At 41.9% G+C, this 71,712-nt stretch overlaps 2 protein-coding genes and 3 long non-coding RNA genes across 6 annotated transcripts in view; 2 read left to right on the forward strand and 3 right to left on the reverse strand.

Annotated features, from left to right (window-relative positions):
* Positions 1 to 13,839: 13,839 nt before the first annotated feature.
* On the forward strand, positions 13,840 to 60,193 carry LOC115833276. The gene is made up of 5 exons (XR_004028716.1): positions 13,840 to 14,060; positions 33,249 to 33,536; positions 51,456 to 51,577; positions 56,152 to 56,327; positions 58,981 to 60,193. It is a non-coding gene; the product is annotated as an uncharacterized LOC115833276 (long non-coding RNA).
* Positions 21,217 to 28,021, reverse strand: RHOXF1 (Rhox homeobox family member 1). The gene is made up of 3 exons (XM_030807028.1): positions 27,461 to 28,021; positions 24,875 to 24,920; positions 21,217 to 21,470 (listed from the first exon to the last, which is right to left on the reverse strand). Exons 1-3 carry the CDS (start codon positions 27,841 to 27,843, stop codon positions 21,354 to 21,356), a joined length of 546 nt encoding a protein of 181 aa, XP_030662888.1. The 5' UTR covers positions 27,844 to 28,021; the 3' UTR covers positions 21,217 to 21,353.
* LOC105738141 lies at positions 29,035 to 31,675 on the reverse strand. Of its 2 annotated transcripts, XR_004028715.1 has the most exons (4): positions 30,404 to 31,675; positions 30,253 to 30,302; positions 29,961 to 30,100; positions 29,035 to 29,150 (listed from the first exon to the last, which is right to left on the reverse strand). It is a non-coding gene; the product is annotated as an uncharacterized LOC105738141 (long non-coding RNA). The 2 variants fall into 2 exon arrangements; XR_004028714.1 differs by lacking the exon at positions 29,035 to 29,150 and having other exon boundaries at positions 29,656 to 30,100.
* Positions 31,682 to 50,837, reverse strand: LOC115833275. The gene is made up of 5 exons (XR_004028713.1): positions 49,526 to 50,837; positions 48,583 to 48,658; positions 43,448 to 43,605; positions 35,714 to 35,832; positions 31,682 to 33,281 (listed from the first exon to the last, which is right to left on the reverse strand). It is a non-coding gene; the product is annotated as an uncharacterized LOC115833275 (long non-coding RNA).
* Positions 60,194 to 71,595: 11,402 nt separating the features above from the next.
* The window catches only part of RHOXF2 (Rhox homeobox family member 2), a 5,769-nt gene continuing 5,652 nt past the window's right edge, over positions 71,596 to 71,712 (forward strand). The window contains exon 1 of the mRNA XM_003262267.3: positions 71,596 to 71,712. This exon is cut by the window's right edge and continues 150 nt beyond it. The gene's annotated coding sequence lies outside the window, so the exon portion shown is untranslated.

The following is a 71,712-nucleotide window of genomic DNA, read 5'->3' on the forward strand; positions in this document are numbered from 1 at the left end:
AGATACGCAGGAGGCTGAGGCAGGAGAATCGCTTGAGCCTGGAAGGTGGAGGTTGCAGTAAGCCGAGATCATGCCACTGCACTCCATACTGGGAACGAGACCAAGACTCCATCGCACAAAGAAAAAAAAAAGAATATTAGAATGCCTAGTTGAAACCATGAATTGGAAAACACATCTTTTCTATCTAACTTCTTATTTCATGATGAAATAATTCAAAGGACCTAGAGATCACCACTGGGACCTAGATAACTAGTCTGTAGGTGATATCTAGAGATAACCAGGAATACTGGTTGAGGTCAGGAAACAGAAAAGGACATTTTTCACAAATTTAAATTGTTATTTCCTGTTGAAATAAAGAGTATCATAGATACATAGTGGCATCTGTATAATGAATTAAACATAGATAACTAGTGATAACTAGAATAACTAGTCAGTCAGGAAGCTGAAAATCCTGACAATCTCATGTATATATTCTTATTTCCTTGTTGGAATAATGAATTAATTGAAGAGCTATCCAGTGGGATCTAGGTAATTTGTAAACTAGAGGTAACCAGAGAAAACCAGAAAAACAAGTTGAACTCACCAAGTTAAAAAAACTTCCTCTCAATCCTAAATTAATATTTCGTCTTGGAATGAAATGTTAATACTGTCAATAATAGTAATATCTAAGTAATGGCTTTATTAGAGTTAACTAAAAGTGACTAAGAAATCTAGGGAGACTTAGACACATTTTTCTCACAATAACTTCTTACTGCTTATTGAAAAATGAGTTAATACTAGAGATTACTACTGATAACTTGGTAACTACTTAAATGGAGGCATAAAGCAATCATGGCTTGAAACCAGAGAATGCAAAACCAATCTTTTCTCACATATGAATTGTACCTTGTTGAATTAATAAGTTAGCTCAATAGGTAACTAGCTACACCTTTGTAATGAGATAAGCTGGTTAAATTTAGAATTTTGAAAAACCTATCCTTCTTACATTTAAATATTTATGTCTATTGAATCTATAAATTACCTTGGGCAGTATGGCCACTTTCACGATATTGATTCTTCCAACCCATGAGCATGGAATGTTCTTCCATTTGTTTGTATCCTCTTTTATTTCATTGAGCAGTGGTTTGTAGTTCTCCTTGAAGATGTCCTTCACATCCCTTGTAAGTTGGATTCCTAGGTATTTTATTCTCTTTGAAGCAATTGTGAATGGGAGTTCACTCATGATTTGGCTCTCTGTTTGTCTGTGATTGGTGTACAAGAATGCTTGTGATTTTTGTACATTGATTTTGTATCCTGAGACTTTGCTGAAGTTGCTAATCAGCTTAAGGAGATTTTGGGCTGAGACAGTGGGGTTTTCTAGATATACAATCATGTCATCTGCAAACGGGGACAATTTGACTTCCTCTTTTCCTAATTGAATACCCTTTATTTCCTTCTCCTGCCTGATTGCCGTGGCCAGAACTTCCAGCACTATGTTGAATAGGAGTGGTGAGAGAGGGCATCCCTGTCTTGTGCCAGTTTTCAAAGGGAATGCTTCCAGTTTTTGCCCATTCAGTATGATATTGGCTGTGGGTTTGTCATAGATAGCTTTTATTATTTTGAGATACATCCCATCAATACCTAATTTATTGAGAGTTTTTTAGCATGAAGGGTTGTTGAATTTTGTCAAAGGCCTTTTCTGCATCTATTGAGATAATCATGTGGTTTTTGTCTTTGGTTCTGTTTATATGGTGGATTACATTTATTGATTTGCGTATGTTGAACCAGCCTTGCATCCCAGGGATGAAGCCCACTTGATCATGGTGTATAAGCTTTTTGATGTGCTGCTGGATTCGGTTTGCCAGTATTTTATTGAGGATTTTTGCATCAATGTTCATCAAGGATATTGGTCTGAAATTCTCTTTTTTGGTTATGTCTCTGCCAGGCTTTGGTATCAGGACGATGCTGGCCTCATAAAATGTGTTAGGGAGGATTCCCTCTTTTTCTATAGATTGGAATAGTTTCAGAAGGAATGGTACCAGTTCCTCCTTGTACCTCTGGTAGAATTCGGCTGTGAATCCATCAGGTCCTGGACTCTTTTTGGTTGGTAAGCTATTGATTATTGCCACAATTTCAGAGCCTGTTATTGGTCTATTCAGAGATTCAACTTCTTCTTGGTTTAGTCTTGGGAGGGTGTATTTGTCGAGGAGTTTATCCATTTCTTCTAGGTTTTTCTAGTTTATTTGCATAGAGGTATTTGTAGTATTCTCTGATGGTAGATTGTATTTCTGTCACGCTACCAATGACTTTCTTCACAGAATTGGAAAAAAACTACTTTAAAGTTCATATGGAACCAAAAAAGAGCCCGCATCGCCAAGTCAATCCTAAGCCAAAAGAACAAAGCTGGAGGCAGCACACTACCTGACTTCAAACTATACTACAAGGCTACAGTAACCAAAACAGCATGGTACTGGTACCACAACAGAGACATAGATCAATGGAACAGAACAGAGCCCTCAGAAATAATGCTGCATATCTACAACCATCTGATCTTTGACAAACCTGACAAAAACAAGAAATGGGGAAAGGATTCTCTATTTAATGAATGCTGCTGGGAAAACTGGCTAGCCATATGTAGAAAGCTGAAACTGGATCCCTTCCTTACACCTTATACAAAAATTAATTCAAGATGGATTAAAGACTTACATGTTAGACCTAAAACCATTAAAATCCTACAAGAAAACCTAGGCAATACCATTCAGGACATAGGCGTGGGCAAGGACTTCATGTCTAAAACACCAAAAGCAATGGCAACAAAAGCCAAAATTGACAAATGGGATCTAATTAAACTAAAGAGCTTCTGCACAGCAAAAGAAACTACCATCAGAGTGAACAGACAACCTACAGAATGGGAGAAAATTTTTGCAACCTACTCATCTGACAAAGGGCTAATATCCAGAATCTACAATGAACTCAAACAAATTTACAAGAAAAAAACAAACAACCCCATCAAAAAGTGGGCAAAGGACATGAACAGACACTTCTCAAAAGAAGACATTTATGCAGCCAAAAAAGATATGAAAAAATGCTCATCATCACTGGCCATCAGAGAAATGCAAATCAAAACCACAATGAGATACCACCTCACACCAGTTAGAATGGCCATCATTAAAAAGTCAGGAAACAACAGGTGCTGGAGAGGATGTGGAGAAATAGGAACACTTTTACACTGTTGGTGGGACTGTAAACTAGTTCAACCACTGTGGAAGTCAGTGTGGCGATTCCTCAGGGATCTAGAACTAGAAATACCATTTGACCCAGCCATCCCATTACTGGGTATATACCCAAAGGACTATAAATCATGCTGCTATAAAGACACATGCACACATATGTTTATTGCGGCACTATTCACAATAGCAAAGACTTGGAACCAACCCAAATGTCCAACAACGATAGACTGGATTAAGAAAATGTGGCACATATACACCATGGAATACTATGCAGCCATAAAAAGGATGAGTTCATGTCCTTTGTAGGGACGTGGATGAAGCTGGAAACCATCATTCTCAGTAAACTATCGCAAGGACAAAAAACCAAACACTGCATGTTCTCACTCATAGGTGGGAACTGAACAATGAGAACTCATGGACAGAGGAAGGGGAACATCACACTCCGGGGACTGTTGTGGGGTGGGGGGAGGGGGAGGGACAGCATTAGGAGATATACCTAATGCTAAATGACGAGTTAATGGGTGCAGCAAAACAACATGGCACATGGATACATATGTAACAAACCTGCACATTGTGCACATATACCCTAAAACCTAAAGTATAATAATAAAAAAATAAAAAAAAATTTATGTCTACTGTAATATGGAAGTAGTGCTATAAACAGAGTTATCTACGTAAGACTTATGTAACCATAACTAGGTATTTTCAAAATGAGTATGTGAAGGCAGGATGCTGTCAAACACATTTTTCTCAAATTCAACTTCAAAATTCTCGTGTAAAAAAATCTTGTTTTACTATAGATAATATGTGGTACCTAGGTAAGTACTTATTCAGAAATATTGGAAATAGCTAGAAAAATACCTGAAGCTAAGATGTTGAAAACCACATTCTTTTTACATCCGAATTTAATTTCCTTTTGACATAAGGTATTAGAAATATAGATAACTAGTGATAGCTATATAAATATTTAATTAAAGATAACAAGGATTAGCTAGAAAGCTACTTAATGCCCCCAAACTGAAAAATACATGCTTTTCATCTCTAAAATATCACTTAAATTTCTTTTTGAAATGTGGAAGTAGTACTCTAAATAGCTAGAATACTAAGGTAAGCTTTATTTTTATTTTTATTTATTTATTTATTTGGAGACGGGCTCTCACTCTGTTGCCCAGGCTGGAGTGCAATGGCATGATCATGGCTACTATAACCTCAAACTCCCTGGCTCAAGCAATCCTCCTGCTTCAGCCTCCTAAATCGCTAGGACTACAGACATGTGCCAATAAGCTTGCCTTTTTTTTCTTAATTTTTAAAATTTTTGTACAGTAAGTTCTTACTATGTTGCTCAGGCTGATCTGGATCTCCTGGCCTCAAGCCATCCTCCCACCTTGGCCTCCCAAAGCAATGGGATGTGAGCCACCACACCCAGCCTCTAAGGTAAGCTTTATATAAAGATAACTAGATATAACGTAGCCTGGGCACCATAGTGAGGCTCTATCTCTACAAAAAATTTTAAAAATTAGCCAAGTGTGGTGGTGTGAGCCTGTAGTCCCAGCTACTCAGGAGACTGAGGTGGGACCATCAGTTGAACCTGGGATCTTGAGGCTGCAGTGAGCTATGATGGGGTCACCACACTCCAGCCTGGGTGACAGAGTGAAACCATCTCAAAAATAAATAAATAATAAAAAATAGATAGAACCTGGATGGCTAGTTGAAGGCAGAGGGCAAAAGAACACATTTTTTTTTCTCATTCTGACTTCTTATTTATCATTGAAGTAATGTGTTAGTAACATAGATGAGTAGTGTTACCTATATAACTGCTTATATAGAAATATCTGGGCCGGATGTGGTGGCTCATGCCTGTAATCCCAGAACTTTGTGAGGCTGAGGCGGACAGATCACTTGAGGTCAGGAGTTTGAGATCAGACTGGCCAACATGGTGAAACCCCGTATCTACCAAAAATAGAAAAATTAGCCGGGTGCTGATAGTGCACCTGTAATCTCAGCTACTCAGGAGACTGAGACAGGAGACTCGATTGAACCTAGGAGGCAGAGGTTGTAATTAGCCAAGATTGTGCCACTGTCCTCCAGCCTGGGTAAGAGAGAGAGATTCAGTCTCAATAAATAAATAAATAAATATATATATATATAAATGGAAATAACTAGAAAATTAATTGAAGTCAGGATGTTTAAAAACATTTTTCTCAAGTGCAACTTCTTATTTCTTCTTGAAGTAAGGTACTGGAAAGGTAGATAACTAGTGGTACATAGATATAGTAGAAATAACTGGAAAACTACTTGCTGTTTAAAAAAGAACAAAAAAGGTACTTTTATAAAGTTTTTTGAATGCTACTACTAAAAATAACTAGTGATCAATAGGCATTTAGTTTACTATGGATAACTAAACATGAGTAGAATAACTAAAGATGGAGAACTAAAAAACAAATATTGTATGTTCTTACTCATAAGTGGGAGCTAAGCTATGAGGATGTAAAGGCATAAGAATGATACATTGGAGTTTGGGGACTCAGAGGAAAGGGTGGGAGTGGGGTGGGGGACAAAAGACTACAAATTGGGTTCGGTGTATACTGCTTGATTGATGGGTGTCCTAAAATCCCACAGATCACCACTAAACAACTTACTCATGTAACCAAATACCACCTGTTCCCCAGATACCTATGGAAATAAAAAACCAACTTAATAAATAAATTTTAAAAATAATAACAAAACTCACAAATCTAAAGAAACTTAAATGAAAACCTGGTCAAAGGTTTCACCCATTTTTAGCTTCTGAGTTATGCTTTTGTTTTTTTTTAACTGATATTCTTGAAATATTTAATTTTATAAAACTAAACTTTGAAATGTGAATGTCTTTTCCCTTGACATCACTCGCAGTATCAAAAAGAAGTAAATGTATTACTGTGCATGTTTAGTTATATCTATGATTGTATGTTTCATGTGCAGTTGTACATATGAATTTAGAGTTGTCATTTTCAATTAATTTATAAAATTTTTACAGTTCTATGTTACTCCTAGAATTAGTATGTGACAAACCTCTCAGTGTTCCTTCTACAGATATCCAACTTTAGATACTGATAATAAGAATTAAATTAATAGCTTTGGTCACTTACTGAGTCCCTGCTCTTTACTTGCCAGGCGCAGTGTTAGACATGCATGCATTGCGTCTTTCACTTGTCACAGCAATGGTGTAAGGTAGATGTTATTCCTATCCTCACCTTTCTACCTATCTCCTACTAAGGCAGCACAATGTATCTCAGCTGATTTAAGGAGTGAAATTTAGGTAGCATCAAATCAAGTAGAAGTATAGAATTTAAAAATCATCAGGGCAATTATTTGATAAAGCATAATGTCAACTCTGGAAGAAGGATAACTTTTAAAGTTATGAAGCAATAAAAAAATCAGAAAGAAAAATATGGACCACAAAACTAAGAAAAAGAGGAAAACAACAGAATGGGGAAATGTTTGTAGTGAAAAACATAAGCATTAGTTATTTTAAATGTATTTTTAAAGTTGTTAAACTTTGGAAGAATACCACCAAATGTCCAAACGTTCAGTGAAGAATAAAACAAATCACAGAACAAAAAGCACATAGAAGAGCCTTAAAAAAGGTGTTAACTTCACTATGCAACAAGGAACTATAAATATATTTTTAAATTAAATTTATATTTTATTTAATTATATTTTTGAGATAGAATCTCACTCTGTCACCCAAGCTGGAGTGAAGTGGTGTGATCTCAGCTTACTGCAACCTCTGTCATCTGGGTTCAAGCAATTCTTGTGCCTCAGCCTCCAGAGGAGCTGGGACTACAGGCACCTACCACCGCACCCAGCTAATTTTTGTAATTTTAGTAGAGATGGGGTTTCACCATGTTGGCCAGGCTGGTCTCAAACTCTTGACCTCAGGTGAACTGCCTGCCTCAGCCTCCTAAAGTGCTGGGATTACAGGCATGAGCCATCAAGCCTGGCCTAGTTAGTATAAATATAACAGTGTCATTTCATACCTAATTAATAAATAAAAACAAGCTGAAAATGATAAAATACAACATTCCTGTGGCTGTGGGGAAAAACATGTATTGCAAATGGCAATGATAATAACAATAACCAATATTGTGCCCACTTTCCTCTTGTGTCCACATTTCTGTGCAGAGGAACTACTGTTTACCCCATTTTGTAGATCAGATGACTGTGACTCAGAAGGGAGGGGTAAGTGGTCCCCCATCACACAGTATGGTGTTTTAGTCCATTTTTGTGTTACTATAAAGGAACACCTGAGGCTGAGTAATTTATAAAGAAAAGAGGTTTATTTGGTTCATGGTTCTGTAGGCTGTACAAGAAGCATGACATCAGCATCTGCTTCTGGTGAGGGCTTCAGGAAGCTTCCACTCATGGAGGAAGGGGAGCAAGTGTATGTCATTCACATGGTGACAGGAAGGAACGAAAGATAGAGGAGGAGGTTTCAGGCTTTTTTAACAAGCAGATCTCAGGGGAAATAATAGAATGGGAACTCACTCATTATACCAGGTCAGCACCATGCCATTCAAGAGGGACTCAACCCCATGATCCAAACATTTCTTGCCAAGTCTCACCTCCAACACTGGGGATTAAATTTTGACATGAGATTTGCAGGGGACAAATATCCAAATTAGCCTAATAGAGTTTTGTTGAAGTTAAAAACGCTATGTTCCTTTTTTTATTTTACATAAAACCATTTGGAAGCAATTTTTTTTTAAAAAAATAGAGATGATGTCTCACTGTGTTGCCCAGGATGTTCTCAAATTCCTGGCCTGAAGTGATCCTCCTACCTCACCTCCCAAATCTCTGAGATTACAGGTGTAAGCCACTGTGCCTTGCTGATTATTTTTTAGAGGCAGGGTCTTGCTCTGTGGCCCAGGCTGGAGCACAGTGGCACAATATAGCTCACTAGAGCCTCAAACTCCTTGGCTCAAGGGATGCTCCTGGCTCAGCCTCCTGAGTAGCTAGGACTACAGGTGCGTGTCACCACACCTGGCCTAAAAACCATGTTTTTAACCAAAACTGGATACTGCTTCTCATGGCAATATGCAAGAGAAAAAGAAAAGGTTCAAACTCTTTTACTTATGTATTTCAGTTCTGGCATGTTAGCCCAAAAATGCTAATTTAGGCTGAGTGCGGTACCTCACGCCTGTAATCCCAGCAATTTGGGAAGCTGAGGCAGGAGGATTGCTTGAGTCCAGGAGTTCAAGACCAGCCTGGGCAATATGGCAAAACCCTGGCTCTACAAAAAATTTGAAAAATTAGCTGGGCATGGTGATACATGCCTATAGCCCAAGCTACACAGCAGGCTGAGGTGGGAGGATCACTTGAGCCCAGGAGGTAGAGGCTGCAGTGAGCCATGATTGAGCCACTGCACTCCAGCCTGGGTGACAGAGTGAAACACTGCCTCAAAAACAAAACAAGGCCAGGCATGGTAGCTCATACCTGTAATCTCAGCATTTTGGAAGGCCGAGGTGGGCAGATCACTTGAGGTCAGAAGTTCGAGACCAGCCTGGCCAACATGGTGAAACCCCATCTGTACTAAAAAATACAAAAAAATAGCCAGGCATGGTGGCACACGCCTGTAATCCCAGCTACTTCAGAGGCTGAGACAGGAGAATTGCTTGAACTGGGGAGGCAGTGGCTGCAGTGAGCCTAGATTGTGCCACTGCAGTCCAGCCTGGGTGACAGGGTGACTCTGTCTCAAACAAACAGAAAACAAAAAAGGAAGCAAAAGAAAGTTTAAAAGTAGCCATGTGTGCAAAGATGTGCATTCATTCAATTGATATCTGTTGATCACTCATTATGTGCCAGGAAACAACCTTAAGCAAATTACAAGATATGAATGCAGACATTAAAATGAAAACCATGAAGAAAATGAAAAAATGTTGAAAAGCATTTCTGAAATAGTGCTAAATGGAAAAACTGGACCACACTATTGGATACTGAAAGTAATCGTTCACTGAGTTAGGTCCAAGAGCTGAATTGAGGCAGAGAAGGTATGTGATTTGGGGAAATTTCTAGTAAGAAACTTCTCAATGGAAATCTTAATTGCCCGACTTTTATGGCACCAGAATGTATACTTTCGCATAAAAGCCAATTTTGCAATTATGGTTCATTTGCCAGACTCCTGATCGGTGGGACTTTAGGTCCTCAGAGAACAACCCCGCCTCTCCTATTCCCAACTCTCCCACCTCCAAGTGGCGCACGATGTTCTTGCCATTTCTGGAGAGCAGCCTGTGTTTCTTGAATGGGAAGTGAGGGGAGGCCAGAGCACGCCAGTGACAGGGGAGGGAGGCAGGGAAATGCTGGGAGGAGAAGGCGGGGTCCCTAGCAAGGGCTCCACCCCGGTCCTGTGCCCATGGACCAAAGTGAGGACAGGCATTTCTGTTTTCATGCCCAAATGTTGCATTTTCCAAGACCACCCTGGCCCACCACGCCCCCATCCTGTGCCTATAAAAACCCCGAGACCATATAGGGCAGAGACACAAGTGGCCATGGGCAGACAGAAGTGGCTGGCCCTCGAGAGGAACACACTGGCGGAACAGCACACCGGCAGACACCAGCAGATGCCAGCAGGCCGACCAGCTGAACAACACTGAGTTTGGCTGTGGTGGTCAGAGGAGAGCCTGGCTGCTCGGGGTTTTCCACCTTCCGACTCTATCCCCCTTCTGGCCTCTCCATCCACCTCGCTGAGAGCTACCATCACTCAATAAAAAACCTTGCACCCATCCTCCAAGCCCACATGTGATCTGATTTTTCTGGAACACCAAGGCAAGAACCTGCAATACAGAAAGCCCTCTGCCCTTGCGATAAGGCAGGAGGTGTAATTGAGTTGATAAACACAAGCTGCCTACGGATGGCTAAACTGAAAGAGCACACCGTAACACATGCCCACCCTAGACACTGCAGTGGGATTGGAGTCACATGTCACTATACTGATCTCTTCTTTGCAATAATTAAGTTGTTTTTATGTTACAGCTTGTTTTTTTTTTTCCTTTTTTTTTTTTTTTTTTTTGAGATGGAGTCTCACTCTGTCACCCAGGCTGGAGTGTAGTGGTGTGATCTTGGCTCACTGCAACCTCTACCTCTCGGGTTCTAGTGATTCTTGTGCCTCAGACTCCCCAGTAGCTGAGATTACAGGCATATATTTAGTGGAGACAGGGTTTCACCATGTTGGCCAGGCTAGTCTCCAACTCCTGATCTCAGGTGATCTGCACACCTCAGCCTCCCAAAGTGCTGGGATTACAGGTGTGAGCTACTGCACTTGGCTTATGTTACAGCTTCAGGGACATCCAGCTTCCATTCATTACCCGTCTTCCCAATCTGTGACCCTGCAGCATGGACTGGCACATGACTGCCACTTAGAGCACCCATGCAGGACTCCGGGGGAAGCCAATAGGGAGTAGGGGTTGTGCAAGAATGTATTATGGTCTGTGTTCATTCGACTCTACATGAAGGCCCTTCCTAATTATATCAATAACTTTTTAAGAGATTTCAATACTAAAAAAAGCTTTTAATCACTAACGTGTTTTTGGAAGGACCTGAATTACGTACTTTTAAAATTAATTTTTCTCCTGAATAAACAATTTAGTTATTATTTTTAGTTAATACAGATTTGTACGGATTTGATACCCAACTGAGGAACTGGCTTTGTGGGTCCCACTAACAACTGGCTTGACAAGCTTTATTCTGTGATGATGAATTGTTCCTGTTTTTATAGGAAGGAGTTTGATATTAGGCCACTGTATGTATGGAAAATTTCCCAAACTCCTGGATTAGTCAATTGGAATTTTAAATTGGAAAATGCTCTCATAAATAGACGATTGTTTCTTGTTTTATCTCACTGGGAAACTTGACAGTTGTGTCTTCTAACAGGTAGAAATGTGGTTGCAGCTTGTGGGGGTGGGGGTATTCTGATGACCAAAAAGCACAGGGTGAAATGGAGTGATGTGACCATTCCAGGGTGCTTTCTAGCTAAAGATCCTGTGTGTGTGCATGCATGCCTACATGCACGTGTGTCTGCAAAAGAGAGAAGGAACAGCCAAAAATACAAGCTCATGGTTTGGAAGGAGAATTCGAGTGCTCTGCTGACCACCAAGTTCCTAGGGAAACAGTCTGTGAGAGGGATTGAGAACAAGGAAGCCTCAGAATTTGGTCAACAACCCAGATCTCTCAGCACAGCCAATGGCTCATTGTGCCAGATTTTAAATGCAATTGAACTGTCAATTCACATCCATGCATGAAAGACAAGAAAAGGGAAGGAGCAGTGGATATAAAGATAAGTAAGACATAGTTCTCTGCCCTTGCATTGTTTAGGTCCAATTTACTGATATTCTTTATATGGAGCATTCAGGGTGCAACAGTGTTGTGCTGATATTAAAAGACAAATGTGCTACTCATTTGCTGTTTCTTTAAGGGCAAATTACACATTTTTTTTTTTTTTTTGAGACGGAGTCTCGCTCTGTCACCCAGGCTGGAGTGCAGTGGTGCAATCTCGGCTCACTGCAAGCTCCGCCTCCTGGGTTCACGCCATTCTCCTGCCTCAGCCTCTCTGAGTAGCTGGGACTACAGGCGCCCGCCACCACGCCTGGCTAATTTTTTTGTGTTTTTAGTAGAGACGGGTTTCACCGTGGTCTCGATCTCCTGACCTCGTGATCCGCCCGCCTCGGCCTCCCAAAGTGCTGGGATTACAAGCGTGAGCCACCGCGCCTGGCCAGTACACATTTTAAATATGGAAACTTGGCCTTTTCTTTTTTATTTTGCTTTACCTGTGAAATAAATGGACTTTCTTTCTCCTCCAGGTGTCCACAGCCTCCTTGTCCCCATAAATGAATTCTAAAGTGAAAGTGATGTCATGCCGCATTCTTAGGATGAGGGATATGGGATGAGTATTATATCATCATAGCAACCAACTCCACAGGGTGTCCACTTAAGGTATCAGAATCCCAGTCCATGCCCATGTCAAATGAGACAAAATTGAACTTACTAATCAGGAAATCCAGTGAAGGGCTTGTGAAGGCAAAATAAATTGCACGATCACCAAAATCACTAAGCCAAAGGGAAAAGACAAGCTGGGAACTGCGTCAGGCAAACCTGCCTCTCATTTTATTCCTAAATAACACAGCTACAAAGATTTAAAAAAAGGCTGCATGCCTCCCTCACAATTTGCCCACAAGGAAATTCCTTGTGGGCCTCACGATCTTTACCCTAAGACAATTCTGTTAATTTTCACCCTGGCAATATAAATTGATAGCTTATCTTCACAGGTGCTGGACAAAGGACAGAACTCAAAGTCATCCCTCTGCTCACCTTGTTACAGGTAGTTAGGCATGAGCAGGGCAGGAGAGGGCTTTCCCCCACCCACTAGAAATGTCAGGTGATGGTTCAACAATTACCTCATTGCCTCTCTAAAAATGATAATTCAGCAGCACCAGGGAGAGGTTGTTTCCTGATGGTCCACACCTGTTAACATCAAAATGTTAATTGAATGCAGGCCCTAGGGAGAAGCAACTTCCTGAGCATGCATGTTAAGAGACAAAAATGGTGAAGTATGATCTTCCACAAGCACACTTCACTGGAAAAGGAAAGAAAGCCTCAGATGAGCATGTGTAACTCCCTAAACACACTGAGCATGCTCAATTCCAAAGGGTAAGGAAAGCACTTTGCATGCAGAAAGCCCACCCTAAGGGAAGAATCATGGGAAAAAGGCAAGCCTATAAAGTCCAAGGATCAAGGTTAAAGGGGCTTTCTGCTGTCTTCTTTTGCTCTCTTTTCTCTCTTGTACCTTCAGGTGCCTGCTTGGGTCTCTTTCAAACAAATTTTCCTTTCCTTCCTGTTCTAAAGTGTTTTAAATAAACTTCCACTTCTGCTCTGACACTTATCTCAGTCTCTTTTTTTGCTTTCTGCCCCTCAGTCGAATTCTTTCTTCTGAAGAGGCAAGCACCGAAGTTGCTGTGGACTGATACAGATTCACCACCATTAACACGGGTAACTCGGATGTCTTCCACCGCTAACAGCTTGAGACAAATGGGTGCCTGATTGCTTCCTCTGCCCTATTGTTTATGTAAAAATGCAGATTCACTGAGCCAGATTAAGGAATAAGTGACTGTTCCTCTATCCCCCTCTCACATGTAATTTGTGTATTCAGTGGAAGGTCAATTAAAGACTCAAAAGAATCGAACCATTTGTCTCTTATCTGCCTATGACCTGGAGGCCCCCTCCCCATTTTGAGTTGTCCCTGCCTTTCTGCACAAAACCAATGTACATCTTACATATATTGATTAATGTCTCATGTCTCCCTAAAATGTATAAAACTAAGCTGTATCTGACCACCTTGAGCACATGTCATTAGGACCTCTTGAGACTGTGTCATGGGTGCATCCTTAACCTTGGTAAAATAAACTTTCTAAATTGATTGGAACCTGTCTCAGATACTTTTGGTTCACAAGTTGGTAACCAGGAATGGCTTCTGAGTGGAGGTTCCCCTAACCCTTGACAAATCTCCTATTGGTGCTTGGTACCAGTTTGAGCTATCTTTATTGTTCAAACCAATAGGACAATTTGTGAAGTCCGAGGAGCTCCCCCTTCAGAGAATCCATGATCTCCTCAAATTTGGCTGAGATCTAAGGTTTATTTTGTTGTACAACTCCTTTTCTGGAGTTTTACACAAGGAGGGTGAATTGTCCTGCTTCATGATGATGGAGAGCAGGCAACTCCTTTCTGGAGTGTGAGCTCACTTCCAACAGGGAAGGTGAGTTGAAGTTGTTTCCTGTTTCTAGGATGGTAGAGAGCCATCTTCAGACTGGGCTCCATTCCTAGGTAAGTAACTGAATTGGGATTTTGTCTTGGAAATTCTCCTTAATGACTAAAGTTAAAATTAACAACCAGCTGCTCTTAATTTCTTCTTACCTTTAGAGTGCTCAGTAATTGTATAAGTTGTGCAATTTTTTTGTTTGTTTTGCTTAACTATTTTTGTTTGTTTCTATTTTTGTTCTTCTTTTGGTCTTTTTTCCATTGGATTTGATAAACTCTATCAGACTTGGTCAAATTTGAAGGAAATTTCCAAATTATGGGGAACAATGCCACTGAATTAGCTACATTCCCACAGCTGGGGAAAAAAAAGGAAAAAGAAAAAATGACCAGCAAAGGGGAAAAAAAGGAAAGATTTTAACTACCTGTGGGGTTTTACTTACATAACAAGGCCACTTTTTGCTAGCCAAGCCAAACTGAAAGAGCAACAGCTGTTGTCCCATGGTGCAGTTCAGTAGCTATGGTTCTGCCCTTTTTTTTCCCACCACAACACCCTGGGTTTGGTTCCTAAATCAAGTCCTTTCAGGTTTCATATTTACGTTACTGTTGAAGAATGAGCAATTTGTCTCAGCTAAAATATGGCAATGAGATTTAAAAGGATTTTGTTTTTTGAGACGGAGTCTTGCTCTGTTGCCTAGGCTGGAGTACAGTGGCACATTCTCTGCTCACTGCAACCTGCCTGCTTTCTTGCAATTCTCCTGCCTTAGCCTCCTGAGTAGCTGGGATTACAGGCATGTGCCACCACACCAGGCTAATTTTTGTGTTTTTAGTAGAAACAGCGTTTCACCATGTTGGCCAGGCTGGTCTCAAACTCCTGACCTCAAGTGACCCACCCACCTTGGCCTCCCAGTGCTGGGATTACAGGTGTGAGGCACCACACCCGGCTTAAAAGGATTTTTTTTTTTTAGAAGAGCTCAATGGCTATGAATCTGCTTAATTAAAAAGCTAATATTTAAGATTGTGTGTGTGTGTGTGTGTATGTGTGTGTGTGTCCACTTAAAAGGCCTTTATGTTTTTTTTCCTAGAACTTCTTTTTTTTTGTAGAAAAAGTTTTGTTTTTCTCATTTGACTGAATTCTGTTTTCTCCATTTTTCTTCCTGTCTCTCCTTCCTTTTGCCCCTCTCTGCTGCATGAGGGACCTAAAATGATTTTTAACAGCCTGAGATTCCTTAAAGAAAACAGAGAAGGTGCCAGACTCCATTTTGGGGAGAAACCTCTGTTTTTCCTTATGGAACCCTAAGAGTATAAACAGACAAGTTCTTCTCAGATCTTAAATAGCTTGCTTTTGTATTGTTACCTGATTTTGTTTTGACTAAAGTAGTTATTACAACAGTGGCTATTCTTGGGTGTTTAAAATCAGAAAGAGTATAGTTTAGACACTTAGAGAAATGTCTTCACAAAGAAAGTGCATTATAAAAGCATAACATGTTCTAGGCTCATGAAAATTCTCTCTTTTGGAGATTCAGAATTCAGTGTGGGCTCTGCCTAGACCTCAGATCCAGTTAAATAGTAAGAGACTAAATTTAAAACTACCTATATTGATAAAATTGGTCCCCTTATACAATCCTATGATAGATTTTTATAATTTTATGTTTGACTTGGCATCTCTTTTTAATCTCCCTCTAGAATACCAGACTCTTTTTCTCTTTACTTTGGGCAGTATGGCCATTTTCACAATATTGATTCTTCCTATCCATGAGCATGGAATGTTTTTTTCCATTTGTTTGTGCCTTCTCTTATTTCCTTGAGCAGTGGTTTGTAGTTCTCCTTGAAGAGGTCCTTCACATCCCTTGTTAGCTGTATTCCTAGGTATTTTGTTGGGAAAACTGGCTAGCCATATGCAGAAAACTGAAACCGCTTCCTTACACTTTATACAAAAATTAACTCAAGATGGATTAAAGACTTAAACATAGGACTGAAAACCATAAAAACCCTAGAAGAAAACCTAGGAAATACCATTCAGGACATAGGCATGGGCAAAGACTTCATGTCTAAAACACCAAAAGTAATGGCAGCAAAAGCCAAAATTGACAAATGGGATCTAATTAAACTAAAGAGCTTCTGCACAGCAAAAGAAACTATCATCAGAGTGAACAGGCAACCTACAGAATGGGAGAAAATTTTTGCAATCTACCCATCTGACAAAGGGCTAATATTTAGAATCTACAAGGAACTTAAATAAATTTACAAGAAAAAAAAAACAACCCCATCAAAAAGTGGTTGAAGGATATGAGCAAACACTTCTCAAAAGAAGACATTTATGCAGCCAACAAACATATGACAAAAAGCTCATCATCACTTGCCATTAGAGAAATGCAAATCAAAGCCACAATGAGATACCTTCTCATGCCAGTTAGAATGGCGATCATTAAAAAGTCAGGAAACAACAGATGCTGGAGAGGATGTGGAGAAATAGGAACGCTTTTACACTGTTGGTGGGAGTGTAAATTAGTTCAACCATAGTGGAAGACAGTGTGGCAATTCCTCAAGGATCTAGAACCAGAAATACCATTTGACCCAGCAATCCCAATACTGGGTATATACCCAAAGGATTATAAATCATTCTACTATAAAGACACATGCACAGTGTTTATTTCAGCACTATTCACAATAGTAAAGACTTGGAACCAACCCAAATGCCCCTCAATTATAGACTGGATAAAGAAAATGTGGCACATATACAGTATGGAATACTATGCAGCCATAAAAAGAATGAGTTCATGTCCTTTGCAGGGACATGGATGAAGCTGGAAACCATCATTCTCAGCAAACTAACACAGGACCAGAAAACCAAACACTGCATGTTCTCACTTATAAATGGGAGTTGAACATTGAGAACACATGGACACAGGGAGGGAACATCACACACCAGGGCCTGTCGGGGGTGGAGAGCTAGGGGAGGGATAGCATTAGGAGAAATACCTAATGTAGATGATGGGTTGATGGGTGCAGCACACCACCATGGCATGTGTGTACCTATGTAACAAATCTGCACGTTCTGCACATGTATCCTAGAACTTAAAGTATAATAAAAAAGTGGGGCCGGGCGCGGTGGCTCACACTTGTAATCCCAGCACTTTGGGAGGCCGAGGCGGGCGGATCACGAGGTCAGGAGATCAAGACCACGGTGAAACCCTGTCTCTACTAAAAAATACAAAAAATTAGCCGGGCGTGGTGGCGGGCGCCTGTAGTCCCAGCTACTCGGAGAGGCTGAGTCAGGAGAATGGCGTGAACCCGGGAGGCGAAGCTTGCAGTGAGCCGAGATTGCGCCACTGCACTCCAGCCTGGGCGACAGAGCGAGACTCCGTCTCAAAAAAAAAAATAAAAAAAATAAAAAAAATAAAAAAGTGGGCAAATGAAATGAACAGACGCTTCTCAAAAGAAGACATTTATGTGGCCAAAAAACATATAAAAAAAGCTCAACATCACTATCATTAGAGAAATACAAATCAAAACCACAGTGAGACGCCATCTCACACTGGTCAGAAGAGCAATTATTAAAAAAATCAAGAAACAACAGATGCTGTCAAGGCTGCAGAGAAATAGGAATGCTTTTCCACTGTTGGTGGGAATGTAAATTAGTTTAACCACTGTGAAAGACAATGTGGTGATTCCTCTAAGACCTAGAACCAGAAATAACATTTGACCCAGCAATCCCATTACTGGGTATATACCCAGAGGAATATAAATCATTTTATCATAAAGATACACGCACATGTATTTCATTGCAGCACTATTCACAATAGCAAAGAGATGGAATCAACCCAAATGCCCATCAATGATAGTCTGGATAAAGAAAATGTAGTACATATACACCATGGAGTACTATGCAGCCATAAAAAGGAACATTATCCTGAGCAAACTAATGCAGGAACAGAAAACTAAATACTGCATGTTCTCACTTATAAATGGGAGCTAAATGATGAGAACACATGGACACATGGAGGGGAACACACTCATTAGGGCCTACTGAAGGGTAGGAGGAGGGAGAGGATAATGAAAAAGAACTAATGGGTACTAGGCTTAATACCTGGGTGATGAAATAATCTGTACAGCACACCCCCATGACACAAGTTCACCCATGTAACAAACCTGCATTTGTGCCCCTGAACTTAAAATGAAAGTTAAATAAAAAATAAAAGAAAGAGAAGTGTTCTTTGTGGCATTAATTTTAGAGGATCTCTGTCTTTGAAAACCTAGACTGCAGGTAAATTATCATGTACCGCAATGTTTTGCTTATCTTTTCTGCCTCATACCACCATCCTGCCTGAATCCTGCCTTAATTTCTGGCACTTGGAAGTAGAGACATGTTAAAAAACAGTGTATATTACTCTTGAAGATGCTACCCACTTCTGGAAAATATATTCACTTTTATTTTGCTTCTTCCAGGAAATCTGAACATGAAAAAAGAATATTCTCTGCTAGTGTGTGTCAGACTGGATGTGAGGATTGACTGAGGATTTCTGCTGAGCACTCTCTGGCCTTCAGTTTCAGCTGTAGCCAATGCAGAGAAGGTGTCAGGCCTGGGTCTGATGTTGTCTTGGAGCTTATTTGTACAGACCCACTGATTCTGAGGCTGCTTAAAGCATTGAGAAATTTACTGTTTTAGATGGAAAGTGATTAACACTGGGAAATAATTTTTGGTTTGAAAATCATCCCGTGAGAGTGGTGAGGTACATTCTTCTTGGATTTTCCACACTCCCAACAGGGCCTGGGGCTTCTGTGTAGCAATAACCCTCTCTCTGTGGAAGCCACACATTATGCATACTACTTTGCTGACATTTGACAATCACAAGTGGAAAAAAGGAAGAAGTAAGGAATTAAAATTAGCAGGCACCATGGCATGCTTTTCCAAGGAAACAGAGCCTTCCTTTACACTGGGAACATATGAGCACTATTAATCTGGTCTTTGATTAACACCCATGAGAGGAAATTGTGGGGTAACTCTGATACTTTATCTATAGTCACTGCAATCACTTTATAGTATGACTGTGGGGTCCACGATTAATCACTTTTAACATAAAACTCCACTGAAGGAGACTCATATTGCTAAAGGTTACTCAGAAACAAAGGTTAAACTGAGAAGAACTTTATGCTTTAAAAAATGGGCTGGGCCTCTTCATCTTCCTAACTTATTTTTGTTTTTGTTTTCTTTCTATCCTGGAAGTTTTGCACAAAGAAGATCGTGTTGATAAAAAGAGTAAAACTCTGTAAAATATTTGAAAAGATTTATTCTGAGCTGAATACGAGTGACCAATGGCCCATGAAAACTCTCAGGAGTTCCTGAGAATGTGTGCCCCAGGTGGTTGGGCTACAGCTTGGTTTTACACATTTTAAGGAGACATAAGACATCAATCAATACATGTAAGATGTACAACGTTGGTTCTGTCCAGAAAGGTGGGTAAACTTAAAGTGGGAGCTTCTAGGTCATACGTAGATTCAAAGATTTTCTGATTGGCAGTTGGTTGAAAGAGTTACATTATTGTCTAAAGACCAAGAATCAATACAAGAGAATGTCTGTGTTAAGATAAGGGGTTGTGGAGACCAAGGTTCCCATTATGCAGAGGAAGCCTCCAGGTAGCCAGCTTCAGAGAGAATAGATTGTAAATGTTTCTTACTTGAGTTGATTCTCTCCTGGATCAAGAAAAAGGCCTGCACAAGAAAGGGGATACTCTTGAAAATGTACATTTTCCCCCACAAGAGACAGCTTTGCAGGACTATTTCAAAGTATGGCAAAGAAACACATAGGGTAAAATACTTTTGATTTCTTTCAAGCCCTGCTGTCATGTGATGCTATACTAGAGTTAGGCTGGAAATTGGTGTCTTATTGCTACAGAGTCTGTTAGTCTTAAGTTCTGTTCTAACATTAATACTGGTCAGCTGTACATGAATTCCAAAAGGGAGTAGGGAATAATGAGGCATGTCTGATGCCTACTTTCTGTCATGACCTGAGTAAGTTTTTCAGGTTAACTTTGGAATGCCCTTGGCTGAGAGGAGGGATCCATTCAGATAGTTACGGGGCTTCGAATTTTATTTTTGGTTTACAATAGCATGAACAAAGCAGAGGTCTGACTGCTTCGTTCCAGTGAGTGGTTATTCTGGAACATTGCTCAGGGTACCATCTTCTTACTCTTCTTTGAGCAGCACTAAATGAAAAGGTCCCCTTTCACCTTGTAATCAGCAGGAAGTGGGATTCTCTCCAATATGTTGAAGATGACAATATAAACTTAAAGGATTGTTCATCTGCTTTTGAGCTAGGGAAGGTATAACAATATGCTTCCTGGACTGGGGAGAGGGGAGAAAAGGGAGAAGAGCCTCTTTTTGGGCTTAATGAAATTTTTGCTTGTTTCTTTTGAAGCAGCACGATCTTTGGGGCAGAATAGCTCCTATTCCCCTGTGTCCCCCACAAAAAGGGAGGGCAGTGAACAGAATTTGGTGCATAGTGGAGTGGATCAATGTTCAGCTGCCACCTTCCCATAAATCCTATGAGTAGCCACCTAGGAAGTTTTTCTTTAGAGTCCAGAATTTGGACGGAACTAGTCAGCATAACTGGAACTCAGCTTTATCTGGGAATTCACTGTTGTCTCACCAGGAATCTGCTTCACCCCTTCTTGCACATATTTGTGGTCCCTAAAGGGGCAAGGTGGTGAGGAGGATGGCATAATGGCAGGCGTAGGGAGGGGGAGTGGAGAAGGATGTATGGGTCAGTGCAAACTCACAATGATGCTTGGTAAACTTCTGTGATGTGCAGGGCCTATTGTTGACGGCAGCTCAGGGATGTCATTTCATGAAAGATCTCGTCATTTTGTTTAAATGGCTTTCTTTTTTTTTTGATATGGAGTCTCATTCTGTCGCCCAGGCTGAAGTGCAGTGGTGCGATCTTGGCTCACTGCAACCTCTGCCTCCTGGGTTCAAGCCTCCCGTGTAGCTGGGATTACTGGTGCCTGCCACCACACCCAGCTAATTTTTTTTGTATTTTTGATAGAGACGGGGTTTCACCATCTTGGCTAGGCTGGTCTTGAACTCCTGACCTCCTGATCCACCCGCCTCGGCCTCCCAAAGTGTTAGGATTACAGGTGTGAGCCACTGCACCCGGCCTTAAATGGCTTTTTAAAAACAATTTGCACCTATACCCTACTAACCACAATTGGCACACAAAAACAAATACATTGAGAATTTGCCTCTTTATTGATAACATAAGTTCAGAGGAGATAAGGGTAGCCTGAGCGGCATGGGCAGCCCAGGTGTCAGTGGCACCAGGAAAACCCATCTCCAAACTAGCTCCTGAAGAAGGATGGCATTCTAGGGCTCGTCCAAGACGATGTAGACACAGTCGTCTGGATCAGCAAGTAGTTCACTGGCGAGCATTAATCTCCTCTGATGTCGCCTGCATCTGGCCCTTTTATTCTTAAACCAAACCTACAATCAGAAGGAAAAGGGGATTGGTTTAGTATATTGAACAGTTAATGCTGTAATAGAAAAACACAGGATGCAACTTTATATGCTATTGAGATTTTAAACTGCATCAGGAGAAGCTATTTCCCTCATTGCTAAAATACCTTAGGAAAGGTAACAACATAGCCTGTGGCCCTTCAGCTCACCCTTAGTGAGGACCAGCTTTGTGCCAAGTCCTGGAATAAGCTTATTACTTTGTATCTCTCTTCTCCATTTTATTTATTTATTTATTTATTTATTTATTTATTTATTTTTTGAGACAGGGTCTTGCTGTTTTGCCTGGGCTGGGGTCCAGTGGTGCAGTCATAGCTCACTGTGACATTGAACTTATGGGCTCAAGAGATCCTCCCACCTCACCCTCCCAAGTAGCTGGTACTAGAGGTACATGCCACTATGCCCAGCTGTTTTAATTTTTCTGTAGAGACAGGGTCTCGCTATGTTGCCCAGGCTGTTCTTGAGCTCCTGGCCTCAAGTGATCTTCCCACCTTGGTGTCCCAAAGTGTTGGGATTACAAGCGTGAGCCACTGTGCTCAGCCCCAATTTTAATATTCTTTAATGGTTACTTCCAGGTATTGGATGCAGTTCTGGCTTATGAGTTGTTCCAGGTCCTTGCTGTTAATTCAATGCCTGGCAACAGGGTAACAAAAGATGTGCATCTGACAAGTGACCATCAACTATCCAGCTGCCTCCTGCTCCCTCCTCACTAGGGAGAGTTTCATCTTGTTTGTGGGAGAAGTTCGGCATGGTAAAAAGTGGGCCTAATTTCAAATCGTTTTCAGGAGATTGTTTTAAAAATCCATCTTTAGTATGTAGTAAATAATAGGAAAGAGCACACTGGAATTTTAGACAGGTTTCCTTCCAGGATGTCTAAGGGATCATTCGTCCTCTGACAAGAGAGGCCTGCACACTGCCTTGATATTTTAGCCTGTAGCATTAAGGAAAGTTGAAACCAACTCGACTCAAATTAACTGAAATTCTCAAAAATCTTTGCTCACCCAATAGTTTAGGGGAAACAGGTATACCATTGTCACCAATGCCAAATCTTCGTTCTCCAATCTGCTGCACTCTCCAAACCTTCCTGGGCTCAGGACAAGGTCAGCTCACTCTGTTTTAGCTACAGCTCCAGGATCCTGGACTGGAGGTTCTGTAGCCCAGTAAGGCAGGGCCCCCCTAGGCCCTGCTACTCAACCAGGAGATCTGAATCCCACCCCCTGTTCCTAAGGCAGAAAGGTGGAACCAGCATTTTAGGAAGATGGTTAACATCAATGTGGGGGAAGGGTCACAAATATGGCTCCTCCTTAAATATCTGCCAACAATTAAAAAGCAAACAGACAAAAAGAACCTGAGAGTTAGATGTCACTATCCTCTCAGCATCCTAGTTAATGGAGTTTATATTGTATTTATTACTTTCAAAAGTTCTCAAACTGCAAATTGTAAGCGGCACAAAGGGCCTTCTTTCTCTACCTGACACGTCTTTTTCACTTTCCCATTTAAGGATTTGCAGTATTTCTGCTGCATGAGGCCAGTCTCTAAAAGTCTAAAAGAGCTCATTTTGGGAGCTTTCAAGTGTACCACTGGTCAAATATCTATAAACATAACCAAAGTGTACAGTGGGCTAACTGATATGTTCTGATATTAGGTCTGCATTCCCAATACTGGTTTCATAAACCAGTTGCATTCCATCTGCAAAAGCTATGGGGAAACTATGTATTACTTTCTTGGGGGAAATTTATGCTGTATAGTTTGGAGATACATGAAAGCATTCTGGCTCTTCCCTTATTTGTATCTTGTGGCTCACATTCTTTTCAGAGCACTAAGGAGAGAACATTATGTCGACCCAGGGAGGGGAAAAGAAACTCATTAAGCCTTGTTTTTCTTTTCCTCTGAGTTTGCCTTACCAGCCAGAGGAAAGTGATCCCAACCTCTTTTCAACTTCTCCAACCCGAACCAGGTGTAATTGTGAGCCCACCCTTTGCCATTAGGATGCCAGCACTCAGTAACCCGCTTTGTTAGTCTGCTTTTTTGGACAACCCACCACCACATCTGCAGTGCATTTCCCTCACTACACTCACACATGCACTCTGCATAAAAGCTAATAATAAGGTCATCCTGATTTTTGTTTTCTTTTCTTTTTTGGGAAAACATCACTTTGATACTATGTATGGTTTTCTTTGGTCGTAAGTGGTCATCATTTGAATCCTATGACCTACAAATTAGTTAACATTGCTTAAAGGAATGAAAAGTATTTGAAATTAACATGGGTGTGAATCTACCCTAAAATGAGGGCCACCTCTCCAAACAAATTCCAGAAAACCCACTTCAAAAAAGTACCACCAAAAAGAAATATAAATCCTTAGATGGATAGAAATTCCTCAAGAGAACAGCCACTTAAACATTTAGTAGTTTCATAATGTTGAATTTGTACAGTATGTGCAAAGCCTATTTTGACCATATTTCTCTCTAACCTTTTCACCCTTCTTGGTCAACTGAAATGAATTCAATATTACTCATTTTGTTTGCTTCATTCTTTAGACAATTTTCCAAAGCATACAAACCTTACAAACCTTCCTCAATTTCAAAATAATGTGACTATTTTAGCAATCTTTTCAGGTTGACAGATCAAAGTATTTTAGAAAATTAAAACTTAGGGCTGCTACTCTCTATACTGCTTTACCAATAACTTAAAAAGAAACGAAGAGGGACCAGGGGCTTGGACATATAAGCTATCTTCCCATCAATCTCAGCTTAACTAAATATACATTATTTAGTCATGTAATGTGTTCTGTGGGTGAATTACTCCCTCATCCCAATATTTATAAATTCACTCATTTAGCTAAGTGTTTATGCCTGGCTTTAAATAATTTAGTACACTTGAACCCTCTTATAACCCTGCTCCTCCCTGCATTAACTTGAATACTTCTAAGGTAAGACTGAGCCCCACCATGACTCTACACAGAAATTGTTCCTAAAAGATACCTGTGTTAGAAGGAGTTGAATTTTATTTATTGGGTACATACATATATGTATGCATGTATTATATATATATATTATACATATATGTGTTTCATATGTATGTATTTGTTTAATTTTGTATACAGATTAGGAGAAGCAGTTTTTGTTTTGTTTTTCCTTTAGGAAATCATGTTCCCTAATTGGAAGGGGAAAGAGGAAAGAACCGTAAGTTGGGGCTTACTCCCTTTTTTACTGACAAGGAACTCAAACTTCAAAACTTATTTGCCAACATAAAAAAGACAATAATAAAAACAACAACTTTACAACGTTCAGGACAAAGCCCTCAAAGCCTTCAGTGCCCCGAAGCAGGTTTTAGAATGGCTGTCCTCTCAAATTGCTTTTTCAAGTGTACTGACCCGCACTTTGTCTTCAGTCACACCTAAGCTTTCGGCAAGTTCCCTTCTGTGGACAGAAAATCACACATGGTTAGTATTCAAAGTTGTGGACGAAATGAAATATATAGTATGTACTATTTACTTCATGTTTGTTTTACAATTTATAATCTCCCCTCACACCTCCCCCAAGTATATACTTTTCTCTAATTCCCAGCTCCATGGTTGCTTTAGAAATTGTTTACCCTCATCACGAAATTTAAGGTGACGTTAACAACTCAGTAACCAAGAGAAATACTTTTTTTAAAAAAATTGAGACAAGTTCTCACTCTGTCTCCTAGGCTGGAGTGCAGTGGCGTGATTTCAGCTCACTGCAACTTCCGCCTCCAGGGTTCAGGCAATTCTCGTGCCTCAGCCTCCCGAGTAGCTGCGATTACAGGCACATACCACCATGCCCAGTTGATTTTTGTATTTTTAGTAGAGATGGGGTTTTGCCATGTTGGCCAAGCTGGTCTCGAACTCCTGCCCATCTCAGCCTCCCAAAGTGCTGGGATTTGGGGCATGAACCACCGCACCCGGCCAAGATGAATAATTTAATGCATTATTATTATTTTTATTATTATTATTTGAGACAGGGTCTCACCGTCATCTAGGTTGGAGTGCAGTGGCAGGATCACTGCTCACTGCAGCCTCCATGTCCTGGGCTCAAGCGATCCTCCTGCCTCAGCCTTCCAAGTAGCTGGGAGTACAGGCACACACCACCACACCCACCTGGCTAATTTTTAAAGTTTTATTTAGAGATGGGGTTTCGCCATGTTGCCCAGGCTGTTCTTGAACTCCTGGACTCAAGCAATCTTCCCACCTCGGCCTCTCAAAAGCGCTGGAATTACAGGCCCGAGCCACCGTGCCTGGCCCTAATGCACTATTTTAATAAATAACAATTAATGCAAAAATCTGTGATGAGGACCAGGCGCTGTGGCTCAGGCCTATAATCCCAGCAGTTTGGGAAGCCGAGGTGGGCAGACTGCTTGAGCCCAGGAGTTTGAGACTAGCCTGGGCAACATGGCGAAACCTTATCTCTACACAAAAAAAATACAAAAATTAGCCAGGTGTGGTGGCCTGTGCCTGCAGTCCCAGCTACTCAGGAGGCTGACACGGGAGGATGGCTTGAACCCAGGAAGCAAAGGTTGCAGAGAGCTGAAATCGCACTGCTGCACTCCAACCTGGGCCACAGAGAGAGGCTCTGTCTCAAAACAAAACAAAAAAAACAACCAAACAAAAAAAAAACTATGATGAACAAATTATCAAAATTTTAAATAAAGGAAGGATCTAGCACTGTAGTTGCATGATAGTACCTCATTCTCCTTACCCCAATTTCAATAAAATTTTATTTCTAAAAACAGACCAGAGCTGGGTGTGGTGGCTGACTCCTATAATCCCAGCAACTCAGGAGGCTGAGATGGGAGGATTGCTTGGGTGACAGATCCCCCACTCAACAACAAAAACAACAACAACAACAAAAATAGGCCATCATCACAGGGAATAAAAGAAAAAATAGATAAATTGGACTATATCAAAATTTAAAACTTCTGTATATCAAAAGATACAATGAACAGAGTAAAAAGACAACTCATAGAATGGAAGGAAATATTTGCAAATCACATCTGATAAGGGGTTAATATCCAGAGTATATAAAGAACTCCTACAACTCAATAACCAAAAAAAAAAAAAAAAGAAAGAAAGAAAGAAAAACACTCAGATTTTAAAATGGGTAAAGGACTTAAAGAGACATTTTTCCAAAGAAGATATACAAATGGCCACTAAGCACATGAAAGGATGCACGACATCACTAATCATTAGGGAAAGGCAAATCGAAACTACAATGAAGTATCACCTCACACCCATTAGGATGGCTATGTAAAAAACCCCAGAAAATAACAAGTGTTGGTGAGGATGTGGAGAAACTGGAACCCCCATGTACTGTTGGTGTGTATGCACCCGTATCTATAAAATGGAATATTATTCAGCCTTAAAAAGGAAGGAAATTCTAATATATGCTGAGATATGGATGAACCTTGAAGACCTTATGCTAAGTGAAATAAGTCAGTGACAAAAATGCAAATACTGTATGATTCTACTTACATGAGGTACCTAGAGTAGTCAAAATCATAGAGACATAAAATAGTAGAATGGTGGTTGCCAAGGGCCGGGGAAAGGGGGAAAAGGGGAGTTGCTTAACTGGTATAGAAATTTAGCTTGGCAAGATGAGAAGAATTCCAGAGATCTATTGCACAACAATGTGAACATACTTAACACAACTGAACTCTATACTTAAAAAGTGGTTTGGACGGTAAATTTCATATTTCCGTGAATTTTACCACATCTTTAAAAAAGGGAGGCACAAACTAGTTTCCAGGTTTCATGCACATAAACATTGCAATGAAACATTTACCTTGATGTCCAGGAGGTAAATATCCCCCTCCACACCAGTACAAAGGCAGGCAAGGACCTCCAGTGGCTTTTTCCTCATGATTGGGTGGGGCAAGGGAGAGAAAAAGATGCCTCGAAACGAACTTGGAGATCTCGCGGCTCCTGGAGCAGGCCACTTACCTTGTGGTCACATCAGGGTATTGAGTGTTTTGGAAAACACTTTCCAGCTCCTCCACCTGCAACAGCGTGAACTTCGTGCGCTGCATTCGTGGCTTCATGTTCTCGGGCTGCTCCTGGGCCAGCTCCTCCCCGGGGCGCTGCGGCTGCTGCCTAGGCGCTTGGTTTCCACCGCCGCCCTCGTGGATCACGCCGCCATCGCGGTTCATGCCGTTCTCGTGGTTCACGCTGCCCTCAGGGTTCGTATTACCCATGAGGCCTGGAGCTCCTTGGCCAACATGGCCTTCTGCCCTTGATGCTGCCCCCAGCCCAGGTATGGGGCTTATTGTTACCTCGTATACATTCAGGCAGTAGAACCTGGTGTCATGGACGAGCGAACGCGCCATGGCTGGAGCGCTGCACCCCTACACAAACTCTGTGGCGTCTGCAGCTGGAGTGGGGGTAGAGGGTGGAGCTAGTTCCTGTTCTCATGCTTGGTATTGGTTACAGTTGCAATGAGTGGGACTTGCTTGTGCGCACAAGCAAGAGAGGGAATGGAGAGGAGTGGGGGGATGGGAAGTTGGGGGATGAGGGTGGGGGTTGGGAGTTGGGGGGTTGCAGGTGGGAGTGGGGGGTTGTGAGTGTGGGGTGGGGTGCAGGTGGGGGGTTGGGGTGTGCATGGTGAGGGTGGAGGTTGCGAGTGGGGGGGTTTGGTTGGGGGGTGCAAAGCTGGGAGGGGGTTGCAGGTGGGGATGGGGATGTGGGTGGAGGGTGGGGGGTGCACAGTGAGGGCGGGGGTTGCGGTGAGGGTAGGGGTTGCGGGTTGGGGGTGGGGGTTGCGGGTGGGGGTACATGGTGGGGGTGGGGGTAGCGGGTGGAGATGGGAGGTGTGGGTGGAGGGTGGGGGTTGTGGGTGAGGGGTGTGTGGTGGGGGTAGGGGTTGTGGGTGGGGGTGAGGGGTGTGGTATGGGTCGTGGGTGGGGGTGGCAGTTGAGGGTGGAGTGTGGTGGCCAAAACATAGGGGCAGTGTGGAGAAAAAAGGGCCAATAGGAAGCATATATGTATGCAACATGGGGCCCCAGCTTGCAGCTTTGCTGACTACACCCTACTCGGGCCTAGTTATTACCCTGAGGAAAGCTGATTTGGGGGCTCAGTGGGGAAGTGAGATCTCACGGTGACCACAGGACCTTGAATAAAAGTTTGGAGAATATCTCATGGCCTGACCCTCCATATTTGGCAGCATGCACAGGGCACGGGCTATTAACTAAGCTGAAATGATTGACAAGGGGGCTGCTTGTGGCCGGGCGCGGTGGCTCACGCTTGTAATCCCAGCACTTTGGGAGGCCGAGGCGGGCGGATCACGAGGTCAGGAGATCGAGACCACGGTGAAACCCCGTCTCTACTAAAAATACAAAAAATTAGCCGGGCGTGGTGGTGGGCGCCTGTAGTCCCAGCTACTCGGAGACGCTGAGGCAGGAGAATGGCGTGAACCCGGGAGGCGGAGCTTGCAGTGAGCCGAGATTGCGCCACTGCACTCCAGCCTGGGCGACAGAGCGAGACTCCGTCTCAAAAAAAAAAAAAAAAAAAAAAAGGGGGGCTGCTTGTTCAGAGTTCCAGCAAAGGCACTGAAAGCAGAGCCGCCATGCTCTCTTCAGTGCTGGGATCGGGATCTTGGAGGTGGGCATGCAGAGCATTCTGGGTGGTAAGATGTGCTCTGCAAGAAATCCAACGCACCCTTTGAGAAAGTCAACACAGAATAAACACGAGGCTGAATCTGTTAGCCTGAGACTGAATATCTTTGGCTATGCAAGAGAAACCTGTACTCATGGCAAAAAGGAGTGCTATAAGGACAAGCAAAAAATAAATAAATACATAGGATGGTATAGGAAGAGTCCCAGTAAGGGCATACCTGCCAAAAATCTCCAATCTTGGGATGGAGATTTGGGATCTATGGATATGCAGCTTACTAGATGTGGGGCCACTTCTGCTCCACAGAGCCTCGTAACTACACAGCCTTCCTACCACTGACCCCAATAAGCCCAATTACAAAGAAAAACCCTGAAGAGCCTGGTGCAGTGGCTCCTGCACTAGTCCCAGCTACTCAGGAGGCTGAGATGGGAGGATCACTTGAACCCAGGAGTTTGAGGCTGTGGTGAGCTAGAATCACGTGGCAGCACTCCAGCCTGGGCAACAGACAGAGGCCCCTTTTCTCTAAAATAATAATAAAATAAGAAATAAAATGAAAATGAAAGAAAGGAAAACGCTAAGAGAGTCTGTCATGAGGAAGGGCATGGAGACGTTTTCTGAGGGTGGACAACTCATGAATCCTTAATTTTTCTAGAGATTGTGTGTGTGCTCTTAAGTGATGTTATGTACTTTATTTTGTTTTTTCAAAAATATTTTAAAAAATTTTATTTTTAAATGTTCTTTTAAAAACGTTCTGTACCTATTTATATCTATTGGTTATTTGAGGTTTTTTTGGCAGCATATATAAATATACAGACCCTTTGAGTCTGTAGCCTACCAAGAGCGATAGCTCTGGTCTTCATGGTGATTCTGAGCATGGAAAGGCCCTTGCACTTGGCAGCATGACAAGGACTAAGCCACTCGCCCCATTAATTGACTGCCATCCACTGGGCTAAGTGAGATGCTTGCGTTCTATCCCTAGTGAAAGAAGAGAGAGGAAGAAGAAGAAAAATAGAAAGATAATAAGAAAATAGAAAAAGAAATGAAGAAATGTACATTGTGGGGAGCAGGAAAGGACTACCAGTAATGGGAGGCATCAGCTAGGAGCACAGATCCGAAGCATGACTCACTGTGTGTCCTGGGTTACTGGATGAATCTATCTGGTTCTCAACTTCCTCACCTATAAAATGGAGATAACAACAGTGTCTCGATCATAGGGTTTTCATGAGAGTTCAATGAGGCAAGGCATACATGTAACTGAACACAGCTCCGACCGCTCACCACTTGCAGAGTCCAGTGAACAAGAACGACGTCTGGTAGAAAGAAAGTGGCTTTATTCCAGAGCTAGTTGAGGGGAAGTAGTACAGGCTGCCTTAAGGAAGCCACTACAGCCTTTGGGGCAGAAGGCAGGAGCTTTGAAAGGGGGGCTTGGCGTGAATGGCATGCAAGGGAGAGGGCGATGAAGTGCAGAGTCTACGTGACTTGCTTCAAATGTCTTATCTATCAGGTGGTCTGGCTGGCACCGTCACGGGCAGAGCTAGGTTGTAAGTTGAGGCAATCTCAATTTGCCTCCTGGTAGGAGAGAGTTCTGGAGGTTCCTGGTTTGCTTTAAGGTTTGGTCTCTGTAACTTTTAAGTAAACATGTAGTTAGATAAGCTTGCTGCGTTGGGAGTGTCTGATGGAGAGAAGGTAAAGGTTATAATTGCATTCCCAAAGAGCTAAGTAGGAGGTGCGAGGAAAGGAAAAAGGAAAAAATAATTCATTTGATTGTTTAAAAAAGAGGTACTTGGTTACATATAGACTGTTTTATTCTTTTTCTTCAACTCCAAATAGTCAATTTATCAGCAAATCCTGTTGACTCCGCCTCAGAAACACATTCCCAAACCTTTAATTTTTTTCTCTGACATGCTTAAGATAATCACTATTGTCTTAAACCTGGGATATTGCATTAGTGTCGTCTCTCTGCTTTCACCTTTTTTCTCCTATAAACATTCTCCACCCAGCAGCCAGAGTGATCTGATGATGAAAATGTGAATTACACCATGGTGCCCCTGCTTATCACTTTCATACTGCTTGTTCTTGGGTTGGGTCCAGAGTAGGTACTTAATACATGGTAATGCTTATTACATTATTATTTGCTCTGGTATCTAGGAATAAGATATATTAGGCCAAGAAAGAAAATCTATCTGCTGAGTGAAAGACACACTCTCCTGGCACATTTCCTGGCCCAGGGCTCATACATGCAGCAGCCAACATAGGCTTATTGACGGAAGCACATATAGGTACATAGAAACGTGGTACATGTATTGTTTTCACAAGAAGATGCTCTATCTTTATTACATGCTGCCAGAGGATAACAATCACTCTCTCTCTTTCCCTTGTGAATAAAAAAATATGAAAGTGAGCCAAGTAGGAAATGTGAGGCTGCATGATCTGGTCATTTGTGAAATTGTATAATTAAGCACCTCAATCCTCAAAACACCTCTATGAATTAGGTATGATTGTTATCTCCATTTAAAAAATTATTAAACCAAGGCAAGATGAGAATAAACTGCTCACCAGATTAGCCAGCTAGCAAGTAGTGAGTGAAGCCATGATTCAGATACCCAGTCGGGTTCTGGGGTCGCTGCTCACATAAATCTGTTACATCAGGCCGTGATTTGTGGCTATTTTTGCTTAGGATGAGGGTTCCACTAGGTACTTAAGGTTTTCAAGAGTGAATCAAAAATTAAAAATTAAATTATATTTAAAGTAAAACATTTAAGTAAGTACTAGCTTTTCTGGTGCCCACATAGGGCAACAACACTCACCTAAGATGCCTATGAGTGACTGAAGGTGAGAAAACACTGGGGTACACTGTGGAAATCTGAGATGTGGAAGAACATCGAGCTGACACAGATGTCCCAGCTAGTCTACTGCACTCCATGATTAAAACTCTTACATGTCTCTCATGCAGTATTTGATCCAAGGCTGAAAATTGATCATGAACTGATTAGTCAAGAGAAGGAGAGGGGGCCAGACTCCAACAAAAGTCAGATTTTGGTTGAAGTCAGAGAGAGGTTGTGAGATTGCCATCCCTTGACATCTTTTTAAAAGTGAATTGTTTAATCACCTTTTTTTTTAAGCTGATTTCTTAGCCATCTTGCAGAAATATGAGGCAGGGGCACTTATCCATTAGGTACAGTAGGTGAGGTACCTAAGCCCAATGACACCCTTAGCGGTCCATGAAAATGGTTTAGTTTCTTTCACAAAATGGTGCTGAAGATAATGATAGTTGCAAAGGGAAAAATACGATAGACCAATATCATAGTATGATACCAAGCATAGGGCCTATTATTGGAAGCTATTTCCAGTGCTCAGGATATTAACATCTCCTGGAGCGTCCGCAAAACACATCTTGAAGGGAGAACCATAGTCCTCAATTTGGCCTGCCTCTTTTATTTGACAATAAAATTTTATTTATTTCTGAGCATAAGATTAGGATTTTATTTCTAGAAAAAGGGAGAAAAGGTGGAAGGAGGAGGAGGCAGGGAAAAAGTGGAAACTTGCCCAGGCCCACAGCAGGAGCCCAACACAGGAAACACTTAAGCTTGTGTAGAGTACGTAGTAACCAGAAGCCCGGAGGTGGAGCACAGCAGAGGATGCAATGTGCCACTGTTGCGGCCGGAGCCCATGCAGTGTAAACATTAACATTCTTGGATGCACTAAGCACTGGGCTGCGGTCTACACTTGCATTCTGAGGTGGTGGAGTCATGGCTAAAATTTTGGAGTACTTGGACTTTTCTCAAGAAGCGTTGCACTTCTTGTCCCGACCGGGGATTACCGCAGATCGCAGCCCAGAATCTGCGGAGGCGCACCGTTTCATCAACAGCAGGGACTGAAACTTCAGCCCAGGAGAAGCCAAGATGGCACCATTATCGCACCCTGGGAATCGAGGACCGGGAAGAACTTAATGGTCAGTGCCTGGATGGTGACAGGTGCTCCAGTGAATTCGGGCAAACTACCTTTTCATGCAACAGCCGATTCTCTTTGTGCAGCTTTCAGTTTGCGGCCCTTAACCTCCTCCAGCCCATAAACTCAGGCCTCCAGTGTTCTGATCTTTCTCTTTGCCTTTCCGCCTTTCCAGATGCGATTCCTCCCGTGATCTCAGTGATTGTATCTGGGGAAAACGAGGAGGGCAAAATACCGTCCAAATGTAAACAAGGAGCAGCCGCACCAGCAGCACCAGCAGAATGCCGCGGGAGTGCGGCAGGCCCTGGCCCCATGGACAAAGAGAAACTCGACAGTGGCAGTGGCCACGAACTCACAAAGCCTGAGGACAGTCAGCAGCTCCTCTGGCTCTTCACTTTCACACTGGTGCAACTACAGGAGCTGAAGAACATTTTTCAACTCGTTCCATACCCGGACGTGTTAGGTAAGTGGCATGCTCAGGCGGCACAGACTTTTCACGGAGCAGGGGCTGGGCTCAGGGCTTATTCTCTTTCCGCAGGCCCCTTCCAAACCTTTCTGAGCCAAAGGCTACCTAGGGGTCTCAAGGCTGCTGGGGCCTGTTTGCCCTTGGGCTTCAGGGTAGAGGCAATGCCTCCTGGACACCAAGGTAAATATTTTCAAGCAACATTTAAATGAATCAAGTGGGGAAACTTTGGCCTGACAACTAGGTTTGTATAAGTAGAATTTGATTGGAACAAGAACCATGCTCAGGGTGAGGAGAGTAATGCACGGTCGTGCAAGTGGATGGGCAAATTCTGGTTTTATTTAAATATTTGATAATTTGCTCATAATATTTTTGATTTTTCAGAGTAGTGCAAAAAGTGTTATTTTTCTGGAATCATGAGTTTTTTTGTGCCCCCTTACATTCACTATGGGGGAAAATCATCCCTAAAGAAAGCCTCAATCTGGATATTACAAAATAGTGTACTTGGGGAGAGGTGTTGGGAGATAAGTATTTAAAAGCAAGCTTGAAATGAACAACATAAATTTTGTTTCATCCACAATGCTAAATACTGAATCTTTGTGGTTTTCTCCTACCAGAAAGGAACTTGTAAGATGCATGAGCATGACTGAAACCAGTGTGCAGGTCACTATACCTGAAAAAACTTATTTGGCAGGGCAGCCATTCTAAAACCTGCTTCAAGACGTAGATACCATTGCCCTAGATATTCTGAAGTTGGTGTGTTTTTGTTGCCTTTTCCAGGTTTGGGAAATAAGTTCTAAATGGGATAGGAAAACCTCAGCTTATGGAAATTTCCCATTATCAGAGCGTACATGATTTCAAAAAAGGCCAAAGAAAATAGAACCAAACTACTTTTCTAGTTCCTGTATATTAATACAATTAAATATATATGTGAATAACATCAGTATGAAGTATCTAAATATGTTATATTGTATGTAAATATAAATAAATAATATGCAGTATATGTATTTGTATGTATGTGTGTATATATATATACACAAATACATATGTGTATATATATTAGGGAGGGCATCTATGTGAAGATTATCAATAAGATGGGAATAAAAGCATTGTCTGTGCCATAGAATTGAGGAGAGGAATAAATGACAATATATGTAAGTACCTAGCACAATATCTAGTCACAGAGTAAGACCTCAGAAATATTTGTTACTATTACTCTGCAATATATCCTCTCACCACAGTATAACCCATGGTATATGTGACATAACAGAAGAAGCCTGGTTAGGAGTCACACATTTGGTTCTTTTGGAGATACACACTGAAATATTTACTGATGAAATGATGTGACGTCTAGATGTGCATCACAAAAATCCAGGAGGAGATCCAAGTGTGTTTGAGAATTGGTTAGGGTATTCATGAAACAAGGTTGTCTATGAATAATTGTTGAAACTGGGTAATGGGTACAAATAGGGTTCATCTTTACCATTCTCTCTGCTTTTGTATATGTCTGACAGTTTGCATAATAGAAAAATTGTAATAATCAGAGTTGTAAATTCAAATGTTGACAAGGCCAGACAGGTAACATAAAAGAGAGAAGCAAGCAGGGTAGGGACTGTGGCAAACTGGGAAAGAATATGTCTCTTCCAAAGGGGCAGCCAGTATTCAGCTCCAGCTTAGTGTTGCTGGCTGGCAATGTTGGGTCAAGACTGCCAGATTTTTCAGTTTTTCAAGATTGGCCACAAATTATGATGTTGATATGAAACTTTCAGTTCTTTAAATGTTGGTAACTAACTGAAATATGTTTTATTGAAAAGTATGCTGGCCATCTAAATCAGGCCTGCAGAACAGACTCAGGCTGGAGCTGCTAGTTTGTAAACTCTGCCTAAGAAGCCAATTTTAAGCAATTTTCATTCTCTGGAGCAGTAGAATATAATTGACAGCGTTTCTAAAGCCAACAATCCAAGAATGCCATTGTGCTGTCCTGCTGTTCCTTATTATAAGTCCCGTGCCCACACATGCTTTGCTCTCTGCCTTCCATCCCTACCTGAAGTTTGTCTAACTTTATCTTTCATTCTCTTTACTTGGTTCTGATCTTAAGGTTCAGAGCACTGATGACCAAGACTTCACAAGTGTCCAAGAGAGGAGACCTCACAGTAATGAATTAGGCACCAGCTCACCTGATCTTTCTCTCTGGTACATTTTGCAGCTGTTCTTAACAATATGCAGGTCCTTTGGACAGTTTTCAGAAATATTATGCCCCAAGGGGCAAGGTACCAGGCTGGAAGGGCAGGGCACCCTTGAGAAGCAAAAGGGAATTTTATAAAACTAGTATCAATTTGTGATCAAGGAGAACTTCCTGAAGTTCAGCAGTTCTTTCAATCTCCCTTTTTTCTTTTTCTTCTCTTATATTGAAGTAAAATTTAAAATTTAATACTTTTTATTTTTTAAAAGCATGTGTGGCGTCATCTCAGTCTTATTAAATTCTCTCTGCATCTATTCACCCATCCTTCTTTTTTTGTGCGTGTGTAGTGGTCTCTGTGAGAGGGTTCATTAATGCCAATCCTGATCATTTCTTCCACATGAGATGTCAGTAGATTTGTTTTTTTTGTTCTGTTTTGTTTTTTGCTTTGGACTTTTATGAATTGATTGAATTTTTATGCCAATTATTTTTAAAGTATTACATAGAAGAACAAATGGACAGAAAAATTTAAATGCAATCAAATCTTGTTGATTTTGAAGTATAGGAAATAATCTTTTTTAAATTTTTTTATTATACTTTAAGTTTTAGGGTGCATGTGCACAACGTGCAGGTTTGTTACATATGTATCCATGTGCCATGTTGGTGTGCTGCACCCATTAACTCGTCATTTAACATTAGGTATCTCTCCTAATGCTGTCCCTCCCCCCTCCCCCCACCCCACAACAGGCCCCGGTGTGTGATGTTCGCCTTCTGCATTGTCAGGTAAACTGCAGGATACTCACTTGTATTTGAATTTCAAATAAACAACAAATATTTTTGTATAAAGTATGTCCCAAATATTGCATGAGATGCAGTTATCCAAAAATATTTGTTTATCAGTAGTTTGACTCAGCACTCTGTATTTTTATTGCAACTCTCACATAAACATGTTGTCATTTTCATAGGAAATGCTTTAAATACTTTGTCCTTTTTTCCCCATCCATTCATCCCATTTATATTTTTCTTTTAATTTAGGAGAGATTAAGGAAAACATTAGATACTTTGAGCCATCCCTATAATTATACACATGCATATGTTATATGCACTCATATATATATTATCTATATACAGATATATATGACAGTGTGCTCTATATAATACCTGATATAAACACACACGAAACACAAACTGAACTGACTGTATTGTTGAAATAGCTGCTCAGTGAAATACGTCTTGTGGTCTGTGGTCCTTCTGAAACCGACCCAACAGTTCTATAGACCAGTGGTCCCCAGCCTTATTGGCACTAGGGACTGGTTTTGTGGAAGACAATTTTTCCATGGACTTGGTGGGCAGGGCAATGGTTTCGGGCTGAAACTGTTCCACCTCAGATCGTCAAGCATTAGTTAGATTCTCATAAGGAGTGCGCAACCTAGATCCCTCGAATGTGCAGTTTACAGTAGGGTTCGTGCTCCTATGACAATAAAACGCTGCCACTGATCCAACAGGAGGCAGAGCTCAGGCAGTAATGCTCGTTCGCCTGCCACTCACCGCCTGCTGTGCAGCCCATTTATAACAGGCCACAGACCAGTACTGCTCTGTGGCCCAGGGGTTGGGGACCCCTGCCATGGACTGTTCTTTTTGATAAAAATAGAAATGGACCCTTCTGGTTTTAAAGTTTGAACCTTACATTTGTTTTATCTGAGTTCCTTCCTCAGGAAGCAACCTTCAGGCCTCTCAAAAAAAGAGATCAAATAACTGAAACTCACCAGATCACCACATCCAGAGAGTGAGATGCTAGACCCCCCTTTCATCTTGATTGCTTCCTTGCCCCTCCCTAGTTCCTGTTTTCTTACACATTGTTAAATTTCTTCCCTGCTATATAAACCCCTAGTTTTAGTTGGTTCGGGGGATGGATTTGAGACTGAGCTTCCATCTCAGCTGCAGCATCCGATTATAGCCTTTTTCCTTGGCAATACTCACTGTCTCAGTGATTGGCTTTCTGTGCAGTGAGCAGCAGGACTTAGACGGTAGCCTTGGTGTTTTGGTAACACTTCCCTTCAGTCATTTCGGAATGAGGCAGAGAAAGGACAAGGTCTCCTGTTTAGCTTAGACTTGAATGTCATGTAGAACTGGAAGGAGACAGGGACCCAGTTGCCCTACTGGCTTTTTTCTTTATCCCCTTATCCCACAGCAGCAGTGAGGTATCTGGGAGTCCTTGGGCTCTGGAGGAAATGTCAAAGTTGGTGGAAAAGCCCCGAGCCCAGCAAATCTGCCCACTCCCTGCAGGACTGCTGCTTTCACTTTCACTCTTGCCCATGGCCTAGGGACTGGAATGGCCTCAGCCATCAGCTGGGTGGCCTCTGCCAAGGCTCTTGAAACCAGTCCTACTGCTCACACTAGTGGTTGTACTTTCTAGGGTGGCCCTCTGCCCCACATGGCATCCCCTTAGCTTCTGTCTTCTGGTCCGCCAATTATGGCAGCTACCCACACCCCTGTGGGTATGACAAGCTGTGGCCTAGCCTCCTCAACAAGGAGAGGGAGGAGAGCCTGTGGCAGAAGTGAGTGAGCTCACCTGCCTGCAGAGTCCCTGATATCTTACTTCTGTCTATTCACATTTCCTCTCTGCCTGCCTTGCATTTTCACCCTTTCAATCCATCCAGCTGATGGATCCCTTATGCATCCTACCTACCCCCTTACATTCTTACTCTTCATCACGTCCCTTCATAAGGTGCCCTGGTCTCCTTCCTCTCCCTTTCACCTTCTGCTAGAGCACACATGGCCAAACACCTCATACTCACTGGAATTTCCTTGTCTTGTGTTATCATTAGAGAAAATTGTATACAATATATGTGTTATATATTATATATGTTAATATGTTAATATATGTTGTATATAATATATATATTATATAATAAAAATTATATTTTTTAGCGATGAGGTCTCGCTACCTTGCCCAAGCTGGTCTCGAACGAACGCCTCAAGCGATCTTCTCACCTTAGCCTCCCAAGCAGCTGGGATTAGAGAGCATGTTTTTATTCCCCACTACACTGAGCTCCTGGAAGGAAGGACCTCTGTTTTATTCATCCCAGAATTCTAGTGCTGACAAAGATTGTCTTACTGACCAAATTTTACTCAGGTTCCTTTGAGCTCTTTTTCAACTAGGCCTGGATTTTTGGATTTCTGAGTTTGTCTCTGCATTGTCTGATTTCAGCAAGGAAATTGCTAAGTTCTGCTAAGTCTATTTAGCCATTCCCCATATCCAACCACTCTCAATATCTAATCTGGTTCCTCATCCTCCACCATCTCCCAGGTGATGTTTGATCACCCTGGTGCCTTCAGCAAAAATAATGTTAGGTCGGTTTAGCCCAAATCTTCCATTATGCCTGATGTTTCGTCTTAGTAAATTTCCATCCATTGACTCCCACCTTGTTCCTTGGCTCTAAATTCCCACTTGCCCACACTGTATTTTAGCTGATCTCAATCTGTCTCCCCCATTGCAAGATGCCATTGCAGTGATTCCTATACTTATCTTGATATTGCCCCCTCGAACACAGTCTTTCTCACCATCTTTAACAAGTGTCATTTTAAAAAAATTGAACAGTAATGATGCTGTGACTTTTATAGGATCAGATTCATCACTGGACTCCTGGACCTATCACTGCAGACCTCAAATGTGCACCTTTTAAGCCCTTTCCTTCACTCCTGACTGATTGATTTGGGATCCACCGCTAAGTCAGACTTTTGAACCATTGTTCCAGGCAAACTTCTGTTAAAGCTGGTAAGGACTGATTTGATTCTTAAGATTCTGAGTATACTCTCTGAAGCAGGTTAGAGTCCCAGGCTTCTTTTGAAAGGTATCTCCTAGGCTGGATGGTCTCCTTCTTGGATCTCTGTCTTGAGTGGGGATTATTCTCTGGCTCCCTGGGCTGAAAGCTTTTCTTTCTGGCTTTCTATTTTGAGTGGGAATTATTCATTGATTCTTTGGGCTGGAAATTTTTTTTTTTTTTTTTTTTTTGAGACGGAGTCTCGCTCTGTCGCCCAGGCTGGAGTGCAGTGGTGCACTCTCGGCTCACTGCAAGCTCCGCCTCCCGGGTTCACGCCATTCTCCTGCCTCTCAGCCTCTCCGAGTAGCTGGGACTACAGGGGCCTGCCACCACGCCCGGCTAATTTTTTTGTATTTTTAGTAGAGACGGGGTTTCACCGTGGTCTCGATCTCCTGACCTCGTGATCCGCCCGCCTCGGCCTCCCAAAGTGCTGGGATTACAAGCGTGAGCCACTGCACCCGTCCGGAAAATTTTTTTTTGAGACAGGGTCTTCCTTTGTTGCCCAGACTTGAGCACAGTGGTGTGATCATGGCTCACTGCAGCCTCAACCTCCCAGGCTCAAGCAATCCTCCCACCTCAGCACCCCTGAGTAGCTGGGAGTACAGTCACACGCCACTATGCCCGGCTAATTTTAATTTTTTTTTTGTTTGTAGAGACAGAGTCTCACTATATTGCCCAGGCTGGAAATTTTTTTCCTTGTTACTTTGTGAGGCCTCTCTGTTCTATTTGATCCTGTTTTTCCCATAGGAATTTCTGAGTCAACTGAAACACCATTCTTGAATTCCTACTGACTATATGCTCCACCTACACTGTCCAACTCCTTCTTGTTGACATGGTTTTGCTGAGGATAATTTGGAACTTCACTGATCTTTTTGGGAAACTTATCATCTCCCCAAACTGGTGTCTCTAAGACTTCTCTCTTCCCACTGGTTTCTCTCCTCCTTCCTCCTCTTACTGTAACCAAACGCAGGCTAAGCTGCTCATTGCTTGCAAAATTGAATAACAACGACGAGGGTGGTAAAAAGAAAGTGACTTTTATTCCAGAGCTTAGCAGTGGGGAAACAGAACAGGCTCCTGCCTTAAGGGAACTGCTTTAACTTTCAGGGAAGAAAGCAAGGGCTTAAAAAGGGAAAGTTGTTGTGAATGGCATGTAGGAGGGGCAAGGAGGTGCGGGGTCTACGTGACTCCCTTGGATGACTTATATTGAATGATGTCATCTGATGGTCTGGTCTGTACCATCATGGATAGAATTGGATTGTGAATTAATTGTTGTCTTGAGACAATCTCCTGGTGCGGAATTCCAGAGAGTGCCTGTTTTGTTTTGAGATTTGGGCCCTCTTACTTCTAAAAAAACATACATTTAGATAAGCTTTCAGTCTAGGTGTTACTGGTGGAGGGTGTCCAGGTTCTTGGCGTTTTGAACAAAGAATTGGACAAAATGCACAAAAAAAGCAAGTAAAGAGTGAAGCAACAAAAGCAGAGATTTACTGAAATTGAAAGTACACTCCACAGGGTGGCAGCGGGCCTGAGCAGCGGCTCAAGGGCCCAGATACAGAATCTTCTTGGGTCCAAATACCCCCTAGAGGTTTCCCATTGGCCACTTGTTGCTCACCTCACGTAAATGAAGTGGTGGCTTGCAATCAGTCTGAATGGTTGTGGAAAGCAACCAATCAGAGGCTGAAGTGAACTTACAAAGGTCACATTTCTATGCAAACATCTGGTGGTTGCAGAAAGCAACCAATCAGGCTAAAGTGAAGTCAAAAAGTTGTACTTCTATGCAAATGAAGACCTGGCTGGCAATCAATCAGATTGAGCTGAACTAAAATTATAAAGTTACACTCCTATACAAAGGTCTGATTGGTTGCCAAAATCAACCAATCAGAGGTACTTTCCATTTCCCATCTGCAGCAAAGGAAAGGTGGGGGTTTGCAAAGGGAGTAGCCTCAGGTCCTTTTGTTGCTTAGTCATGGAAAGTTAGGGCTTTCCTTTCAATTTAGTTCTAGGAAGTCAGTGTGAAACAGCTTTAGGTTCCCTGCTTCCAGACCCTATTCTCCTGCTTCACAGGGAGTGCCTGTTGGAAAGAAGGTAAAGTTTATAATTATATTCCTAAAGAGTAAAGTAAGAGGTGAGGGAAAAAGAAAAAAAGGTAAAAATAATTCTTTTTAAGGAAATGAGGTACTTGGTTACGACTCCCCACTGTCAAATTCCATTCCATTTTCATGGGATTTGGGCATTGTTTTTATTCTGGCAACTTATTGCTGAAAGTGGGAGGAGTTACAGGGTATCAGAATGGAACTGATTCATTGGAGTTGGAAATATTCACAAGTACTGGGGTTCACAGACAATGTTTGCTGGAGCATTATGGTGCGAGGCCAGGAAAGTCTCTTGGGAAAGCCTGTCTTGCATTTCCATACAGAAGTTGCAACAGCAGTAAAATCCACAGCAAAGAAATATGCCTATCCCTGCAACCACGGCCAAAGTTATAAGCAGCTTTTGCCACCAGGACAGTCCTGACCTGAACCAGGTTGCTAACCATTGAGCTAGTGACAATGTGGGGTCAGACATAGTTTTGATTTGTTGGTTCATGTCTTGCAGGGCTAACAAGATATTTTCTGAATTATCTGGGATAATATTTAGCATTCAGTCTTACTTACTTAATTATCATGCACAGTCCCCACTATCAATTGTATCCAGAGTTCCTGTGGGGATATGATGACAGGTGGACTCAATACACAAATTTAACAGTTTTTTTTTTAGTTTATATTTCCCACATCTTTTGGTTAAGACATACAGGAGAGGTCATAAATGTTTATGAAGGCAGTCTTGACACATGTGTATGGAACAAATATGTATGTAACATATGACTCATGTTTATTTTTGTGTGGGGACTTAACATATAATGTATTATAATTAGGCCCTATACATCAAAAGGTCTTTTTAGGACATAAAGGCATGCAAATGTGTACTTTTTGTAAACTAGCCAGAATTAGCCTATGGTCAGTGGTCTTGTTTATAATTTGGTATCTTATTGTTACAAAGAATCTGTCTTATCAGTCTTATGATCTCTATTTTAATGTTCATGCTGGTCAGTTTTGCCTAAATTCCAAAAAGGGTGGGGATGGTGTAGTGAGGCATGCCTGATGCCCTGCTGTCTGTCATGGCCTGAAACTTTTTCTTTTAGGTTTCTTTGGGATTCCCTTTGGGAAACAAGGGAGTCCATTTAGTTGGTTGGGGTTTAGGATTTTATTTTTTTTTAGTTTATATTCCCCACTGCTTTTGGTTAAGACATACCAGAGGCAGCATTGATGGCTAAACTTTAATTTTGTCCCGTGTTGTTGCCAGGGTGGTGTGGGTCCATTATGTCCCTTGGTAGGACCCCTATGGCCAAGGGATTGGAGCCAAAAGATTTATAGGCAATTAAACATTCTAGGCCCGATGGGAATGGAGGTAAGCAGGCACCCATTAACCTTTAAAATCCCTTTCAAGTAACATAAGAGCATACATTTTATGCATTGAGCTATTCTAATTTTGGCTTGTAGCAATTAGGTATATAAAACACAAGCATTTTGTTTAGTGGCCTAGGCATCTGTGTGCCCGTCCTCAATTTGGAGGGTCTGAATTGGTTTTATCCCTCAAAACTAGCCCTTATAATCTCATATACCCACCGCTTGCACAATAGTCCCTGGGCTTGGAACGACTGAATAGTTTTACGCTCCAGAGGCAAAACAAAGATAAAGAATTAGCAGTGTTACAAAGAAAAAAGTTAAAAGCCCTGTCTGGTTTTGAGAAAGGTAAGTTTATAGATAGCTAAACATTTAAATCATTTAGTATTAAGGCATAGAATAAATTATATTATTCCAGATAGAGGCAAAATTATTAAATGAATCTTAATGTTTTTGAGGACAGACCTTTCCCTGTGTCTCATGAAAGCAGTTTATTTTGATTGTTGCCTTTGCCTGAGTCTAAAGAGAAGACTTTGGTTAACTTGAGTCTGGTGTCAGATACTGGCAGGAGTCAGTGTCTTCTTTAGATGAGATATGTGTATCCAGGAGTCAAAGCCCTATAACTTAACAACACAAAGATTAGTTAATAGAGATGTGAGATGCAAGATATTTTCTTGACCCCTTCATGGGATTTGCAACAGGGGTGCCCCATTTACTCAGCCCACCCCACTCAACCCCTCGTAGGAGGGAATGTGTGAGTGAATGAGTGCAGCAGCCGGAATAAGCAAGTGCAGGAACTGGCTGGCTGCTTTGGTGCCAGCAGGAGCAAACTCTGTGCAGGCCCTGTGGCATTGTCCAACCCCAAGGCCCCAGAAGGCATGTTATGATGCTCTCTTAGCTTCACCATCCTCAGACAGCAGTGTGTTATTAGTTAAGTGGGCCTTTTGCCTCATCACATGGGGCAGCTTCCCTCTGCCAGTGAGGGCAAAGGGCCAGTGTGACAACCTTTTTGGCTACCTGCACTTGGTGAGTCCCAAATTCTTGTCCAGTGCCAAAGAGGAATGAGGTCATGCAGATGAATTGAAAGATGGTGAATGTGGAGAATTTTATTGACTGATGAAAGTGGCTTTCAGCGGAGAGGGGAGCTGGAAAGGGGACAGGAAGGGCAGGTTGCTTTACCCTGAAATCAAGCTGCCTCTCTGCCTCTCTCTTCCAAAGTCAAGTTGTCTCTTTCCAATGTCCACCCACTGTCTCTGAAGTCAAGTCATCTCTCCCTGACATCCAGCCGCTTCTCCTCTCTATCAGCTGAATCTGGGGTCTTTATAGGCACAGGATGGGAGGCGGAATGGGCCTAGGTAGTTTTGGAAAAGGCAATATTCAATAGGTAAAAATACATTATTCAGGAAGAACCAATTGGGAGAGAGTGGGCACACAGGAATAAAGTTCTCACTTTGGGCTGTGTGTTGCAGGCTTTTTGGCTCAAAGGTGGGGTTTTACCATGGACCCCCTGCCGTCTGCCTAGAATTTCTCTGCCTCCTGTTGTTATCAATAGCACCTGATAAGGACTTTTAAGGGGTTGGAGGTGGTAATACTGGAGTTTATGACCTGATTGGAAGCTGTAAAAAGATTTTATAACCTTATAGTCATTAATTTTTATAGCTTTGATAAACCTCAGCAATAAGTTTGAGACTTAATTTAGGATTTGATTTTGAGGACATCTGTCAAAGAGGCTAAAAGGCTTAAAAATTGATCAAAACAGAACCATAGGTCCTTGTAAAACAAAAGTTGCTAATGTATCCAAAATGATAACTAAGAGATTTTAAAGGCAAGGTGGAAAGTTACATGTATATAAAAACTTAAATCCTTTTAAATTTCAGTTTTTTAATCAATCAAAAACTTAATAAACTTTATTAAGACAACATAGGAACTATCTTGATAAAATGTAAAATCTTGTTTCTTAAGCCAATTATCAAAAAGGCAAAAAAAACTCACCCCTTCTTTAGTGCGACTGCATTTTTAAATTAGAAAGCCCATTTAGATAACTTGAAAGTCAAACTAGATGAAAAAAGTACTTAACTTTAATCATACACAGGAAGACTGTGTTTAAGGTAATGAGTATAGCCAGGGAATACATGACTCTGACTAAATGCATGAGAAATTCTCAGATTATATTGAAAATTTTGACATATTAAGGAAAGCCAAGAGTGCAGAGTCAAGTTATCCTGGAGGAAAACATTACTTTTCTAGACCTTTAAGAGAAAACATTTTAGCATTAGGCCACAACAGCAGTTAGAACTGGAAGAAAAATGTTATAGGAGTTGATAAAAAAGCTAAAGGAGGGAGTTGTTACCTTGGGCCCTCTCAAGGGGAAAAAAAGCTGAATGCAGTGAGACACATCAAAAGTTGAACTTCTGAGATATGATTCCAAGAAGTTTTTAAAAGAAATAGGTTATAGAATTAAAATTAATAATCTTTTGCAATTTTATTTTTTAACTTCTGAGTCCTTTTCCCTTTTCTACCTTTTGTAATTTTATTAAGAGTAAATCAATACCTTAAGAAAACCTTGTTTTACCATAGGTGACCAATCTTTAGAAAGACTATTATAAATAATTCCTTTTTAATTATAGCCCAGCTTAATTATATATAAAATTTCTTTCATAAATTCTTCTTCACAAACTTTATCATGACTTACATAGATCATCTATAACGTGCTTGGACTATTTGACTTGTCCTAAATTTTTCACTTTTCTAAATAACCAGTCACTTTATTTTAGGATGAAGATCTTATTTCATATACAAATTATTTTATTTTCCTTATACCATTTTTAAATTAAAGATATATTTTTATATCCATAACTTTTTCATACCTGTCTCCTATTTATTGCCTTTTTCTTTTTTTAAAAAAATAACTAAAAAAACCCTCTACATTATATAAAGTTATTTTTAGACTAGGAATATAACTTATATAATACTTATTAACTAGAATTCTTATTCTTAGCGACCTTAAATTTTAGTGAAAACCTAGGAAGCAAGAAATTATGAACAATTTAACAGATAATAGTATTTTATAGAGGAAACCATTCCATAATTTTATTTTAATTAATTAACTAACTAATTAATTTTTTGAGACATGGATTCACTCTATTGCCCAGGCTGGAGGGCAGTGGTGTGATCTTGGCTCACTGCAACCTCCATTTCCCAGGCTCAAGCAATTCTCGTGCCTCAGCCTCCCAGGTAGTTGGGATTACAGTCATGTACCACCATGCCTGGCTAATTTTTGTATTTTTTGTAGAGGTAGGTGTTTGTCATGTTGGCTAGGCTGGTCTTGAACTCCTGGCCTCAAGTAATCTGCCCATCTTGGCCTCCCAGAGTGCTGGGATTACAGGTGTAAGCCACTGTGCCTGGCCTCCATGATTTTAGAAACATGTTTTTCTTTACTTAATTTTTTCTTAATTAGAAATGGCCCAGACATCCAACAAGCAATTATTATTTAATTTAAAAATTTCAAGATTTTAAAATATATGAAAACTGTATTTACAAGCATTTATTTTTTATTTATTTGAGATGGAGTCTTACTCTGTCACCCAGGCTGGAGTGCAGTGGAGTGATCTCAGCTCACCGCAACCTCCATCTTCCAGGTTCCAGTGATTCTCCTGCCTCAGCCTCCCAAGTAGCTAGGACTACAGGCATGCACCACCATGCCTGGCTAATTTTTTTTGTATTTTTAGTAGAGATGGGGTTTCACCATGTTGGTCAGGCTGGTCTCAAACACCTGGCCTCAAGTGATCAGCCTACCTTGGCCTCCCAAAGTGCTGGGATTACAGGTGTGAGCCACTGCACCTGGCCTGCAAGCATTTATTTTATTTACATGTTTAAATTTTTAAACTTTTGACAGTTTATCGAGATTACTTATGAAAACTGAGATATTATGCAAAGGTAATCATTATTTAGAGTTAGTTCCCTGTTAACCATTTTTAAAGTCTGTACACATTAGGTGTTTATTTAAGAACCTTAAAGTTAAACATATGGGCATTTTGTTGATAATTTAGAAGATTTAACTTTTTATTAAACTAACAATATTAGTCTTATTTATTTAAAAAATCACACAAAGATTTTTTTTGATGGGTTTACAGGCTTATGACATTTATGTTAAAGCCTAATACTTTTATTTATAGACAGTGACAAATATAAACCATTTGGTCAATAAACTCAGACAAAAATGTATGCTGACAATTCTGAAGGTATTTCTATTTTTATTTCACCAATAATCTTAAGATCAGTTTTATTTATCAAAGATTACTAAATTCATGTGAACTTAAAAAGCATTTGTACCTAATATATGTGTACTCATTTACTTATAATCCTTTTGGTAGCATGCTAGATACAATATGTAACACATGTACATACACATGAACAGATCTAAACATGTATACGCACACAAACAAAGGTCCCAATAGCTTTTACCTCAGAATTCCAGCCATAAGATAACAATACAAACTCACAACTTTATGAAAGATAGCTGGATCCACATTATTCTTTGATTACATTGGAAGCTGTTTACCTGGCTAAATTTTGATTGCCCCCAATATATAATCCAATGAAAGCTGTGAACCAAAATTTGGGTAAAGCAGTCTCTGTGGCAGTTTGAATATATATGTGTATATATATATATATATAACCTCTTCTATCCTTTTTTTTTTTCAGTTTCAGATGAGTTTCCAATGTTTATATTCTAGTTGGACCACAAATAATGAGTCTCATCTCAGCACCCGAAGGTTAGTAATAGATTTCAAGCAGGCAGAATAGAAATTAGAGGAAGATGGAGAGCTTTAAAACACTCTGCTTAACTTTCTAGTTGCAGGTTACCACTTGAGCTCTGAATTTTTCTTGCTGTAATTTTCTCATCATTTAAAAATGTGCACAAAAATACGTCATAATATGTAACCAGCTGTAATTCCAAAGAGAATTAAAATATGAAGTTCCTGGCAGGCTTCTGTGAAGGAGCTGGGTTTTAAAGGAGAGAAAGAGAAAGAGAAGGAAAGAGAAGGAGGTTTGTGACCCTTCCAGCCCCTGCATGGTGTGGGGTTGGTACCCCCACCACTCTCATTTACCTCCTGTCAGGGAGAGCCCAAGTACCCTAGACCTGCACAGTGTAGGATGAATCCCTCCCCACTCCACAAGTCACTGGTTGAAATGAACTGTTTCCAGCTGGAGGGAGCTAAAGATGGCTTTGCCTGAGAGAAGTAATGATGTAGGTGGCTTTGCAAGATAAATCAGGAAGATGAAGTTGGAAGTGAAAAGGAAAGGATGAGATCAGGATCCACACACAAAGGTCAAACACTCACACTTAAAAACAAATGGTGCACTTCTGAACAAAACCCTGGTTAAGGGGCTAGGTAAAATCCTGAATGCCTTACCTCAGTTCCAAACAGCTCCACAGGCAGCTAAGTCCAAATGGTGCCAAAGCCCCAATGGTGCCACATATACAAATGTGTTAAATGCCAAAATGGTGCCACTGGCAGCCAAGTCTAAACAGAGCAAATCCCCAGCAACCCTGTAGAAGACACAGAGGAAAGTCGAGTCCACTCCAACTCACTCACCCAGTTTCAAAGGTTGCCAAATTTCTTCAGAGGTCACATTCTTTATACCAGCAAGCCATTGAAGGCAGCAGACATCCTGCAGGAAAGAGAAAGGGAGGTCACCTGAAAAGAAAGCATTTTGGCAGCTTCTGGGAAATACCCTAACGTTTTTACCATGGGTGAGCTATCCACAAGCAGTTGGTGTTCACAGGTGGCCCTGTACCCTGCCCAGTAGTGTAAACTGGGCCAGTAGGCTCGGACAGCTAGAAATGCACAGTGCTCCCTGTATGGGCCACCAAATGTTTAACCAAACACAGGTTTGGCCGCTCAGTGCTTGCAAAATCAAATAGCAAGGACGAGGGTGGTAAAAAGAGAGTGACTTATTCCAGGCCTGGCATGGTGGCTCACACCTGTATTCCCAGCACTTTGGGAGGTTGAAGCAGGCAGATCACTTGAGGCCAGGAGTTCAAGACCAGCCTGGCCAACATGACAAAACCCTGTCTCTGCTAAAAATACAAAAAAATTATCCAGGCTTGGTGGTGCACGCCTGTAGTCCCAGGTACTGAGGAGGCTGAGGCAGGAGAATTGCTTGAGCCTGGGAGGCAGAGGTTGCAGTGAGCTGAGATCGCACCACTGCCCTTCCAGCCTGGGTGACAGAGTGAGACTCCATCTTAAAAAAAAGAAGAAAGAAAGAGAGAAAGAGAGAGAGAAAGAAAGAATGAAAAAAAGAAAGGAAAGAGAGAAAAAAGAAAGAAAGAAAAAAAGAAGAAAAGAAAGAAAAAGAAAGAAAGAAAAGAAACTGACTTATTCCAGAGCTTAGCAGTGGAGAAGCAGAAGAGGCTCCTGCCTTAAGGGATCCACTTTAACTTTTGGGATAGAAAACAAGGGTTTAAAAAGGGGAACTTGGAATGATCCAAGAGGGGTGACTAGGTGTGGGATCTATGTGACTCGCTCTAATGCTTACCTTAAGTGATGCTGTGATCTGATGGTCTGGTCAGTGCTTTCGTGGACAGAAGTGGGTTGTTAATTAATTGCTGTTTTGAGGCAGTCTCCCGGTGGGGGAGAATTCCAGAGGGTGCTTTGTTTGTTTTGAGATTTGGTCCCTGGAACTTCTAAGCAAAAACATAGATAAGCTTGCAGTGCAGGGAGTGCCTGCTAAAAAGAAGGTAAAGATTTTAATTGTATTCCTAAAGAGCTAAGTAAGAGGCGAGGGAAAAAGAAAAAAAAGTAAAAATAATTCCTTTTAAGAAAATGGGGTACTTGGTTTCATTGCTACCTTCAATCTTCTCTTCAGCTGCCTTGAATGCTTTAATATGTCCCTGGCAAACTCCTACCTCTTCCATTCCTCTGTCCACTCCTGCCAGACTTCCCTTCCCATTTTGACCCCTCAACTTCCCAGTCTCTTTACCTTTAGGTTGCTCGACCCCATTGGGGGCTCTCAAGGGACTTAGTGACCCCAAAGGCAACTACCTGAAGCTCAAAAGGAAAAAGGATAAGTAGAAATAGACTGAATATTTTATCCACTCAGATGTGTTTTGGAGATATTCAAACAGCCGCTAGATGTCTCCTTAGTCTCTTGCCTAAAATAGTATCCACGGACTTCATAAGATTACACATCAGGGTAAAAGAAAATCTTAAAAGTCTTCTCTACAAATATTGATTTAAAAAAGGCTTTAGCCTTTATTCAATAGGTAACCTTGTCCCATTTTTGTCAGAAATATAATTCGGATAAAAATATAAAGAAGATATGAATCAATGAGTTTTGTATTAATGATTCATGGCTAAAAGTTTAGAATGAAACCAAGATCTCTGTTTATGCCTGTCTCTATGTTTATGTATGAATGTATGTTATGTATATGTGATTTTTTTCCACCTCTGGATGGTATTAACTAATGAATTTATAAAATCTCTTAAAGGAGCTCTATTCAAATTGGCCGAAAGATAAATGAACACTTATCTCCATGGAATATTCCTAAAACTCCCAGCGATATAGAAAGAAACCCAAATGCTTTTCAAGTTCACATGACTTGGGTAAATCTTTGGTAAATAAAGTTAGTTTAATATTTTTGGTTTAATAAAAACAGCTGTCTTCTGCGTTGTCAGTTTCAAGTATAATATGGGCATATATCTTTATTCTATTTGGGTTTACTCATTTAATAAACTAATATGTCTGGCAGATGTTTAAGGTTATAAACATTATAAATTCAAGCTAATGGCTGGGTGCGGTGGTTCACACCTGTAATTCCACCACTTTAAGAGGCCAAGATGGGTGGATTACGTGAGGTCAGGAGTTTAATACCAGCCTGGCCAACATGGTGAAAACCCATCTCTACTAAAAATAAAATAAAATAAAAAATAGCGAGGCATGGTGGCATACGCCTGTAATCCCAGCTACTCAGGAGGTTGAGGCATGAGAATTGCTTGAATCCAGGAGGCAGAGGTTGCAGTGAGCTGAGAAGGTGCCACTGCACTCCAGCCTGGGGGACAGAGTGAGACTGTGTCTGAAATAATAATAATAATAATAATAATAATAATAATAATAATAATAAATATATCTAAACTAAGAACAAGTGTACAAGTAAAGATGCAGGTAAAAATGAATTGTCTGATATCCATTACCTCATGTGTGTCAAGCACAGTAGTAAAACAACAAACTCATGCATTTAACTTTTTAGGTTTTTGCTTTTGTGATGCCAGTCAAACACGGACATCCTGTAAAAATAGTTAACAGGGAAATAACTTCAAATGATGGCTAGCTTTGTTTAATGTTATGTTTGCCTAAAATAAGAATCTAGATCTTTTCTAAGTAAGATAAACCACTTAAACACTAATTACTGAACCTAAGTTTTAAGTTTATATGCTTTTGGTGTTTTATTTTATTTTATTTTTTTTAGATGGAGTCTCCCTCTGTCGTCCAGGCTGGAGTGCAGTGGCGCGATCTCTGCTCACTGCAACCTCCACCTCCCGGTTTTATTCGATTCTCCTGCCTCAGCCTCCTGAGTAGCTGGGACTACAGGTGTGTGCCACCATGCCTGGCTAATTTTTTGTATTTTTAGTAGAGATGGGGTTTCACTGTGTTAGCCAGGATGGTCTCAGTCTCCTGACCTCATGATCCACCTGTCTTGGCCTCCCAAAGCGTTGGGATTACAGGCCTGAGCCACCGTGCCTGGCCTGGTGTTTTATTTTTATATGATATAGCGAAGCTAAATACATCTGGTTCTGTTAATGAACATGAAAAATTATACAATGAGGAAGCATATTCTTCTAGAAATTGTGAAACTGTGTGTTTATAAATTTGCTAATCTGCTACAGAACACTAGTATATGACAGTGCTGTAGACTCAATGTTTGTGTCCCCTCCAAATTCATATGTTGAAATCCTAACCCCTAATGTGATTGTATTAGAAGGTGGGGCCTTTGGTAGGTTATTAGGTCATGAGGGTAGAGTCTTCACAAATGGGATTAGTGTCCTTAAGCATTCTCTGCCTGTTTCTATTCTGTAAATACATGTAAAGCCCTGATAAATTTCCCCAAATGTCATTGTTACAAACCTATTTATATCTTTACAGAGAGCATATCGTGGGAAAATTTTTTATTTGAAATCACACAATTAAGAGTTCAGAACTGGTTAGAAGAGTAGGGAATGGCTTACGCTAATATATCTACAATGACATATCTGTGTTCCTGTAGTGTTAAGGATAGGAAGACAATGGATATTCAACAGCAGCAACAGTAATAACAACAATTAATCTAAAGAAACTTACAAGAAAATATGACTAAATATTTACCCACTTTTGGCATTTGAGTTTTGCTTTCAATTATTTAAACTGGATTTCCTGAAGTATTTAATTTGAAATGTGAATATCTGATCTCTTCAAGTGATACCTTTTTCCTTTGCTGATTTTAATGTGTTTTCTGTAGCTGTAATAAACCATAAACAGGTGTCTGACAGCTTTTCTGAGTCCAGAAGCACAGAATGCTCTGTGAAAGACCATGATCCATTCTCTCTCCTATCAACACGTTTTTGTTTGTTCTGTATTCCACTTGTTTTGTCTAGGAGCAAACACACAGAGATCTTAAGCCTATTAAAGTTGTGTTTTGGCTTAGTTTCGGTACACATATCCTTTTAATACAGCAGTTATTAAAATTTATTTTAGGCAATTAGAAAGGGTAAAGAGTTCTCGGTGGAATTTTCCATTAATAAAAAGCAGCCCCCAAACCATTTCTTTTCTAACAGAAAGCAGCCTGAAACTTCAAGCTGCAAGCATAGCTATGCAAGCTAGCTTTCATATGTAAATGCCAGCAGCTGTACCTGTACGTTCAATATGGCGATTCTCGCTCCCTTTTCTTTGTGGCCACGTGTGCAGGTGTCATGGCACCAGCCAGGTAAAGTCACATGTGCAGGTGTCATGGCAACAGTCAGATAGAAGCCATAATTGCATAATAAAAGATTAGGGTCGGAGGGCCAGTCTTTTCATGGGCTGTGTAAATGGAGCACCTGGTCAAACCAATCCCCTGGGCTCTGTGTAACTCAATCACCGCCTCCTCAAGCCTTTGTACAAAATTGATCACGTTCTGCCCCAAACCCAGAAACCCTCTCTCGGGTGACCCGCTTTCTCAACAGAGGAAGCTTATTCTCTCTCTTCCTTTTTGTCTGTTAAACTTTCTGCTCCTTAACCCACTCCACGTGTGGTGTGTGTCCATGTTGTTAATCATTGGTGCAAGACAACTAACTACAGGTATTTCCCTAGACGAAGTCGTTTCACTTTGAATGGTTTGGCACTATTGTCAAATACCATACTTGCTATAAGTCTTTGCAGATTTTCTATTTATTCTTGAGTGAGTTTTGGTAGTTTGTGTGTTTGTAGGAATTTTTTTCAATATATTAGGGCATCTAGTTTGTTGAAATACAGTGTTAATAGTATTTTCTTATAATCCTTTTTTTTCTGTCAAATCAGTGGTAACATCCCCTCTTCTTTTTCTAAAAAAAATAATTTCAGCTTTTATTTTTGATTCAGGGGATACATGTGCAGGTTTGTTACATGAGTATATTGCATGATGTTGAGGTTTGAGATCTGAATGGTCCTGTCATCCGGATGGGATACTAGTGAACATAGTACCCAACAGTTAGTTTTTCAACCCTTGCCCCCTTCCCTACCTCCCCCCATCAGTCCCTAGTGCCTATTATTGCCATCTTTATGTCCATGAGTACCCAGTGTTTAGCTACCACTGTAAGTGAGTACATGCAGTATTTGGTGTTCTGTTCCTATGTTAATTAACTTAGGATAATGGCCTCCAGCTGCATCCTTGTTGCTGCAAAGGACATGATTTCATTCTTTTTATGTCTGCACAGTATGCCATGGTGTATGTGTGCCACATTTTCTTTATCCAGTCCACCCTTGGTAGGCACCTAGGTTGAGCCCATGTCTTCACTACAGTGAATATTGCTGTGATGAATATATGAGTGAATGTGTCTTTTTGGTAGAACAGTTTATTTTCTTTTGGATATATGCCAGTAATGGGATTGCTGGGTCAAATGATAATTCTGTTTTAAGTTCTTTGAGAATTCTCCAAATTGCTCTCCAAAGTGGCTGAACTAATTGACATTTCCATTAACAGTGTGTAAGTGTCCTTTTTTCTGCAGCCTCACCAGCGTCTGTTGTTTTTTGACTTATTAATAATAGCTATTCTGATGGGTGTGAGATGGTGTCTCATTGTGGTTTTGATTTGCATTTCTCTGATGATTAGTGATATTGAACATTTTTTCTAATGTTTGTTGGCCGCTTGTATGTCTCCTTTTGAAAAGTGTCTGTTCATGTGTTTTTTGCCCTCTTTTTAATGGAGTTACTTGTTTTTTATTTCTTGAATTGTTTCCTTATAGATTCTGGATACTAGGCCTTTGTTGGATGCATAGTTTGTGAATATTTTCTCCCATTCTGTGGGTTGTCTATTTACTCTGTTTATAGCTTCTTTTGCTATGCAAAAGTGCTTTAGTTTACTTGGGTCCCAATTGTCAATTTTTGTTGCAATTGCTTTTGAGGACTTACGAACTCTTACTCGAGGCTGATGTCCAGAATGATGTTTCCTAGATTTTCTAGGGTTCTTATAGTTTGATATCTTACATTTAAATCTTTAACCCATCTTCAGTTAATTTTTGTATATGATAAAATGTTTGTATATGATAACTCATCTTCAGATAATTTTTGTATATGATATGTAGGGGCCCAGTTTCATTCTTCTGCATATAGCTAGCTAGCTATCTCAGCACCATTTACTGAATAGGGAGTCCTTTCCCCATTGCTTATTTTTGTCAAGTTTGTAAGAGATCAAATGGCCATAGGTGTGCAGCTTTATTTCTGGGCTCTCTATTCTTTTCCATTGGCCTATGTGTCTTTTTTTTTTTTTTTTTTACCAGTATTATCCCCTCTTTCATTTCTTATTTTAGTTTTTGATATTCTCTCTTTTTCTTAGTCTGGCTAAAAGTTTGTCAACTTTGTTGATCTTTCAGAGAACCACATTTTGGTTCTGCTGATAGTTTATATTGCTTTCCTATTCTCTATTTTGTTTGTCTCCATTCTTTATTATTTCCTTCCTTCTGCTAGCTTTGGTCTAATTTCCTCTCCTTTGCTAGTTTCTAAATGTGTAAAGTTAGATTATTGATTTTGTGCATTTCTTCTTTTTTATTGTAGGTGTTTTTAGGTATAGATTTTCCTCTGAGCATTGTTTTTGCTGCATTTCATAGGTTTTGGGAGTTTGTGTCTTCATTTTAATGCATCTCTAAGTATTTTCTAGTTTCCCTGGTGATACTTTCTTCAATCCATTTGTTGTTTAACAGCGTATTATTTATTTCCACATATTTGTGAATTTCCCAGTTTCCCTTCTGCTATTGGTTTCTAATTTCATTTCATGATTGTGAAAAGTAAAGTAGAGCTTCCTCTTCAAAGACTTTCCTCCCCATCTAATTAGGAATAAATAGTAACTTCTCTTAGAAGCAAAATTTATTCAAAGACCTGGGCTAACATTCTTAAATATCTGTGAGCTGTAATAAAGAAATCAGTGTACTTTATGTTCTTAGCTTCCACAATTTAGCCTAAATATTTGCCCTGGCAATGGTTATATTGGTCCAAGCAAGCATTAGGATAGCCTGTTCCTTTTCCTTATTTGAAGGTGTTTTTACCTTTCTCAGCATTCCATAAATTACTTCTCCTTCCTTTGTTCTCCTCTGCCTTTGCCTCTTTTAAAAAGTTCTTAAGTTGCTAGCCAATCAGGACCAATACAGAATGTGAGGTTCCATTCCAGCCAATGGAGACCGGACATAGCAGTAGGGTGGACATGTCAGGTTATAAATGACCCTGTCTCCCTTGTTCAGTGTAGTCTCATGGCAGAACAGCTGGCGAGTGTACCCTTTCTGCAGAAAGTAAAAATGCCCTTGCTGAGGAAATTAAATTTATGTTCAAGTAAATTTCTTTATGGCACCAGGGAACAAGCATTTCTAACAATTTTGGTGGAAATCCATACATGGATACATTCTCTTCTCGGGCGGTCTCCAGCCCTTTCTCATGAGGGAGCACACTCCTCTGCCTCATTGCAGTGGCCTCAAGGATATGGAATTAAGATCCACCTGGTGTGATGAATAAACCCAGACTCTCAGCAACGCAGGAAAAAAAAAAAAACTGGCTGGCGATCTGGAGTAAAGGATCCTCACATATCACGTGAACCAGGAAACTCTGTGCCCAAACCGAGGAAAAACAAACACTGGGAGAGCCGGTAAAGTATTTCCTTGGTGGTGGGGACTAAGGAAAAAGCGGCACGGTGGTAAAGCGTTCCTTAGTTAAGACATACCAAGGAGAGAGAAACCACAGGGGCGGTAAAGCATTCCTTAGTCAGGACTAGAGAAAGAAATCCACAGGGGGTGGTAAAGTATTCCTTAGTCAGGATGTCTTGGAGGTTAAAAAGATGTGAGAAATCCCCACTGTGGGGGTTAAACCTTAAAAAGAGGTGAGAAATCCCCATTGTGGGAGTTGAATCTCACACAAACCTCCGGTAGTAAATATATATTCAAAACTCCCCTTTCCTCTCTTCTCGGGGAAAGAAAAAGGCTAAGCTCCACTCCCACCGGTTGCTCCCCTAGGGGAAGGGGAAGGAGAGGGGGGAAAACAGCAGCATAGGTGGCTGGCAGAGGCAAAGTCCAGCAGGGAAGAAAAAGAAACCAGGAAAGGAAGTCAGAGAGAAAGAGAGCAAAAACAGCAAGCGTGACGCCAGACAGGCGCACCAAGGGTTAAGTCCCTCTCCCCAGCCCAGCTCTAAGTGAAAAAGAGGGTGGGGAATGGCGCCAGGAGGAGAGCAGAGGAGGTGAAAGGGCATAATTATTACAACTTGCAGCAGGCATCTGCCAAGCCTCTGGGCCAGTGATGGCCCAGGGTCTGGACTGCAGCCCCACAAATCCCACCCAGCCCAAGAAACTGAGTGTAGGAAGAAAGGAAAAAAGTAAAAAGGGAAATTAGGAAAAGAAAAAAAAAAGCAGACGAAACAGACAGCAGTGTGTGTGCGGGGGCGGGACCCATGCCGTTGCCCGGCCTTGCCGGCCCCGCAGGAGCGGGAGAACTTGGGAGGGAAAAAGGAAACAAGGGATGACGGAGAGAGAGAGAAAAAAAGAGAGCGCAAATGAGAGAGAGAAATGGGGGAAAGAATAAGTAAGAGAGAAACTGGAAGAGACAGAAATCAAAGACAGAGGGTGAAACTAGGAAAAGAAATAGTGTAAAAGGAAGGCAGAAAGTTAAGACATGTTGAAGATTGTCTGTGAAAGTCATAAGAAAGGTTATAAAGGGAATTTATGCAAGAAATATTGTATAATTTAAAAGTAATTAGGCCTCCTGAATGTAAAACTATTAAAAAAGTTTATGTACAAAGTATGTAAGAAAAATAAAATATACTTTTAACAAAAGGATTATAAGGAGGCATAAGAATATGGGTTTTTACCTGCATTAAAAGGTTTTTTTTTTTTTTTATTCTACTTTAGGGTTTTAGGGTACATGTGCACAATGTGCAGGTTTGTTACATATGTATCCATGTGCCATGTTGATTTCCTGCACCCATTAACTCGTCATTTAGCATTAGGTGTATCTCCTAATGCTGTCCCTCCCCCCGCCCCCCACCCCACAACAGTCCCCGGAGTGTGATGTTCCCCTTCCTGTGTCTATGAGTTCTCATTGTTCAATTCCCACCTATGAGAGAGAACATGCGGTGTTTGGCTTTTTGTCCTTGCGATAGTTTACTGAGAATGATGTTTCCCAGTTTCATCCATGTCCCTACAAAGGACACGAACTCATCATTTTTTACGGCTGCATAGTATTCCATGGTGTATATGTGCCACATTTTCTTAATCCAGTCTATCGTTGTTGGACATTTGGGTTGGTTCCAACTCTTTGCTATTGTGAATAGTGCCGCAATAAACATACGTGTGCATGTGTCTTTATAGCAGCATGATTTATAGTCCTTTGGGTATATACCCAGTAATGGGATGGCTGGGTCAAATGGTATTTCTAGTTCGAGATCCCTGAGGAATCGCCACACTGACTTCCACAATGGTTGAACTAGTTTACAGTCCCACCAACAGTGTAAAAGTGTTCCTATTTCTCCACATCCTCTCCAGCACCTGTTGTTTCCTGATTTTTTAATGATGGCCATTCTAACTGGTGTGAGATGGTATCTCACTGTGGTTTTGATTTGCATTTCTCTGATGGCCAGTGATGATGAGCATTTCTTCATGTGTTTTCTGGCTTCATAAATGTCTTCTTTTGAGAAGTGTCTGTTTAAAAAATTTTGTTTTAAAGGTTTAAGCAAGTTTTAACATGTTAATTGTAAAGGAAATTCTGTGTGTAAACATTTTGGCTAAAGTTAAAGGGTTTATCATCCAGTTTTTCTGTGAACTGAACATTAAAATAAAACCACAATAGTTTTTTCTTAAAGCACTAACCTGCTCTTTAACAAAAAATTTAACATGTTAAGAGTCTATGAAAATCTTACCTTACCTTATAGTCAGACATTAAAATTGGATAATGTCTACAAGATTTTATTGAAATTAAGTTTAACATTAATAGCACATTAATATAAAGGTAAAATTTAGATTATCTGGTACAAAATCATACGAAAAGCATTGTCAAATATAAAATGGTGTTTAGCTTTCTTAAGGCCCGAGGGCGGCTGGGTAAGTCACAAGCCCCTCATCCCCAAGGCCACAATGTACAGGGGAGGTGAAGGCCACTAGAAGGCCAAGACTTTAAGAGGGGGCAGGGCCGCAGCATCCCCTGAGCGGTGCTGAGCAGGAATGGAGTGGGAGGCATCACCATTGGGCCTCAAGCCCCAGAATATGCAGCAAAAATTATATACTTAATTTATCTTCCACTTTCCCTTCCCTCAGAACTAAAAGTCTTTTAGCACAGGTACCAGCCCTAGAATTTCCAGTACACCAGCAGCAGCCTGCAAACCACATCCTCATCAAAAGACAGAAAGAAAAAAACTCGAGCCAGCCTGGGAAGGACTCTATTTTATGCTGTTAACCACTGAGACTGCCATCCTCACAGCTGAGAAAGGATGGACCCACCATACTCGAGTCAAGAAAACATCTTCCTCGTCAGAATCATGGGTTACTGTACTAGGATTAAGCCCTACTAAGTTAAAGTTAAAGAAAGCTTAATTTTCATATACCTTCTATATTGCTTCCTTTCCTTTCCTTATTCTGTTACTAGCTCCTTTGTTATTAATGTAACTAAGTCTGACTCACCTCAGACCATTGCCTTTAATGCTTGCTCTGTCATACCTTGTAAAAATGTAAAAGATCAATGACAGCTATCCTTTTCACACAATTATTTATGCCTCGGCCCTCTAATTGACACAGTTACCCCTAGCACTCATCGTTGTGATCACCTGCAGCCAAGACGCTGATTTTCTGCTCCTATAGCCTGGCAACCTTGTAGTACATGGGACTACATCCTTTAAACTACTCAGGAGCAAAGTTGGACTTCCATGAAAAAGGTTTGTGCAGATCTAAAACCTCTCATCTATTTCACTAAAAGGACTGCCCCTTCTAACTGTCAGCCTTATCAATGTAACCCTGTCCTCTCTATCACCACCTCCACCTTAACTAACTCTAGACCTGTCCTTAATCGCTTTTATCGTATTGGAATAGGAATTAAAAGAAATTAAAGAATGTGTAAGGAGAAACTCAGTTGTATGTAAGAAAACCCAATTCCCTCTGAGAAAGAGAAAGAGTTGGAGTCCTTTAAAAATTAACTGCCTATTTTTCTGTGGCTAGTGAGCCTTATCTCTCCTCCTTTCCCAGGCATTGTGAAGACCCTGTTTCTCTAGCTGTGCAGCTGCAAGGTCACTAGACAGATAAACTCAAGTTGTAAAACATGTTTTTCCTTGAAAAGTAAGAAATGCTGTAATGCATTTCTCAATTAATTAAATAACTGTCTTTGTTGCTCACTTCTGTAATATGCTTTCCCCTGCACAGATCTCCACCCACCCTACAAAATGCTTAAAAGGTAACTTAACTCTTTGTTCTGGGCTCAGTCCTTTGGGCCGAGTACTGGGCCGGTGCACCTAAATAATAAATATCTTCCTGAACCCCATTGGTCTCTCTGATTCCTTAAAAAAATCCTGCAACATTTCTGGGGACTCGCCTGGGATTGGAGATGACAGATTTACTGTCTCCTTTGCCTGTGGGGACTAGAGCCCAAAGACCGGGGGAGACCCAGCATCCAAGGCACATCATGGGGGAGCTTCACCCAGACAGAGATTGGCTCTCCCCGCATCCCAGTGGCCTGCCCGGCAGTGCAATGGAACCGGGAATGGGGCTGCAGGACAATACCAGCACTTCAGGAACCGCCGTAAGGAGCAAGGGCCCAAGGCATGAAAGCCCATCCCATAAGGATGAAGGGGAGCTTGGTCACCTCCCGGGGACCAACCACTAATCCAACTTAGAGTGGCTGGGGGCGGCAGGAGTTGCTTGCCAATTTGGATGAACCTTGTGTCCCCACTAACAGTGGAACTGGGAAAAGGGAGAAAATGGGCCGATAGAGTGGCAAGTGCAGCAAGGTACAGCTTGCTGGCAGGGTGGCAAGAGTGGCTTGCCATCCCAACTGGGAGTGTGCGGGTGCATGTGAACCTACCTGGGACATGAGAGAGGCTCATTTTGTCTGATGAGTCCTGGGGTAGGAGTGGTGTGTGTATGTGTGTGAACGTGGGAGCCTAACTAGGCTCACCTGGGACACGAGAGAGGCTTGTTTCATCCGATGAGGAGTCCTGGTGCAGGGGAGGTGTGTGAAAGTGTGAGAAAGAGATGGTCTCGGGAGAGGCCAACATGAGGAGTGATGTGGGGAGGCACAGATCCCTTAGCGTGGGCTGTGTGCTCTGAGGCAAGTGTGGGGGAAATCAGACCTAGGACGCTGCATACGGCTGATAGGCCAGCTTCATAGCCACAGCAGGCTGTGACAGGGGAAGGCACATTCCTGGCTAAGCAGTGTCCGAAACTCCCATAACAGGACCCGGTCTGGTGGACCCAAGGGTGAAAGTGAAAGGGAAAGTGTGCCACAAGGGAGGAAATGGGAGGGAAAGCATTGAAACCAACTCCTTTGGAGTGCATGATATAGAATTTTAAAAAAAGATTTAGAGGTGATTAGGGGATGAAACTGGATGCTCAAAAGCTAAGGACATACTGTGAAATAGATTGACCTGCTTTCAATGTGGGGTGGCCCTCTGAAGGTACAATAGACAGGGAATTAACTGGCCATGTGTTTAAGGTGGTCACTGGAGTTGGAGGACAACAAGGATACCCAGACCAGTTTCCCTATATAGACTCTTGGCTCAATGTGGCACGAAGTCACCTGAAGTGGCTACAGCCCTGCCTAGAGGGATATTGCAAAGCATTAGTGGCTCGTGTGGCCCAACCAAAGGAAGCAGAGGAACCTGAAGCCCCTAGCACCTCCCAGGAAAAGGAATCCCTGAAGCCTCAGCTGAAACCAGTTCTTCAGGCCCCACCTAAGGAAAGGAAATGTCTGCCCCCATATGTGCCAGTCTACCCATCTTTGACCAGAATAAGGCAGGAGGCAGAGTCAGGAGTGTCCAGAGAGTTGGGCTTGGAGGAAAGTGAAGCTCAGTCTCCCCCCAGAGAGGAACAGAAGCCCCCATTAGAAAAAAACAAGCAAGATGGACAGGGTGAGGCAGCTGGGCGCCTCTGCTCAGGCCGACCATGGGCTTTGCAGATGCCACTTTGAGAGACCAGGACACAAGTTTATGATGACCAGGGGCAGATACAAGGCGGCCCTAGGCTTTATGTTTATCAGCCTTTCTTCACTACTGATCTCTTAAATTGGAAACAGCACACCCCCTCCTATATAGAAAAACCTCAGGCTCTCATTGATTTGGTGAGTTCTATTATTATGACACATAACCCAACCTGGCTGGATTGTCAACAACTTTTGCTAACATTATTTAATACAGAGGCGCGTAGGAGAGTTAATCAGGCAGCTCTCAGCTGGTTAGAAGGAGAAGCCCCAGAGACCACCCCTAACCCACGCCAGTTCACCATGGAGCAATACCCAAATGAGGACCCTAACTGGGATCCAAATGAGGCAAGGGACATGGAAGGGCTGCAGCTATATAGAAAGGCACTCCTGAATGAAAAAAAGCAGGAGAAAGGAAGGCAATGAATATGAGCAAAATATCAGAAGTGTGTCAAAAGTCTGACAAAAGCCCACGTGCATTTAATGAAAGGCTTTGTGAGGCCTATAGGCTGTATGTGTCAGTTATTTCAGAGGCTCCTGAAAACCAAAATACAATAAATATGATGTTTGTTGGGCAAGCTCAGGGAGACATAAGACAAAAGCTTCAGAAGCTGGAAGGCTTTGCGGGAAAAATATTAGTGATCTCCTGGAAATAGCAAACAAAATATACATCAACCAGGAAGAAGAGGCACAGAGAAAGCAAGAAAGAAAAACCAGAAATAGAAACAAAGAGACAACTCAATTTATAGCTGCTGCACTAGCAGAAAGTAACCCTGGATTTGCTAGAGAGAGTGGCCGAGGCAGAGGCCGAGGAACGAGGCAGACAAGATCGGGAGATGAAAGCTGGTCCCGGCTGGACAGGAACCAATGTGTAAGGTGCAGGCAAATGGGCCATTGGAAAGATAAGTGCCCAGAAAAGGAAAAGGATGGAGATGATGGTCAATGGTGTAACACCCGAGTGTGGCATTCAGTTGCTAGTCATGGTGCTTTAAAGGCAGATCCTGATCTGATCAGCCTAGTGGGGGCCGAGAACTTTGAGGACTGAGACAGACCAGGCTCCATCTTTTTAGGCCCTGGGGAGCCTATGGTCTCTATGGAAATAGGGAGTCAATTAATGGATTTTTTTGGTCGATACTGGTGCTGATTTCTCTGTGGTAACTCATCCAATTAGCACCACCACAAAGAACTGTGCTACTATTGTAGGGGCTACTGGGGCCAAAGAAAAGAGACCTTTTTGTAAATCCAGGCGATGTGTTACTGGGGGACAAGAAGTGCAGCATGAGTTTCTGTATATGCCAAATTGTCCAGTGCCCTTGTTGGGGGGAGACTTACTCCAGAAACTGCAGGCACAAATTTCCTTTACACCTAAAAGGAATATGACCCTGGAGATAGGGAAGCCAAAGGCAATGGTATTGACTCTAACTGTCCCAAGAACTGAGGAATGGCGGCTCTATGAACTGTGTACCAGGAGGCTGCCAGAGCCAGACCTACGCAATATGTGGGGAATGCTTTTCAAGGTACCAGGTGTATAGGCTGAGGACAACACCCCTGGACTTGCTGCAAACAGATCCCCGGTGGTAGTAGAGTTTAACTCTCATGCTGCCCTGGTATGGGTCCATCAATACCCGCTATCCAGAGAGGCAATTGAAGGCATAATGAAACATCTAAATCAGCTCTATGAACATTGGATTATAGTGAAATGCAAGTCCTCCTGGAATACTCCTCTGCTGCCTGTGTGCAAATCAAATGGTGAATACAGGCCAGTGCAGGATCTCCGGGCGGTAAACAAGGCCACTCTCACTATCCATACCATAGTACCCAACCCATACACAATATTGGGACAGACTCCTGCTGAGGCCACGTGGTTCACGTGTCTGGACTTAAAGGACGCTTTCTTTTGCTTGAGGCTTGCTCCCCAAAGTCAGCCTACATTTGTTCTCCAGTGGGGGCTGGACAAGTCTGCCACAAGGGTTTAAGAATTCTCCCACTATCTTCCAGGAGGCTGTGGCTACCGATCTTGAGGTTTTTGCGCCACCTAGTGACAATTATGTGCTATTACAACACATTGATGATATGCTATTTGCCGCCCCCACGAGGGAGGAATCACTTCAAGGAACAGAGAGACTTCTTCACCTGCTGTGTGAAGCTGGTTATAAAGTGTTCAAGGAGAAGGCAAAAGTCTGTTTTCATGAGGTTGGATATCTAGGATTCATGGTATCCCAAGGCCAGCGCAGGCTTGGAAGTGCACGCAAGGAGGCTGTGTGCACTGCCCACCCCAGTTACAAGGTGGCAGGTCACGGAATTTCTACGCGTGGCAGGATTCGGCCGAATCCGTATTCCAAACTTCTCCCTTATAACAAGGCCCTTGTATGAGGCTATAAAAGGAAAGGAAAGAAAGCCCCTCCTATGGCAAAAGGAACAGGAAAAGGCTTTCAAGGATATAAAGGAAGCTCTCATCCAGGCCCCGGCACTAGGGTTGCCAAATGTAAAAAAGCCCTTTTTTTGTATGTGGATGAATGAAAAGGAATGGCAGTTGGAATCTTAACTCAGTTCTTGGGCTCTTGGCATCGGCCGGTAGCATACTTATCCAAAAGACTGGACTTGGTGGCTTTAGGTTGGCCCCACTGCCTCAGGGCATTGGCAGCTACCACAATCCTTATAGAAGATGCCAACAAGCTGGCCCTAGGTCAGAGGTTAATAGTTCAGGTGCCACATGCTGTAGTCACCTTAATGGAGCAAAGAGGACATGGTTGCTGTCCAACTCTAGAATGCTAAAGTATTAAGGGCTTCTATGTGAAAATCCCCAGATAACACTAGAGAATGTAAATACCTTGAACCCAGCTACCCTGCTGCCTGTGGAGGACCCCAGTTGGAAGGATGCTGGGTTGCCTCACTCCTGGCAGGACCTTCCCCTTGGAGAGCCCAGATGTTAAATACTTCACTGATGGTAGCAGTTTCATAACAGATGGGGTGAGATATGCAGAATATGCAGTACTGACCCAACACTCAGTGGTTGAGGCTCAAGCCTTACCTTCTGGGACTTCCGCTAAGAAGGCTGAATTAATAGCATTAACCAGAGAACTGTTACTGGCCAAGGGGAAGAAAGTAAACATATATACTGACTCAAAATATGCTTTTGCAACCCTGCACGCCCATAGGGCAATATACAGAGAGAGGACTTTTGACTACTGAAGGAAAATAAATAAAAAATAAAGAGGAAATTTTGCAATTATTAGAAGACATATGGGCTCCAGAGAAGGTGGCTGTCATTCATTGCAAAGGACACCAAATCAGGAAAAGCTATGAGGTGCAGGGCAACAGAAAGGCAGACTGAGAGGCTAGGCGGGCAGCAATGAGCAAGGCTTTACCTGAAGAAAGAACTCTAGCAATGCCCCTCTTTTTAGAGCCTCCATTGCCGGAGGTACCCAATTACTCTTCAAGTGAAAAAGTTTGGTTTTGTCAGGAAGCAGGGAAATATATTAAAGGTGGATGGTGGCTGTTCTCTGATGGGTGGCTAGCCATCGCAGGACAGTAGCCTCAAGGTTTGTGAAGCAGATCTATCAAGGAACACATATTGGAAGGACTGCCCTAGAGACTTTGATAGGTCGACACTTCTATGTGCCATGGCTATCCGCCATCACACGTGCTGTTTGCGAACAATGTCTATCCTGTGCCTGAAATAAGCCAAAACGAGGACCTACTTGACCCCCAGGAATTCAGGAAATGGGAGCTGTGCCTTGTGAGAACCTGCTTGTAGACTTTACTGTGTTGCCTCGAGCAGGAGGTTACCCGTATATGCTAGTGTTTCTTTGCACCTTCTCAGGGTTGGTTGAGGCCTTCCCCATCAGGACTGAAAAGGCATGAGAGGTGACAAAGGTGCTATTGAAAGACATCATACCAAGGTTTGAATTGCCTTTAACCCTAGGATCAGACAATGGTCCTGCATTTGTGGCAGAAGTAGTACTACAGCTGACTCAGCTTTTAAAGATCAAATGGAAACTGCACACAGCCTACCGACCACAGAGTTCAGGGAAGGTGGCAAGAATGAACGGCACACTCAAACAGCTACTAAAAAAGTTTTGCCAGGAAACTCACGATGGGATCAGGTCTTGCCCATGGTCCTCCTCCAGGTCAGGTGTACACCGACAAAACAAACTGGGTATTCACCCTATGAAATATTGTTCGGAAGGCCACCCCCAATCCTTAATCAAATTAGAGGGGATTTAAAGGAGTTAGGAGAGCTAACCCTTCAAAAACAGATGCAGGCTTTAGGAGTGGCAATGCAGGAGGTGCAAGGCTGGAAGGGAAAGAATACCTATAAGTCTAACAGACCCAGTGCATCTACATAAACCAGGGACTCTGTCTAGATGAAAAGGTGGAATCCAACAGCCCTGGGGCCCTTATGGGATGGGCCCCATATTGTGATCATGTCTACTCCCACTGCTGTTAAAGTTGCAGGTGCCACACCTTGGATTCACCATAGCCGGCTAAAACCAGCGGCAGCAGTGACTCCCAACAACCAGTGGACTAGCCAACAAGACCCAGATCGCCCCACCGAAACAGTCCTACAGCAAAACCCAACTACCGGTAAGGACAACTGCCTTGCTCTGACCACACCGGAGGCTGGTCAGTCTACGCATGGCTGAAGCTTGAGGATCCTGCAAGCTCTGCTCTAGTCACATCCCAGAAGCTGACTAGTCTATGCACAGCCAAAGCTAAGAGGACCACCTCTGGATAAGTAAATGTGGATACAATTTATAAACCTAGTTATAATTCTGTCAATACTGATTGTTCCGTTGTTATGTTATTACTGCAAATGCTGCAAATGTCTATGCCCAGAGGAAAGTTTGCCATGCCCGTGTGGAGTATAAGCACGTTTCTATTACATACACTGATGTGGTTACCATTTCTGCCTATACTAAAAGGGGAGAAATCTCTAGAAGGATGCCCACATTGTGTACACACTACCTGCGTAAGGAATACCATAGTTAAAACTCTACTGGACCATACCTACTATGAATGCACAGGAACCAAGTTAGGAACCTGCACATACAACCAGACCACCTATTCAGTCTGAGATCCAGGAAATAATCAGCTATATGTAGGTTATGACCCTAAGCTCTTATCCTATGAATTCTGGCTTGAGATACATATTAAATCAAAGGGAGAAAAAGAAGGAGAGCTTATAGCTCCAACCAAAGAAGCCCCTCCCTCCTTTAAAGGGCCTATTTCCTTGTACTTTGATGCCTGCCATGCCACATATGTTCATAACCTTAAAAAACCAGAAGCAGTCTGCAATGGTTTGACACAAGAGAGGCTTAGCAGCAGCATTCCTAAACATCTTTATGGGGAACCACAAATCAGATGCCCAGACTGTAACATTCAGTGGTCTACACTAACACAGCTCCAACACTTATATTCAGGATGGACTGCTCTGCTAAGTAGTATGTCAGTCAAACCAAACTGTAAGACAAGGACATGCAATTCTTTAAATTTTACTATCTTAAAGCCAGAGCTACCTTTTTGGTCTACAGGACAGACAGCACTATTACGAGTTGATAGACAAGGAGCAGGCCTTGGAGTTCCACTACTAATTGTCAAAAAGACTAGAAGGGCTCAAATGTGTCCAATCCTGCAATTCAGGTCTGTAAATCATTCTATAAACATTTTGATCAGCCAGTGCCTGAGCTTCCCCCATCAATCAAAAACATATTTACTCAACTAGCTGAAAACATAACTGGCAGCTTAGGAATTTCCTCATGCTGTGTATGTGGAGGAACTAATATGGGGGACCAGTGGCCATGGGAGGCAAAGGAATTAATGCCACAAGATAACTTCACTTTGCCTAACCCTGCCAGTGAACCAACAGCCTCAGCCAGTGTTTGGTTGTTAAAAACTTCCATAATTGGAAAGTACTGTATCGCCCGATGGGAATGGGCTTTCACAGAGGCAGTAGAAGAAACAACCTGCCTAGTACAACAATACTATGATGAGACTAAAATCAAAACTCTATGGGGAAATGCCCAGAACGACTCCTACTTACCAGATACAAACGCTTTGTCTCCATTCTCTACTCTAAGCCATTTTTGGCATCAGCTAGAGGCTCCAAATACTTGGAAGGCATCCTCTGGCCTATATTGGATCTGTGGAGCACAGGCCTATTGGCAACTGCCAGCTAAATGGATAGGGCCATGTGTGTTAGGAACAATCAAGCCATCCTTCTTTCTAATTCCTCTAAAGCAAGGAGAACTCTTAGGATATCCAGTTTATGACGAAAATAAAAGAAGAACTAGAAGAAGCATAATCACAAAAATAGACACAAATATCAAAAAGGGTATGGACATAGGAAACTGTAAAGATAATGAATGACCTCCTGAAAGAATCATTAAATACTATGGGCCACCTACCTGGGCACAAGATAGGTCATGGGGTTACTGCACCCCAATCTATATGCTCAACCGCATCATAAGGTTGCAGGCAGTCCTTGAAATTATAAACAATGAAACATCAAGGGCACTAGATTTATTGCTAATACAAGCAACACAGATGAGAAATGCTATATATCAAAATAGATTAGCTTTAGATTACCTCTTAACCTCAGAAGGAGGAGTATGTGGAAATTTTAATTTAACCAACTGTTGCCTAGAAATCAATGATAATGGCCGAGCTACTATGGAAATCACAGCTAGAATGCGCGAGTTGGCCCATGTTCTAGTTCAGATTTGATCCGGGTGGTCCCTGGATTCATTGTTTGAAGGATGGTTCTCAACCTTTGGAGGATTCAAAACCCTCATTGGTAGGTTCTTGCTTATTCTTGGCAACTGCCTCATCCTCCCTAGCCTTTTACCCCTGTTTATCGGGAGTATTTAGTCAACTGTAGAGGCAATAGTAACCCGACACACTACCGCACAGTTGATGGCATTAACCAAATATCAGCCACTGCCAGTAGAAGCAGCTCAGCTCCGCGAAGAGGTGGCAAATAGTGGTGCTTTCTATTAACACCTTTGTTATAAAAAGCACCAAAGGGGGGAATGGAACAGGAAAATAAATTGAAGAATGTGTAAGCAGAAACTCCGTTGTTATGTGAGAAAACCCAATTCCCCCTGAGAAAGAGAAAGAGTTGGAATCCTTTAAAAATTAACTGCCTGTTTTTCTGTGGCTAGTGAGCCTTATCTCTCCTCCTTTCCCAGGCATTGTGAAGACCCTGTTTCCCTAGCTGTGCAGCTGCAAGTTCACTAGACAGATAAGTCGTAAAACATGTTTTTCCTTGAAAAGTAAGAAATGCTGTAATGCATGTCTCAATTAATTGAGTAACTGCCTTTTTTCTCACTTCTGTACTATGCTTCCCCCTGCACAGATCTCCCCCAACCGAATGAAATGCTTAAAAGGTAACTTAACTCTTAGTTCAGGGCTCAGTCCTTTGGATGTTAATCTTACTGGGCCAGTACACCTAAATAATAAATATCCTCCTGAATCTCATCAGTCTCTCTGATTCCTTATAAATCCCGCTACACTATGAGAACCTACATCTCAATGGTCAGGCATTGATCAGACATTGTGGCAATCCCCACATTTCTTGCCACAGGGCCCTGTAAACACAGCAGCCAACAAAGGTTTACTGAGTGAAGTACATACAGGTACAAAAAGACTTATAGAACCATTATTTTCACAATAAAACATCTTGCCCCTGTTGTCCACTGCCAGAGAATAACCATCATCTCTCTTCTTTCAAGGACCCTTGTAAATAAACACATACAAACTGACAGAAGCAGGAAATGTGAGGCAGCATGTTTAATCATCTCCATCTATTCAAAAACCCCATGAGATAGTTATCATTGTTATTCCCATTTTACAGATGAGAAAACTAACACAAACGGAGAGTGATCAAGTGAGATTAGCCAGCTAGCAACAGGAAGCAAAGCAAAATTTCAGATTCCAGCAGTTTAGCTCCAGGAAGAGCCAGCCTGAGGAGGAGACATCTCAGTTAAAATCAGAAAGAGGCTGTTAAATGGTCATCCCTTCCCATCTCTTTGAACGTGAATTGGTCAAATATTTTCTAGCTGTTTTCTTACCCATCCTCTGGGAACATGAGGTATGATGCGTGCACTCATCCATTAGGATCAGTCGTTGAGGTGACCGGAACCCACAGTACATGTAGGGGCCCACAAAACAGTTTAATTTCTTATATAAAATGAGGTTGATGAAAAGGGTCATTGTGCAAGCAAAAATAGAGTGAGTCACTCAAATGATTGAGGATAGGTTCTATGGTTAAAACCTACTCTCTATATTCAGGACATTAACAAGTCCTGCAGTATCTACAAAACACTTCTTAAAGGAAGAATCTTAGAGCACTCAATCTGTCCTGGCTGTGTTTATTTGACAATAAATAAAATGTATTTATTCCTAAACAAGAACTCAGAAAGATACCTGTAGAAAAGGGCAGGAGTAGAGGAAAAGAGGGCTATGCAGCAGCAGGAAAGAAGGGAAATCACTGCAGGTCCACAGCACCAGCTCAGCACAGAAGGTAAGTGCACATTTGTAATGGGTCTGTAGCCAGAGACATAGCAGAAGCTGCACTATCCACAGTCACAACCAAAGGCAAAGGAAGGATGTCCTGCAATTTTAGAGATCTTGGCTGCAGCTGGGAATGGTGGCTCACACCTGTAATCCCAGCACTTTGGGAGGCCGAGGTGGGTGGATCACTTGGGGCCAGCAGTTCCAGACCAGCCCAGCCAACATGGTGAAACCCTGTCTCTACTAAAAATACAATAATTACCCAGGTGTGCTGTTGCGCACCTGTAGTTCCAGGTACTCGGGAGGCTGAGGCACTGAGTACCTGCACAATACATGCAAACACCCACCCCATCCTACTCCCCGGCCCCCTGCCTTACTCCCCCCCTCCACCCTACGCCCCTCGCCCTACTCTCCCTGCCCTACTCCCCTCTGCCCTACTCCCCCCCCCCCCGTCCTACTGCCCCCGCTCCAACACATGCTCTCCCGTGCCCAAGGCAAGGCCAAGCCCCTGAGGCACGCGCATCTCAGCAGGCCCAACCCACAGCAAATAGTGGGAAGAGGAAAGGCAAGAGAGGAGGTTTCTAAGTGGATACACTGTTACTGAATCTAGGTACCCAGAAGATGGAGGTTGTAGTGAGCCCAGATAGTGCCACTGCATTCCAGAGACAGAGCGAGACTGTCTAAAAAAAAAAAAAAAAAAAAAAAGAAAGAAAGAAAGAAAGAAAAGCAATCTCGGATGCTCTAAGCATTGTGCATGTTTCTACCCTTGCACTTTGATGTGGATTCATTACTAAGAATTAATAGTGGACTTTCTCAAGGAGTGTGCTGCATTTTTACATAGTGCATTTGCGCAGCCCACAAGCTTTGCAAATCCAGGCCCAAGCTCCTGTTCCTGGAGACCTAGGAAGCATGAAGCTAGTGCGAAATCTCCCTTATCGCCAGAAAATGGGCTTGCACAATTCAGCACAGCAGCTTCCCCAAGTTCCACACTCACGCATGCGTGTCTACAGCACAACGCATGCAAGCACCCACCCCATCCTACTCCCCCTCCCACGCCCTACTCCTCCCTCCCCCACACCCTACTACCCCGCTTACTCCTCCACCCCCTGCCCCCGCCACCCCCCTCCCCCCACCACCCCCCTCCCCCCACCACCCCCCTCCCCCACCACCAACACGTGCTCTCCCTCATCCATGGCAAGGCCAAGCCCCTGACACATGCGCACCTCACCAGGCCCAACCCACAGCAAATAACAGGAAGCAGAAAAGCAAGAGAGGAGGTCTCTAAGTGGATACACTGTTGCTGAGTCTAGACGCCAGAAGAAACTTCCAGGCGGTGACTCACAGTTCTAGCA

The sequence above is a fragment of the Nomascus leucogenys genome, chromosome X, assembly GCF_006542625.1.
Source record: "Nomascus leucogenys isolate Asia chromosome X, Asia_NLE_v1, whole genome shotgun sequence".
NCBI classification, from domain to species: Eukaryota; Metazoa; Chordata; class Mammalia; order Primates; family Hylobatidae; genus Nomascus; species Nomascus leucogenys.

Excerpts from the sequence above, each read along its gene's own strand:
- RHOXF1 (XM_030807028.1), bottom strand. The coding sequence starts at position 27,843 with ATGGCGCGTTCGCTCGTCCATGACACCAGGTTCTACTGCCTGAATGTA. Across the intron at positions 24,921-27,460 it reads TACCCTGATGTGACCACAAG|AAGGGAACTTGCCGAAAGCT; the intron begins GTAAGTGGCCTG and ends TTCTGTCCACAG. Across the intron at positions 21,471-24,874 it reads TGACTGAAGACAAAGTGCGG|GTTTGGTTTAAGAATAAAAG; the intron begins GTCAGTACACTT and ends TTCTGATTGTAG.